At 39.1% G+C, this 72,089-nt stretch overlaps 1 protein-coding gene across 1 annotated transcript; it reads left to right on the plus strand.

The window, feature by feature from the left end:
* Positions 1-27,329: 27,329 nt before the first annotated feature.
* On the plus strand, positions 27,330-28,808 carry LOC145074012 (protein LIGHT-DEPENDENT SHORT HYPOCOTYLS 3-like). Its single transcript, XM_079020456.1, has one exon. It carries the CDS (start codon positions 27,804-27,806, stop codon positions 28,377-28,379), a length of 576 nt encoding a protein of 191 aa, XP_078876582.1. The 5' UTR covers positions 27,330-27,803; the 3' UTR covers positions 28,380-28,808.
* The last annotated feature ends 43,281 nt before the right edge of the window (positions 28,809-72,089 follow it).

Raw genomic sequence — 72,089 nt, forward strand, 5'->3', positions numbered from 1 at the left:
GACTCATTCCCAGGCGGGTTTACCTTTACAATCTTCTTCTTGCACAATATCTCGGCGTCATTGGCGCTAAGCCAATCCATTACCAATATGATGTCGAAACCATTAAGTTCTATAGGCAATAATTCCTCGTGGAACTTATTCCCCTTTAATTCAATTAAGATGTTTTTCATACGATGGCTAACAGGTACAAACTTGCCACTAGCAACTTCGACTAATAAACCATTATCTAGTCTATCGACAGGCAAAGCTAGTTTTCTACCAAATTCATGCGAAATAAAGGAGTAGTTGTCTCCAGAATCAAATAAAACTTAGGCAAGAAATTTGTTTACGATAAAGGTACCTGAAGCGACATCAGCTTCATCTTTTGCAGCTTCTAGTGTCATCTGGAATGCTCTCGCCTTCGGCTTTGGCAGAATGTTGGGTCTTGCTGGCTCCTTCTTTTTCGGGAAGTCCCTCGACATGTGTCCCTCCTCACCACAACCATAGCAAACTTTCTTAGCGAGGGTGCATTCATTGGTATAGTGCCCTGGCTTTCCACATTTGAAGCATGTGGCCACTACGTCACATTTTCCATGATGCTTCTTCTTACATTTTTCGCACCATTTCACTTCCCCTCCTCCTCCTCTCGAACTAGACTTCGAGAACTTGTTTTTCTTGTTGGACCCTGAAGTTCCATCTAACTTCCTCTTTTCACCAACCTCTATCCTCTCCAGACCCTTTTCCTTCTATTGGGTCTCCACATTCTTAGCTACTCGAACAGTTGTTTTTAGAGTAGTTGCCATCTTGACTGTCGGGCCAAAGTCGGCAGGTAGTCCATTAGCGAACCTATCAATCTTGGAGAGTTCCGTTGGCACTACGTACGGAAATAACTTCATTTTCTCAATGAATGCAGTAGCATAGTCATCTATGCTCATCCTCCCCTTCTTCAAGTTTTGGAACTCATTGTTCAGATCAATCAGATCTATCTCTGAACAATACTGCACCCTTAACTGTTCCAAGAACTCCTCCCATGACATTTTCAGGGCTTCTCCTCGTGGCATAATATCTTCCAGCAACTTCCACCAAGTCAAGACTCCAGTCTTCAGTTGTCTAACTGCAAATACAGTCTTCTGTTTGTTGCTACAGTCGCAAATTTCAAATACCATCTCCATTTCGGAGATCCAATCCATAATCTCAATAGGATTTGGGCTTCCAGAAAGACTTGGCGGCTTGGCACCCAAGAAATTCTTGTACATTCGCCCATCTTTGTTGTTTCTCCTTTCCGGGTCGTTCCTTTTTTCTCCTTGAGTCCCAACTTGACTCATAATGCGACTATTGTTCCCCTCCTCCGATTGCTCGGGAATCAATTCAGGTTCCTCGATGGGCATGATAGGTTCGTCCTTATTATCATGCAACATCTGTCGCATTTCATCCCTTTGTTCGGCTAACATAGCCCGAATCATGGCTTGCACCCCAGCCATTGTTATTGGTTCTGGTGCTGCTGCTACAACATGTATTTGCTCAATCACTGGTGGTTGATTCCTGTTTTCATCCGCGTTTCCAACGCCAGTCCTTGTTCTCACCATTTTTGATCTATGCACCAAATAAGGTGAAATTAGATCCTCATTCACGATAGATATTCAAATCATCCTTATTACTCCGAAACGTTTACATGCTAGTTCTAATACCGTAGACATACGCTTAGAATCCTACACACATAAGGTTTCAGATCCGGTCGACAACAGACCATAGATCCGAACAATTAATATCATATATGGCAACATATAACATTTAGCATATAAAAGCATTTTAGGCAACTTTCCTAAAATAAACTAGTGCTCGTGTCTGAATTATAACAGACACATATCTAACAACCTTCACTTAGCGTTCTAAGTTTAAGTCTAGAAATCCTACAAATTCCTAGTTTGCTTATACTAATGCTCTGATACCAACTGTGACATCCCCAAAATCACGGCCAGAAAAGACGGATTTCATTTATGCTTTTTAAAATAATTTCAAAGTAAATCCTTTTGATTTAAAAGAGTTGCGGAATTTGTTCCCAAAACAAAATATTATAAAATAATATTTATCAGAGCATTTCATCAAGAGATGCATTTTCATTATATAATCAAAACTCGGGATGTCATGTTCCGATACAGACCATAAAGCATAAACGATAACATTACAAGTCATTCAACAAATATATACATATACAGACTTGTAAACAAAACAACTTGATGATTCAACCATCTTATGCCCTCGCGCCACTACCTGTAATACGAATAAACTGAGTGGGTCAGGCTTGGGAGCCTGGTGAGCATATAGGGTTTTCAACCCACAATAAATAATTATATTTAATTTCACCAACCAACAATAACCCGATTACCCATTCCCGTTATCCTCACTTTATGTCCCTAAAACAACATCTATCTCAAGGGACCTAATCTAGGATTTTCATCGAGACGGACATTATTGCTAAGGGGTTTCCTCAACAATAGATATCTTAAAGGCAACCATGAGGGGGATAGAGTACACCGGTGAACACATCGTTCACAACACCTACAGGTTATGAACCTGCAAGCGTTTCACAAGAGTGTCTAGAAAGAGTCTGTGGTCGTTATCCATACTCCGCTGAATAACTAGATCAACAACAACAACATCGAGGCCTCTCATCTGTTTATCACACATCAACTATCCACCCATGTTCTACACAACATATTAGTAGATAAAAAGATATATTTTTATGCATAGTTTAAAACATGTATAACATTCTCATTCAATACATATTCCACATAATAGATGAGGCTGTGACATCCCCAAAATCTCGGCCAGAAAAGACCGATTTTCATTTATGCTTTTAAAATATTTTCAGAGTAAATCCTTTTGATTTGAAAGAGTTGCGGAATTTGTTACCAAAAACAAAACATGATAAAACAATGTTTACCAAAGCATTTCATAAAAGAAATGTATTTTCATTATAATCAAAACTCGGGGTGTCATGTTCCGATACAGACCAATAAGCATAAACGAATACATTACAAGTCATTCAACAAATATAAACATATACAGACTTGCAATCAAAACAACTGATGGTTCATCCATCTCATGCCCTCGCGCCACTTCCTGTAATACAATTAAAACTGAGTGGGTCAGGCTTGGGAGCCTGGTGAGCATATAGGGTTTTCAACCCACAATCAATAATCATATTTAATTTTCACCAACCAACAATAACCCAATTACCCATTCCCGTTATTCTCACTTTATGTCCCTAAAACAACTAACACAAGGGACCTAGTCTAAGAATATTTCATCGGGGCGACAACACATGCTTCGGGGGTACCTCAGCAATATAAGTCAAATAAGGCAACCATGAGGGGGATGGAGTACAGCGAATGAACACCCAAGTTCATTAACACCTACAGGTGGCGAACCTGCTAATGTTTCCACAAGACTGTCTAGAATAGCCCGTGGTCGTCATCTAAACTCCGCTAGATGACTAAATCAAACAACAACGAGGCCTCTCATCTGTTTATTACACACCAACTATCTACCCATGTTCTACCCAACATATTAGTAGATAAAGATATACATTTTTATACATAGTTTCAAAACCTGTATAGCATGCTCGATCAATACATTTTCCACATAACAGATGAGGCACACACACACATAACACGTACTTCATAGAGAAATAATCAGATCTATAAGATAGAAGAGAGTGAATACACATTCACACATAACACAACCAAACATATACACATAGCACGTATTTTATATAAAATACTTCATATTATTGTATTTGGAATAAGGTAACTACACACTCACACTTATAAACAACAATATACTTAATACACTCGAACCAAACTTGTATTATTATCGTGTTTATGAAAGGTAGTATACACTCACTTGATCAGAAGATGATCAGACAACACTACGACTTGCAGAAGTAGTAATCCTCAGCAGATCTGGAAGATCTTCACAAAAATCGAACTTCTCGCGGACAGAGCTTCGGCTCGGGAACCGCACTTCTTGGGATCTTCGGGATCTCGGGACTTGCCTCGGGGCTCGAGTATGATACCGAGGCTTCGGGGTATTTCTGGCACGCAAAACGATGCAAAACGGGAGAGAGAAGAGAGAAAATGAACAAAAGAATCGGCTGCCCTCGCATCCTATTTATAGGAGGCTGGAGCCTCGGAGTACGCGGGGCGTACTGCCCGAAACGTCATTGCTTACGTATCCGAAGCCACTTGCTGCGAGTGTCGACACCTTCGGAGTACGCGGGGCGTACCTCGGATCAGATCGGTGACTCCTTCGGATAATGCTTCCGAATTTCCAATTAAATTTAAATACAAAATATTAAATAAACTTCGGAAATTCATATCTTCTTCATACGAACTCCGTTTTCGACGTTCTTTATATCCACACGAAGGTGAGACTACGCTCTACAACTTTCGTTTAGACTCCGTCAGCTAATTTCGAATTTATTTTTATTATTTATTTTTAATAGGCCGCGACAGAAAAACTTCGTTATAAATTCATAACTTCTTCGTTTGACGTACGTTCTCGCCTAACTTTTTATCGCTTCGATACCAACAACGAGACCTTCGATCCTCGTTTAGATTGCTTCGGCTAAAAACCGTTTGATCTCAAATCGAGTATTTCGGGCTGCACACCGCTAAGCCGAAACTTCGATAAATCATAACTTCCTCATACGAAGTCAGATTTGGGCATTCTATATATATTCGGAAACCTCGTTTCAACTACTACAACATTATTCAAAGATATTAAGTTTATTTTACACTTAAATTTTGACGCTTATTTTTATTCTTAATTATTCAAACCACATAATTTAAGCAATTAAGCACAAAACACACAATACTCATATAATACAATCTTATTATTTCAAAACGGGTTACAAAGGTTAACCTAGACTATTACATTGCTAAAAATGGCATGCCCGGAAACACAGGCGTTACAATTCTCTCCACCTTAGAATGATTCCGTCCCCGGAATCACACATCAACAAACAAATGCGGATAGCGACTCAACATGTCACTCTCCGTCTCCCAGGTGAGATTCGGCCCATTCGTGTGTTTCCATCGGACAAGCACTAACCCAACCATTTTGCGTCGCAACTTCTTAGTCTTTCGGTCAACAATTGCCTCTGGTTCTTCAATCAACCTTTTGTTCTCATCAATTCTCAATTCAGAAATTGGAATTATGTCGGGAACTTCTCCCGTGAACTTCCTCAAATAACACACATGAAAAGTGTTGTGAATTCCATCCAGTTCTTCGGGTAATTCGAGCTTGTAAGCTTGGTTCCCAATCCTCTGAAGAACTTTAAACGGTCCAATAAACCTTGGACTCAACTTTCCCCTTTTTCCAAACCTTATAAGTCCCTTCCACGGCGAGACTTTAAGCAAAACCGAATCTCCAATTTCAAAAGTCATCGGTCTTCGCTTCTTGTCAGCATAGCTCTTTTGACGATCTTGAGCTGCTAACATTCTTTCCCTAATTATTTTCAACTTTTCAGCAGTTTGATGAACCATCTCTGGCCCCATAAACTGCTTTTCCCCAGCCTCAAGCCAACAAGACGGCGTACGACACTTCTGTCCATACAAAGCTTGATAAGGTGCGATCTTAATGCTCGCGTGAAAACTATTATTGTAGGAAAATTCTACCAATGGTAAATGTTCATCCCAATTACCTAGGAATTCCAAGGTACATGCTCTAAGCATATCTTCAAGTGTTTGTATCGTTCTTTCACTCTGACCATCAGTCTGCGGATGGTAAGCTGTGCTTAAACATAACTTGGTACCCATTTCCTCTTGTAGACTTTTCCAAAACCTTGAGGTGAAACGGCTATCACGATCCGATACAATCGTTAACGGAACACCGTGAAGCCTCACAATTTCCTTCACGTAAGAATTCGCAAGCTTCTCTATAGACCATTTCTCCTTGGCTGCTATGAAATGCGCACTCTTAGTGAATCGATCAACGACCACCCAAATCATGTCGTGACCATTCTTTGTTCTGGGCAGTTTAGTGACAAAGTCCATAGCAATGTCTTCTCACTTACCCATAGGCACAGGCAATGGTTCTAAACTCCCGTAAGGTTTCTGATGTTGTGTCTTGACTCTCGCACAAGTCACACACCCAGCCACATACTTTGCAATATCAAGCTTCATCGTCGGCCACCAATAGTAGGGTTTCAGGTCCCTATACATTTTAGTGCTACCAGGATGAATTGAGTACATGGTTTTGTGAGCTTCTTCCATCAGAAGATCCCTAATTCCTCCTGACTTAGGTACCCAACGATCTTGGAATACCTTCAGTCCATGACCGTTTGTACCAAACACCAACGTTTTACCCAAATGTTCCTCCTTTCGGTCATTTTTCTCAGAAGCTTCCTCTTGAGCTTTCTTTATACTTTCCACAATGGTCGAGACAACTTCAATTCTCAACGCTCTTGGCCTTTTCCTTTCAAGATTGACTTTCCGACTGAGGGCATCAGCAACAACATTAGCTTTACCGGGGTGGTAAAGTATCTCGCAGTCGTAGTCTTTAAGTAATTCTAGCCAGCGTCGTTGCCTCATATTCAAGTCTTTCTGATTAAAGAGATATTGGAGACTCTTATGATCAGTGAAAAGTTTCCACTTCGTGCCATAGAGGTAATGCCTCCATATTTTCAGAGCGAAAACTACCGCTGCCAACTCCAAATCATGAGTCGGGTAATTCTTTTCATGCTCCTTCAACTGTTGAGACGCATATGCTATCACCTTTTCTCTTTGGGTCAAAAAACAACCCAATCCAACCCCAGACGCATCGCTATAAATAGCGAAGTCTTCAACTCCATCGGGTAAAGAAAGTATCGGTGCCTCGCATAGCTTCTTCTTTAACTTCTTGAATGCTTCTTTATGCTTATCACTCCAAGCATAAGTAGCTCCTTTGTGGGTCAAAGCTGTCAATGGAGTAGCAATCGAAGAAAAGCCTTGGATAAACCTTCGGTAATATCCGGCTAATCCTAAAAAGCTTCGAATCTCCGTGGGACTTTTCGGTTGTTCCCACTTCATCACAGCTTCGATCTTCGCTGGATCAACCATTATCCCTTCTTGGTTGACCACGTGACCCAAGAATTGGACTTCACGAATCCAAAAATCACACTTAGAAAACTTCGCATTCAACTTCTCCTACTTCAAAACTTCTAACACTTCTCGCAAGTGTCTGCCATGCTCCTCCTGGCTTTTCGAGTAAATCAGAATGTCGTCTATGAACACTATCACAGATTTATCAAGGAAAGGATTACAAACCCTATTCATCAAATCCATGAATGCTGCCGGAGCATTGGTTAGTCCAAACGACATAACCAAGAACTCGTAGTGTCCATATCTAGTTCTGAATGCAATCTTCTCGATATCTTGCTCTCTTACTTTCAGCTGATGATATCCTGACCTTAGATCGATCTTCGAGAAATAGCTCGAACCTTGCAGTTGATCAAATAGGTCATCAATCCTTGGCAACGGATATCTATTCTTTATTGTTGCCTTGTTCAGCTCTCTGTAATTGATGCACATTCTCATACTTCCATCTTTCTTCTTCACGAACAACACCGGAGCTCCCCAGGGCGATGAACTAGGTCTAATGAAACCTTTGTCCAATAACTCCTGAAGTTGCATCATTAGCTCCTTCATCTCTGTCGGTGCTAATCGATAAGGTGCTTTTGCTATTGGCGTGGTTCCTGGTAACAAGTCTATTCTGAACTCCACTTGTCTATCAGGTGGTAATCCAGGAAGATCTTCGGGAAATACTTCCGGATAATCACACACCATTGGAATACTCTGCATCACCTTCTTTTCTTTCTTAGCATCAATCACGAATGCTAAATATGATGTACATCCCTTGGTCAAACACTTTCTGGCTTTCATTAGAGAAATGATTGCAGAATTTACTCTGCGTTTGTCCCCATACACCATAAACGAATCTTTTACCAGGCGGGTTTACTTTAACTATCTTCTTCTTGCAAAAAATTTCGGCATCATTGGCGCTAAGCCAATCCATTCCCAACACGATGTCGAAACCATTAAGATCGATGGGCAATAATTCCTCGTGAAACTTATTCCCATTAAGGTCGATTAAGATGTCTTTCATACGATGGCTAACAGGTACAAACTTGCCACTAGCTACTTCGACTAATAAAGCATCATCTAGTCTATCAATAGGCAAAGCTAGCTTTCTACCAAACTCATGCGAAATAAAGGAGTAGTTGGCTCCAGAATCAAACAAAATTTGAGCAGGTAATTCATTTACGAGAAAGGTACCTGGAGCGACATCAGCTTCATCTTTCGCAGCCTCAAGTGTCATCTGGAAGGCTCTCGCCTTCGGCTTTAGTGGAATGTTGGGCCTAGCTGCCTCCTTCTTCTTCGGACAGTCTTTCAAAATATGCCCCTCTTCATTACAACCAAAACACATCCTTTTGTTGTTCGGACATTCATTGGCAAAATGTCCAACCTTTCCACACTTGTAGCAGGTCACATCCTCGCTACATTTCCCAAAGTGATTTTTCTTACACTTATCACACCACTTCGCTTCGCCTCCTTTTCCTCCAAACCTTTTCGAATCAGATTTCAAAAATTTGCTTTTCTTACCGGAACCAGATGTTCCCTCAAACTTTCTTTTCTCACCAACCTCAACCTTGTCGGTGGTTCTTCCCTTAATCATGTTCTCAACAGACTTGGCAGCCCAAATAGCTGCCTCTAGAGTAAGTGCCTGACGTACTGGCACCTCATACTCCCATGGGAGTCCCTTCGCATACCGTTCCACCTTTGTCAACTCGTCTGGGACGATACGCAAGGCAAACTCCATCTTATCGGTGAAGTTATTGGTGTATTCATCAACTGACATGCTGCCTTTCGTCAATGTCAGGAACTTGTTCTCCAACTCCAACAAATTTTGAGCCGAGCAGAACTTGCGCTTGAACTGCACCAAGAACTCTGCCCATGACAATTGCAGTGGCTCATTAGGGCTCAACGTCTTCCCTAGAGTGTTCCACCAACGAACAGCTCCACCTCGGAATTGACACACTGCATAGATAGTCTGCAACTTACCTTTGCAGCCACAAGTCATAAAGGCTAACTCCATTTCGGAGATCCAATCCATAACTCCAATCGGATCCTCCTTTCCATTGAAGGTCGATGGTTTGCAAGTTAGAAATTCCTTGTACTTGCATCCCATTCCATCATTGCTTCCATCATGGTTATCTTGCCTAACTATCGGTGGGTTGGCTTGACCAATAGACCCACTGAAGTTTCCACCTTCCGAGTGCCCTTCATTTAATTCAGGCTCCTCTACACGAATTGACAGTTCTTCATGATTCTGTTGAAGCAACCGTCTAGTTTCATCCATCTGACAATCCAACATCGTCTGAATCATCATTTGCACACCAGCCATGGTTATTGGCTCAGGTGCTGCTGCTACGACAGGTACTTGTTCAATCACTGGTGGTTGATTCCTGTTTTCGTCAGCATTCCCAACTCCACTTCTTGTTCTCACCATTTTGATCTACACACCGAATAAGGTGAAATTAGATCCTCAATCATGGTAGATATTCAAATCTTCCTTATCACACCGAAACGTTTACATGCTAGTTCTAATACTGTAGACGAACGCTTAGAATCCTACACACATAAGGTTTCTAGATCCGGTCGGCAACAGACCATAGATCCGAACAAATAATATGGCAACATATAACATTTAGCACATAAAGCATTTTAGGCAACTTTCCTAAAATAAATAAGTGCTGGTGTCTAAAACACAACAGACACACATCTCAAAACTTCACTTAGCATTCTAAGTTTAAGTCTAGAAATCCTACAAATTCCTAGTTCGCTTAAACTAATGCTCTGATACCAACTGTGACATCCCCAAAATCTCGGCCAGAAAAGACCGATTTTCATTTATGCTTTTAAAATAATTTCAGAGTAAATCCTTTTGATTTGAAAGAGTTGCGGAATTTGTTCCCAAAAACAAAACGTGATAAAACAATGTTTACCAAAGCATTTCATAAAAGAAATGTATTTTCATTATAATCAAAACTCGGGGTGTCATGTTCCGATACAGACCAATAAGCATAAACGAATACATTACAAGTCATTCAACAAATATAAACATATACAGACTTGCAATCAAAACAACTGATGGTTCATCCATCTCATGCCCTCGCGCCACTTCCTGTAATACAATTAAAACTGAGTGGGTCAGGCTTGGGAGCCTGGTGAGCATATAGGGTTTTCAACCCACAATCAATAATCATATTTAATTTTCACCAACCAACAATAACCCAATTACCCATTCCCGTTATTCTCACTTTATGTCCCTAAAACAACTAACACAAGGGACCTAGTCTAAGAATATTTCATCGGGGCGACAACACATGCTTCGGGGGTACCTCAGCAATATAAGTCAAATAAGGCAACCATGAGGGGGATGGAGTACAGCGAATGAACACCCAAGTTCATTAACACCTACAGGTGGCGAACCTGCTAATGTTTCCACAAGATTGTCTAGAATAGCCCGTGGTCGTCATCTAAACTCCGCTAGATGACTAAATCAAACAACAACGAGGCCTCTCATCTGTTTATTACACACCAACTATCTACCCATGTTCTACCCAACATATTAGTAGATAAAAATATACATTTTTATACATAGTTTCAAAACCTGTATAGCATGCTCGATCAATACATTTTCCACATAACAGATGAGGCACACACACACATAACACGTATTTCATAGAGAAATAATCAGATCTATAAGATAGAAGAGAGTGAATACACATTCACACATAACACAACCAAACATATACACATAGCACGTATTTTATATAAAATACTTCATATTATTGTATTTGGAAGAAGGTAACTACACACTCACACTTATAAACAACAATATACTTAATACACTCGAACCAAACTTGTATTATTATCGTGTTTATGAAAGGTAGTATACACTCACTTGATCAGAAGATGATCAGACAACACTACGACTTGCAGAAGTAGTAATCCTCAGCAGATCTGGAAGATCTTCACAAAAATCGAACTTCTCGCGGACAGAGCTTCGGCTCGGGAACCGCACTTCTTGGGATCTTCGGGATCTCGGGACTTGCCTCGGGGCTCGAGTATGATACCGAGGCTTCGGGGTATTTCTGGCACGCAAAACGATGCAAAACGGGAGAGAGAAGAGAGAAAATGAACAAAAGAATCGGCTGCCCTCGCATCCTATTTATAGGAGGCTGGAGCCTCGGAGTACGCGGGGCGTACTGCCCGAAACGTCATTGCTTACGTATCCGAAGCCACTTGCTGCGAGTGTCGACACCTTCGGAGTACGCGGGGCGTACCTCGGATCAGATCGGTGACTCCTTCGGATAATGCTTCCGAATTTCCAATTAAATTTAAATACAAAATATTAAATAAACTTCGGAAATTCATATCTTCTTCATACGAACTCCGTTTTCGACGTTCTTTATATCCACACGAAGGTGAGACTACGCTCTACAACTTTCGTTTAGACTCCGTCAGCTAATTTCGAATTTATTTTTATTATTTATTTTTAATAGGCCGCGACAGAAAAACTTCGTTATAAATTCATAACTTCTTCGTTTGACGTCCGTTCTCGCCTAACTTTTTATCGCTTCGATACCAACAACGAGACCTTCGATCCTCGTTTAGATTGCTTCGGCTAAAAACCGTTTGATCTCAAATCGAGTATTTCGGGCTGCACACCGCTAAGCCGAAACTTCGATAAATCATAACTTCCTCATACGAAGTCAGATTTGGGCGTTCTATATATATTCGGAAACCTCGTTTCAACTACTACAACATTATTCAAAGATATTAAGTTTATTTTACACTTAAATTTTGACGCTTATTTTTATTCTTAATTATTCAAACCACATAATTTAAGCAATTAAGCACAAAACACACAATACTCATATAATACAATCTTATTATTTCAAAACGGGTTACAAAGGTTAACCTAGACTATTACATTGCTAAAAATGGCAAGCCCGGAAACACAGGCGTTACAGAGGCACACCCACATAACACGTATTTCATAGAGAATAAATCAGATCTATGAGATAGAAGAAAGTGAATATACATTCACGCACATAACAACAAAATTATACACATAACACGTATTTCGTATAAAATACTTCATAATTATGCGTTAGAAGAAAGTAACTACACACTCACTTGATCAGAAGATGATCGGACAACACTACGACTTGTAGAAGTAGTATTCTTCGGTAGATCTGGAAGATCTTCACAAAAACCGGGCTTCTCGCGAGCAGAGCTTCGGCTCGGGAATTGCACTTCTCGAGATCTTCGGGGCTTCGGGACTTGCTTCAGGGCTCGGGATTGATACCGGGGCCTCGGGGGTACTTCTTTGCACGTAAATCGAGGTAATATGGGTGAGAGATGAGAGAATGAGCAACCAAACTCGGCTGACCCTTCAAATCTATTTATAGGGAAAAACTGGCCCTTGCCACATCGTAGCACCTTTTTCCACGTCGTTGGATTGGTCGTCACTGCATGCGTCATCGCAAGTTGCATCTGGGGGACTCCCGGAGGCGTCAGAAGACTGGCCACATCGTGGCACTGCTTGCCACGTCGTGGTATCTGACAGTTTTGGGGTTTCGCGCCCCGAACTTTAGAAATTCATAACTTTCGCATACGAACTCCGTTTTCAACGTTCTTTATATCAACGCGAAGGTGAGATTATGCTCTACAACTCTCGTTTAGACTCCATTGGCTAATTTTGATTTGATTTTTAATATATTATAAGTATATTACTTCTATATTATTTTTGGTAGGCAGGGACAGGAAAACTCTGTTCGAAATTCATAACTCCTTCATCTGAACTCCGTTTTCGTCTGTCTTTTTATCGTTGGAATACTATCAATGAGATCTTCAATTCTCATTTAGAAATTTTTGGCTAAATATCACTCGATCTCTATTTCGAGTATTTGGGCTGCATACCGCTAAGTCGAAAATTCGAAAAATCATAACTTCCTCATACGAAGTCAGATTTGGGCGTTCTTTTCATGCACGCTCTCGGTTTAAGGAAATCTACAACATTCGTTTATATCACTAAGGCTAAATATCGCACTAACTTAAATTTCACTTTTTACGTCATTCAGTGTTGCCGGTTCTGTCGCGAAACTTCGACAGGTCATAACTTCTTCGTTATAACTCGGATTTCGGCATTCTTTATATATTCGGAAACCTCGTTTCAACTACTAAAATGTTATCAATAGATATCAACTTTGTCTAACATTTCATTTTGACGTTTATTTTTATTCTTAATTAAATTAAGACACACAATTAAGCACATAACACATAATACTCAAATTATACACTTCTATTATTTCAAAACGGGTTACAAAGGTTAACCTGGACTACTATATCAATATTAATGACGAGCCCGGAAACACAAGCGTTACAGAAGAGGAATGTCGTAATCATAATTGAATTTGAGAACGGAAATATCACAATTGCTATCTCCTTAAAATCTCTCTTAGTGAAAGCATTTCCTCACATTTGTAACATACACATTCGGTTATCGTATATGTAATTTTAAAAGTGAATAATATAATGAAATATTATATGAATTTGAGTGTTGAGTTCTAACATATAGTTTTTACTAGAATTGAAATAAAACTATGTTTAGAATCATTCAGAATGTATTGGAAGTCTTATGAGATTCCAATCAAAAGTTAACTATTGAAATTAACGAAAATATAAAATTGAAAACAAGTAAAATTATATTATTGAAAGTTGTAAATAATCTCATTAGAAACATTTAGGCGAAAACCTCATCGAACCGAGTTATAACGAAGAAGTTATGACTTATTGAAGTTTCGCGACAGAACCGACACGACGTCGTATGACATAAAAAGTGAGTTTTTGATAAACTACTTTTTAGCTTTAGTGATCTAAATGAAAGTCGTAGTATTCGTTAAACTGAGAATTTTCATAAAAAGAACGTCCAAATCTGACTTTGTATGAGGAAGTTATGATTTTTCTAAGTTTCGGAATAATAATAGACAGCTAAAAACTCGAAATAAAGATCGAGTGATTTTTAGCCAACGCAACCTAAACGAGAATCGAAGGTCTCGTCAATAGTAGTACAACGGTAAAAAGACAGACAAAAACGGACATTGGATGAAGAAGTTATGAACTTTTAACGGACTTATCCTGTCCCGACCTGTTAAAAATATAATAATAAAGACAAAGTCAAAATTAGCCAACAGAGTCTAAGAAAAAGTAGTAGAGCATAATTCCACCTACGTGTGGATATAAAGAACATCAGAAACGGAGTTCGTATGCAAAAGATCTGAATTTTTGAAGTTTATGGCAGGATTTACGAAGTTGGCCCGAAGGTGTACGCCCAACATACTTCGCTTCGTACGCCCAACGTATGCATTGCAGGGTCTCAGATAAACCACGTCGCCGGTCTTCGCATGCGAGCCACGTATCAGCCATGTCCGAGCCCGGGTTCCGATCAGATAACACCTCGTAGGTACGCCCCGCGTATGAGGGGTACACTCAGTGTACAGAGTCGCCTCGCAGTACGCCCAACGTACCGAGGACTACACCCAACGTACTTAGCAGCTTCGGACCCTATAAATGGGATGCGAAGGCAGCCATATTTTGTTTACAAATTTCACTCTTTCACACCTTATACTCTCTCTAAATTTACCCTAACACCCCCTGAAGTATTGCTATCGTCCCCGACACCCGAAGCAAGTCCCGACACTCCGAAGTTCCCAAGAAAAATATATTTTCAAGTCGAAACTCTGCCCGTATAAGGCCGATTTTCAACTAAAATTCCCAGTTTCGTCACAGAAATTCATATTTTGAGCCGAAGTGCTGCCCAAATTAATATTTTAACCCCCGATTATTTCAAGGTGAGTTCAATATATAGGAACAATTGTATGTTATGTGTTATATGTGTTATGCGCTTTTCCGTGTTATTTTTCTGATTTTATACCTTTGGCTATGTAGAGCATGACTCGTATAACTTCTAGTATTGGCTTTGAGCCTTTGGCTATGTAGAGCATGACTCGTATAACTTCTGGTATTGGCATATGGCTATGTAGGACTGAAAGCCTGTATTTTCTGTGCCACTTGGGCAGAAGTCTTATTGATGTATATCAAGTATTGAAATTGTTATGTATCATTGATTGTATATCTTTGAATCAAATCATTGATTGATATGGAAATCTTGTCGCATGATCCACATATGCCTTTGTTGTTCCTTGATCCCTTTGCTTCTGCCATATTGAAGTGTATATATATATATATATATATATATATATATATATATGGCATAAAGTTATATTGTATCTATTAGTGAACTCACTAAGCGTCACCGCTTACCCCTCTCAGTGTTTAACAATTGCAGAAAATGAGAATCCAGTATAGTCATATACTGTTGGAAGATTTAGAATAGTTTATAATATTACTTTTGTACTTAGGTTTACACATGTATAAAACTACAATATCCTGGGTAGTTATGTAATAGATATAACACTTTGTAATATACTAAAACTTAGTCGGTTTGTATCCAGTCTTTTGTAATCACACTATCAATGTAAAATATTATTTATAAATATGAATGCAACATGTTTTGGAGTAACTATATTGTGAAGTATGAAAATTTGGGTCTTTCAGTCAGGGTCTTTCAACAATCATTTTCATGAAACGGAGAGAGACCTTACGACACTTAGATTTTACGGTGTATGTGTTCCTATCCATGTGAATTTGTCATAACCATCATCGTAAGACAAATGTTGTGACAAATCCAAATTCATATGGACTGGACTTATTCATTCTTAATTCCTTGCCTCATGGCAGCACGAGCGCCTACCATTGCTTCCAAGTTGTTAAGCAACTCACCTATACTAGTCAATGTACTTTCATTGAACAAGGTGCTTTGCCTTTATGCATTCAAATGAGAACTCTTAGAACTCACATGCATAGTTAACTTTACTGGAATGGCAAAAAAACAAGAATATGTCAACACGATAGGTTATAAACCTCAAGTCGTGTGCTAGTGATGAATAACTATGTTTATTCTTGATTTGTTCTTGAAACTTTTCAAGATCATTAAGACTCCCAATGACCTCTTGACATATAATATTCCCTTGTCAATAAACATTCATTGACAAACAAATATTCAAGAGTATAGTGCGGGTTTCTATAGAGACAAACACTCCACACAATTGGTCTTAATTGGTCTTTGTCCTATCCAAGACATCACAACTTACCAATTCCAAATGTGCAAGAATAAGAAAACTTTTCCTACTCTACACTTGATGAGTGTTTTTCAACATTTTCCTTAAGATTTTATCACTCAAGTCACAATCTTGGAGTATTACTCTAGCACTTGATTTTGGAACGAAGTATGACTCATCCTTTTAATTTAACCACTTCAACGATTCTTGATTCCTCTTCTTAGCCATACTAGTGCACTAAGATTTTATTAGAGGATCAACTGTGATATAGTTTCATAATCATTGAGACGATCATAAAACATGATACAAAAGTACTCTCCCTTCTTTCCAGACTGGAGAAACTTTTATCTTTCTGTCCAATTGATTCTTCTTATTCGTTTGGCCATTCATTGAAACCTTTCAATGATTCAGAATTACACTTAATCTTGTAAGCATAACCACATTTATTGTACTTTTAGTAAATTATGATGAATAATCTTATTGTTATTTTTGGTGGACTTGACCAATGCACACCATTGTGTTCTAGTCCTTTAGTCCTTCACTTGACTCACATACTTGTTTGATCAACAAATTTGTCTTAATTTCCTAAATACCTAGATTTCCATACATCACATGATTCAAATCATATGATTCCAAGTTTCTGTCCAATTGAAACTTGGGCGATGAGAATCTTTCCTTACTTAGAAAATTATGAAACTACCATAAATAACACAACTAAGAATCACATCCACTTAATATTGCTTCCAATAGAAATACACAAGCATCAATTTTCATAAATAACATTGCAAGGAGATATAAATAAGACAAAACTCAAAATTTATTTTATTTATAAAAAGGTGCAGAAAAACTTGTCCTTACAATGCAAATTCAAATGAAAACTATGCTATAACATATTCCTAAGCAATCTATCATAACTCTCTAAGTAGCAGCTCAAAAATCTGATCATCGAATCATGCAATCGAAATCCATTTCTTCGCGATCAGACTCAGTTCACTTCTTCCTTTAAGCTTCTTCTATTTTCTTCGATCCTACAACACATCAAAATGCAATCTTATCACATCATGTATTAAGAATCTCCAAATAGGAACTTAATAGAGTTAAATAGTGGATTTTACTTGAAGCAGAGTCATACATCTTGACTTTCCCATCTCTTAGATCTCTCAGGTAGTCAGGGCAGCTTCGTAACCAATGCCCCATATTTTGGAAATAGAAACAAATGGACTCTTCTGGAATGGTACACGGGAATATCTCATATTCAGCCTTTCTCTTGCGTTGAGAAAACTTTTCTGGACTTCCAATGTTGCCATTTCCCATAGAAGGTTGGGATATTGATTTACCAGAAAAGTTTGCTTGACCAGTCCACCAAATCATTTTGACTCAGTAGCAATAAGCAAATAAGTCAAATCAATGAGGGTCACGTCGTGGTCCATCATATAGTACTCTCTAATGAACTCACTATATGACTCTCTAATGAACTCACTATATGATTCGAGAAGTGATTGAAGAACCAAGTCAACAACCAACTTCCTTGAGACATCGAAACCCAACATTCCAAATCTATCAATATGCAACTTTATATCCAAGACATGAGCATATACAGACTTTCCATCTTCGTGTTTGTTTGCCAATAGGGCTTGAGTGACCTTGAACTTTTCAAGTCTTCAAACACGTGGGTCAGGGAGAATTATTGGAGGTGGTGGCGGAAGTGAAGCATGATTTCCATTTCCACAATCCAATCGTGGAACATCATTCTTTAAGCGGAAAACATTTTCCAAAGGATTCAGGAAGACCATAGTTGATAGATTTTGACATCTACAAAATGGGAGAAAATTCAAGTTAGTTGATTGGATTCCTTGATATAACACCCAAATGAAATATCAAGGCTAAGACCCAACACAATATCCTACAATATGGAACAGGGATGTCGTAATCCAAATTGCAGAATATTTGAAGTTTGGTAGATGACGATTTACCAATTTCCACCATGAAAAACGAAAAGGAAATTTAAGTTTTAAACAAATTGAAACTCCTAGATCTTATGAGATTCATTGAACTTTTCAATAGCATGTTTAAATCTCGATTGTGCCCTTCAGGTTTGTGACTGGGATGCTGAGGATCACAAACAAGGTGTGGATAACCATGCAAATTAGCTTGGTACTCTCGATGTTACAAATCACCTAATCAATGTGCCGGTTAACCACACACGCTCCATTGATCTATGATGAACACCAAGCTACCCATTGGCATCCTTCATTGGTCCCATATTAGCGTGCCGCTTAACCACACACGCTCAACTAACGACCAACAAGGTGTAATGTGCAATTTCATGGATTAGCACCAACTCCACATTTTTCCTAAAGTAACTAAGATTTGGGAATTTTTAAAAGTGTTTAGTTACTTCGTATTTCATTATACTTATAATGGAAGGTTGTGTCCTATCCTACTCGTTCGGCTAATGACCCGCCACTAGTCAAGAGTGTGGTGGGTAAGAGTGGATACCCATTCAATCGCCATTTTATAGGCAATTTCCTTAAACACCCCTTATAGACCAGCTTCGTGAATGAGGCCTACTAACAGTAAGATTGACATTTGCTTATACTTATATAATATTTAAACTTTTAATTTTATATAGTATAAGGGTGTATTTTACACTTTTAAAATACTATGAGGTTTATTCTATTAATAAATTAGACTTTTAATTTGATTAACTTAACCATATAATTATGAATTTATTAATTATCTCTTTTAATTAAACTCTTAATTAAAATTAATAAAACCATAAGGGTGCAATTTGAACTTTTCAAAATACTAGAGTCTTAGAATTTAATATTTCAAAATTAATACATTTTAATTAAATTTTAAATACCAAAACTTAAGGACAAGTTTTGAAACCTTTCAAAACATTATGGTTTAACTATTTAAATTTCAAAACTACAACTTTTAAGTTCAAATTTAAACTATAAAACCTAAATGGTGTCAATTGAAACTTTTCAATCTTACTAGGTTAAATATTTGACTAATAATAATCCTATATTATCCATATTTAACCAAATCCATTAATTTTGATGAGGATAACCATTCCAAGCATAAAAAATCGATTTTAGGCAATAAAAACGAGATTTGGCAATTATCCTTAGCAATCCGGCCAAAAAATCGAAAATCCCGACAACAGACCCTTGGACTCGTCGAGTCCACTATGGAACTTGTCGAGTAGGACCTACTCGTCGAGTCCATACATAGACTCGGCGAGTCTGCCAGTCAGAAACCAAAAAAATTCGATTTTCAAGATCTTCGGTGGTTCACTTTTGCATCTATTCACTAGAAAAACGACCCAGGCTCTGATACCACTGATAGGTTATGAGCATAACATCATTCCTATGGTTTTCATGCAACCGTAATTGCTTTGATCAAGGTTTTTCTACTACAAACACAACAACATTGAATACCAAAGCAATGATTCTAAGAACTAGCATATAACAATCAAATTGACATATAAACTAGGGTTTAGATCTTACCTTTCTTGTTATGTGGTAATAACAAGATCTCCTTGAATATCCTTGACCTTTGAAAGCTTAGTGCCTCAAATGTTACAACTCTAATGGAATCACAAACACCCAATGTAAGAGGATAACTTATGAGAGAAGATTAAATCGGCTAGGGTTTCTCTTAGACGCATGGGGACGATTTCTACATGTTTAGGGGTCTATTTATAATTGAGGCTATTAAGGTTTTATGGCGGAAGCCCTAATTTCCTTGCTTAGGGCTTAAACAATCCATGGAGCCCATCTAGAAAGCCCTTGGACGAAATCTTCTTGGACTCTCCAAAGATTTCTTCCAATCCCTCTTTATTAGGAATCCATAGCCCAACTAGCAACTATCAGATAATTGTAGTATCAGTCTCCTTTATCTAATCAGTCTCTTTTGATCACCAAATTAATACCAAATTAATTTCCGATCAATACTAATTAAATAGTATGATTTCCAAATAATATATTAAACTTGTAATATATTAATAAAACTATTTTCGAGTACCAATTTATTATTCATATAATAAATTCTACTATCTCCTCTTGTCATCCTATCAAGTTGCATGAGTGAAGACAACCCAAAAGGACCATGCTCATAATCGGGTCAAGTACATACCAAAATAGTTATGGGCTTAGACACTTAATCCAACAGTCTCCCACTTGGATAAGTTTAATAGCTATTTTGCAAGTACGACTTCAGAACCTGATCAACAATCGTAGCTTTCAAAAGCCGTTGTCAACTCTGATCTTATCAGTAACGCGTCCTTTAGATAAGGGATCATATATTCCTCCATTCTAGATATCTTATGAACCGAGACATGGATTTAAATCATACTCTCTGTTCATGTGTTGTTTCCCCGATTTTTGATTTATGACGACTGACGATAGACTACAATTGAACACATCAACTTAGTTGGATCGCGATTTGGGTCGAAATGACCCGAACCTGTAGACGGTAAGACTTGATGAGTTCCAGGGCGAACTCGACGAGTGGAGTTGGAAAGTTCCGATTCTATTGATAGGATAAACTCGACGAGTTTGTGAAGAACTCGACGAGTTGGATCACGATTGCATGGTTTTCTGATTTATGGAACTCGACGAGTTGATTAGTCAACTTGGCGAGTTGAGTTAACCCAGAATGTTGAATTTGACCAGAATGTTGACTTTGACCAGGGGTAAAATGGTCATTTTACCTTAAGAAGGATTATTAGATTTTGACTAAGTGTTATTGTGATAATGATAGCCTGGGAGTCGTTAGAGCATCCGTTAGAGATTCCTTACCTTTAGATTCTGCATTCAGCTTTACGAGGTGAGTATATGCCGTTAGAGATAATGATAGCCGGCCCGTTTATGTATGTTAGTATATGCCAGGGTAAGGTTCGATGTCGGGCAAGGCCCTATGTAGGTTTATATGTTTCTGTACTTCGGTCCAATGTCGGGAAAAGCCTGAGGAACGTCTGTATGCTTGATGTCGTCGTGATTCTTGCATGTACTTGTTTTATATGTTTCTGGACATCGGCCCGATGCCAGGGAAAGCCCGATGAATGTTTGTATTCTTCTGGATTTCGGTCCGATGTCGGGTGAGGCCCGGTATATGTTTATATTCTTTTGTTATGTGATTATGTTTATATATATTTGTTGATATGTTTATATGTATACCGAGATTTGCCTGATGCCGGGCAGGGCCCGATGTAGCGGGCAAGGCCCAATGTTATGTTATTATGTGATTATGTGATTCTATGTATGGTATGTGGTAGTTTGGGGAGACTCACTAAGCTTCGTGCTTACAGTTTTTAGTTTTTGTTTCAGGTACTTCCGGTAGCAAGAGGAAGAGCTCGGGATGACTGAAGGGCACACACCATTTGTTAGCCTGGGATGTTTTTACTATGATATGTTTAACATATGTTTATGATATTTTGAGATACATGACTTATGATTTTGATGTGATGAATTGTTAACTATGGTTTAATTAATGATTTAAAACGAAATTTTTGGACCGTATTTTTGGGATGTTTCACATGCTGCTAGATCTTGAGTTTTGTCCCTTTAGCTTCTTATTCTTGCATGATAGAAATGTTAGATCTCATAAAGCTTGCAACTTTATGAATCTCTAGGTTAGGGTGACTTTGTACAATGTTAACCTAATTTGGGTTCAAGACAGGCATGTCTATAAAGCACCGACCTTTGGGATAGTTTTAGTTCTAGAACCTCTTCTGGAAAGTATTGTACATCAACTTTAAGGATTAAGTGCTTAGTGGTTAATCACTTGCATCTTCAAGCCTTATAGATGGGTTTTGGACCCTTCGGAGTAACCCCAGAGGATAAAGTTGGAAACTTTATCCCTTTCGGTATCATTTTGGTCCAGATCTGAGATTTTGAGCTCTAGGAATCGAAGGCAGCAACTTAATTGTAACGACATAAATTTTCAAACAAAATTTTCATTTTAAAAATCACATAATTCTCATAACACATTTCACAAAAATCTCATTTATTTAATTTACAACATAAACTCCATAATTGTTTGATTAATAATCCAGGATCCTCGAAATATAACTCTTTCTCTGGTGTGTACAATCAAGTCGACGCCTACCCACGGTCCTGAGAAAAACCTAAAACACATATCACATAACACGGTAAGCACGAAGCTTAGTGAGTTCCCCAAAATACCACACATATATCTCAGTAGCTTCTCATGGCTATACTCAGATAAGACCCTCCATTCGATGTGTCTCAGTATGACCCTTCGGTCCCAAAATTCAGGTGGACCCTCCCGTCCCAACTCAATAAATTCATAATAATAATCAACATAAATCACAAAGACATAATGCAGAATATCATAATACACAAATAAGCACATAAGACAACTCAGTCACACAAGGATACCACTCATGGTAAGTATAGTGAGAAGACTCACCTCGGATGATGAACAACCCCCTTTGAACGTTGCTGCTACGCTCCGGCCTCTAACTCTAAGCTAAATCCATAATTTACCCAATTAAAAACTAAGTCCAAACTCTCACTCATTAGGCCATAAGGTAGTCCACTAACCAGCCCATCAATAACCTAAAACCCATTGGGCCCACCAAGGCCCAATAATAAAATGGGCTCTCCCGAAGCCCAACTCTCAAATCTAAATGGAAAGCCCAACTCAAGGGCCCAAAGCACATATACATATTCCTCTGGTCCGAAACTCTATTGCAACAAGCCCAAACTCCATGCCCAACACTCAAGGCCCAAAAATGAGACTTGGCCCAAAAGTCTACAGTGAGGTTACCTAGGGCGTACCTCTCTTGGTATGCTCAGCGTACTCACGAATCCAAATTGGCCATCGGGAACACTGGGGCAATACGCGGGGCGTACAGGAATTACGCTTAGCGTACTCCCTAGTTTCACTATTTCTACTCATTTGGTCCTAATCAGTTAAGACATCAACTCAAATCCTAGATCTGGACTCCCTAATGGCTCTTATTCCATAAAGTCAGTGACTTTCAGTTTTTTCATCGTTGAGAAGGTCAAAAACACCCACTCTCTTATCTCAAAAAGCTCAAAATTCATGCATGGCTTGATTCCAACGTCTAAGACCTCATTTTTATGGATCCTCTCCACTAGAAACACTTTAAAGGACAAACATTAGGCTCTAGAGTGCAACAACTCATAAAGCTTCAAGCTTTGGGACCAAAAACCCTAAAATGGATCATATTATGCACAAATAAAAAGGATGGGAAATATTCGAGCTTTATACCTTCAAATGATGCTCCATCCACAAAAAAGCTCAGATCCAAAGCCTAGACTCCAACTCTATTCTCTTCCATGCTCCTTCTTGATGGGTTTTAGCCAAAAGACATCCTATGTGCTCATGCAAACCCTAAAGCTAGGATCTAGGTTTCTCTATTGTACATGCTTTTAATCCAAGACTTAAAACCCTGTATCTAATCAATATAACATATGAATAAGAGGTTAGATCATACCTTGATTGTTATATAGCAATAACAATCTCAAATCCTTCTTGTATTGACTTTAGAAAGCTTAGAGTCACAAATGTCACTCCTCTAATGGCTCACAAACACCAAGAGCAAGAGGATGAAGAGGAGAAGAGAAGGAGCTGCCCAAAACCATGTGGAAACCCTAGAGGATTAGTTCACCACGTTTTTGAGGCTTAAGGGCACTATTTATACATGTAGGCTATTAGGGTTTTGAACTAGGAAACCCTAATTTGGATGCTTAGGCCCTAAGCAATCCATGGACCCTTTCTTAAAGGCCCTTGGACGATTTCTAATGGGTTTCCCCATAGAATTCGTCCAACCTTAAATAATAAGATAATCCATAGCCCAATTGTAATTATCATATAATTACAATTCCAGTCCCTTAAGTTTAATTAATCTCTTTTAGCCACAAACTTAATAATTATTAATTCTTGACTAATATTAATTAAACAATATGATTTCTCCTTTAATATATTATTCTCATAATATATTAATAAATCATATTTAATCCTTTCTCTCCATAATTCATCCTATCAAGTTGCTTTGGTGAAGGCAACCCAAAAGGACCATGCACCATCGGGTCAAGTACATACCAAAAATAGTTATGGACTTAGACACCAATCCAACACTTCTTCACTCCAATAATCCCGCAAGAACACTTATAAGCTCACAATAGACACTCAAGCTCAAAGAACGGGAATTAGGGTTTTGAGAGAGTTGAAATCTGGAAATGGTGGATGGATATGAAGACATAATGTTCCTTAAATAGGGACATTCCAAAATATTAGGGTTTCCTTCTGGACCTAGTACGCCCAACGTACCCTCTGGTACGCCCAGCGTACTGGGTGACTCCGCTTTAATTTCCCGCACATGAGTACACTAAGCGTACACACATGTACGCCCAACGTACTCAGCTGCCACCTTTCTCAAATAAGGGACTCATCCTTCCATAACTTCAAACTTCCATCGCTTCCTAGATATAAGTCCGATTCCAATGAACCTCATACCCACAGAAAGGTGACGAGATGCCCTACACTCCTAGCAACTCGTCGCAACCCTGAGACTTCCTTATGCCTGGGTTTCAGCTCATAAACCCTAATCACGGACGATGTGAAATAGGATGTTACATTAATGGATTAAGTTGCTGGAACTTTGGAAAACATGACGTGTTTGCAAGCCAACATGGTGTGTTGGATGGGGATTTTCTCGCCTGTTTGGATACGGGAGGAACACGACGTGTTCGCTAGTCATCACGGCGTGTTGAAGTCAACATGGAACGTTGACTTTGACTTTTGTATTTGACTAAGTTGACCTAAAGGGTATTTTGGGTATTTTGGTATTTTGGGATATTGATGGTTATTGGTCACTTGGATGGATAAGTATTGTTTACAGCTGAGATTCGGAGTCGGATCCTCATCAACTATTGATCAGATCCAGAGGTGAGTTTTCCTCACTATACTTACGGGTCGAAGGCACCGATGCCCGCCCATTGGATTGTTATCCTAGTTTATCGCATGTCAGTATGGTGTAGTGATCTGTTAGATCGATATCCTGGTAGATAGGATGATGCTATGCTTAGTAAACTATAATATATGTCTGCTTGTTATTGGCTGGTTAACTGTACGATTATCTGTTATATATATATATATATATATATATATATATATATGTGTGTGTGTGTGTGTGTGTGTGTGTGTGTCAAAACGGTGTATGTGTGGTTGGGTTGAGGCGATCCTCATCAACTATTGATGGCCCTATATGCATGTTGTTTGTTGTTTATATTATCTGTTGTGTGTTGGTATTTTGGGGGGACTCACTAAGCTTCATGCTTACAATTTTATTTATGGTTTCATGTTCTTCAGATGATTTGTGGCAAGGAAAAGGCGTGACCGTACACATCCTCAGTTTTAGAACATATTAGATCTTAGGAGACTCTGATTTTGAATCATGTTTTTGAGACAAAGTTTTTGTAAACACTTTTTTTTAATAAATGAGTTGTTTTGAAAAGTTTAAGTTTGTTGAAATTTTGGGGATGTTACATTGGCTTTAAGATTGTCATAGGCATTTTTCAATTGTCTTTTAGTCAAATCAACGCCATACTTTTCCTTAATGGCTATGCCTAACTTGTTACATGAATATTTGTGCAAACTCAAACCTTTTCTACCCACAATGTGTACTTCTTCAATACAAGTGTACAATAAGAATTTTATCCGCTCATTGGTCCATGTATGTTTATATCCCATTGCTAATAACAAAAATAATATATGAAATGCATACTTTAGCAAACACAACCTTATAACAACAACTTTCAACATAATAACAACTTCTATTGATTAAACTAACGAATTTCAACAAAGATTATTCACATTTCAATATGACATTTCAACAACATTTTATGACATTTCAGCAACATTTCATGACATTTCAGCAACAATTCGTGATATTTTCAACAACAATTCATGATATTTTAGGAACATTTTATGACATTCAGCGTCTATTAATGGCATTTCAGCAACAATTCATGACATTTCAACAACATTTCAGCAACATTTCAATAATGATTCAACAACATTTCAATAGAATATGACATTTAAGCATAAATTTATGACATTTCAGCAGAATAAAAAACATCATCAAAGATTTGATAACATTAGCATCAAGATTCATCAAGAACAAATATATCAACAATGATTCAACAAGAAAAATCGAAAAATTAATATGAAGAAGGAAAGTCGAAGTTGCTCCAGCAACAAAAAAACCGAAAAATTCAAGATTAACCATGACAAAATTATTGCTTCAGCAACAGTAAACGAAAAAAAACTTATCGAGATGAAAGATCGGCGTCGACGACCGGAAGGAGAAGGCGACCAAGAGGAGTCTACTCCGGAGAGGAGGGAACGCCAATGGGAAGGAAGTTTTGCTGATGAAGGGATGATTGCAGATGCGAGATTGGGGATGACTAGGGAGAAAAAAATGTGGCGCTTTTTTTTATGAGGGAGGAGTATCCCATTTTTTTTAGGTTTAGGTTTGAAGAGGGAACTCAAGTGTTGTCCCAAACAGAACACGCACAAAAGTTTTTTACTTCGAAGCCTACGAAAAAACAAATTGCTGCGGGATAAAAAATGATACGTGTGTGCAACATTGCCCAACACAAAGTGGTTTGAATATGTTTTTTATAAAAAAAACAGCACTTAAGTTAATAAATCTTTCTAAACCGTTATACCAAAAAAACTTTTTATCATTATCATAATCATATTTTTTAAAACAAGAATTTATCTAAAATTAAAAATTTTATAATAATATTTATAATATATCAAATATTTTTAAATTTATAAAAAAACATAATAAAAAAGGCTTGGAGATCAGCAAGGCATCAACTTTTGCACCTCTACTATACTAGTTCGCAACAGTTTTAGACGTTAATAAAAGCTAAACATAAACAAAAAAGAAAAAACACAAACGTTATTATCAAACAACTACATTGTACAAATGTGTAATAAATAGAAAGTTTTAGGAGTATCATATTTACCAAATTACAGTTATAGAAGTTTGTGTGCCCTATTTTAGGAAACTCAGTGTGAATCTTTATACATCAGCAACACAACACAACGCGAAGCCAGCTTTTCTATCCTCCCAAGATCTTGTGAAATCTACTGTTTTTTTCACTAAAAGCCTCCAAAGTCCCATCAATGGCAGCTCACCTCACCTCCACATCAATGTGGTGTAGACTGGTCTGGTAGCCAGCAGTGTCTCTTCTTCTCCATTTCTTATCCAACGAAAATAGCCATAAACATCATTAGATCGATCATCCATTTCCGCGCCATCGATCTCCGTGTGTTTGTGAATCATCTCTTTTGCTTCTGTTTGTGGAGATACATCGACTGTTTATCACTACTGCTATCGTGATAAATAAGGAAACCCTAGCAAAAAGTAAAAGAGAAACATCTTGTCCTAGAATTAGATCTTCAAATAATTGTAACCCAAATCGGGAAAACCATCAGTTTCAATAAAAACCCTTCAATGGATCCTTACGCAGAAGTTGAAAGCTCCGATTACAGCATAAACCCTAATATTGTAGCGTCTGCGTCGTCTAGTTCTCCGCCGGCAGCCACAACTCCCAGCCGGTATGAGAACCAGAAACGCCGAGACTGGAATACCTTCTGTCAGTACCTGAAGAATCACCGGCCACCACTCGCGCTTTCCCGATGTAGTGGTGCCAACGTGCTCGAGTTTCTCCGGTATCTTGACCAGTTTGGGAAGACTAAAGTCCACACACCGGTGTGCCCGTTTTACGGGCACCCGAACCCACCTTGCCCTTGCCCTTGTCCTCTTCGTCAGGCGTGGGGAAGCTTGGATGCGTTGATAGGCCGTCTCCGGGCAGCCTACGAAGAGAGCGGTGGGCAACCGGAGATGAACCCTTTTGGTGCTCGAGCTGTTAGACTTTACCTTCGAGAAGTTCGAGATCTACAATCGAAAGCAAGAGGAATCAGCTACGAGAAGAAAAAACGAAAAAGACCTCCACAACAAGAACATCAACAGTTTCCAAACAACTCATCATTTCAAGCTTTTACTCTTCCACCAGGTGATCACACTTGAATTTCGTTCAAGAAAACTCAGATCTTGGAACTTAAAAATTAAGTAACTATTCGTTTCTTTTAGAAGCTTGAATTTGATGTTTTGTGGAGGATGTAATGATCACCCAAGTAGTACTCTTGCTAGTTGTTACGCTTAGTTTCAGGTTTTATTTCTTTATTTAGCTGCAATCAACTATGAAGAACCCTGTTGTTAATTGGTGATTTTGTTTGATTTTCGCTTTTTTGTTCATCTCAATGAAAACATCTCAGCTGCAGCACAATATCGACTTCTAGTTTGATCAGGAGCTTGCAGTTGTGATCTTGGTAGATGTACTTTTGCAACAGTAGTATTTATAGATCTCAAACTGGAAGTACTTGTGATCTATTCTTGGTTTCAACCAAGATCATATGTGGACTATCTATAGCTTTTATGTTTTGTCAAGCTTCTTAATTCCTAGCCTTCTTATTTTATATAATCGCTGCCGTTCTACAAAAAGTATATGGACTATCCAACGGCAAGAAATATCACTCTCTCCTCCCATGAATGATTCGGAATCGTGTAAGTGTTGGATGGAATCGTGTTCATTCAGTCTTCTGCAGTCTTGATTGCTAATGTCAACATGTGCAGCATTTGCACGGGCTCTTGTTTATTATGTACACGCTTACATAAATCGTGAAGAAAAAGTGCATAAATATTTTACATGTGTTGGTAGTTATATATGTATATTTTTGGTACATATTAAAAATTAAACATTGTCCATCACATGTTTTTAGGGAAAAGAGCTTTTTTTTATATATAACTAGATTAATGATGCACGTGATAACGTTTACTTTGATCACATCTAGTTATTATTTAAATTAAATTAGCTTTGATAACTTAAAAACTGATTGATTCATGGTTTACGTTTATGGGTATATTAATATGCACTTCAAGTCATGTAGAATTTACAAAGCACACATATTTCTTAGTTTGAGAATTTTTTTTGCTGTACATGGTGGATGATAATTATTAATACGATAAAACTGCCTAATTTCCGAAGGCTCTTTTCGTCGGTTTTCCGTCAGAAACACAATTGACGGAATTCAGATAGAAAAAAAAAATCATTGGAGAATTATCTTGATGGAAATTGTGACATTGTACCAATAAAAAGTTCTTTAATAAATTATAAATACCGACATATATCCGAGAGTCTTGTTTATCTGACTTTTCCGACGAAGCTTATTTTTGTCAAGTCCGATGGAATATCGACGAAATATATTACTAATGGGTATCATTTTTTATAGTTTTTAGTGACAGAGTTACGTATACAAATACAATAAAAGAATTCACAAAATCAAGTTTTTTTTTTTTTCCTACCTAGAAAGCAGAAAAATCCAATTACAATAAACAACTCCTGTTTTGCAAGTTCAACTACTATACTATTAAGCATAAATTTAAAAATTGTCTAATAAAATATAATTATTAACACAGTGTCTAAACCATAAATTTAATAAACATTAATGCTAATCAGTTATGAAAAACAACAAAGATAGTAAGCTAGAACAAGTTTGGTGCTTCAAGTTGGATTTGAGTTAGTTGCATCTTTTATTGTGTTCTTGTTCTATTTTCTTTCCTTTTACAACTCTTTAATTAATTTGAATTTACATCTTTGATATCTAAAAAAAATGTTAAAACAAACATATATACTCATTAAACAAACAATAATCAGTAAGCATTATATATATATATATATATATATATATATATATATATATATATATATATATATATATATATATATATATATCAACATTTTTTATTAATTATATCATCATAGATTATTTTTAATCTGTAATAGCAATATGTTATAATTTGTTTTTTACTAATATCAGAAATATACTGCTATTTTTGTTTCCAATTCATAAAAGCAATTATAACAATGTAATTTTTTCCCATAAGAGAATACACTTTATTTTGTTTACATAATAGCAACATACTTTTTTTATTGATAATTGCAACATACCGAAATTCTTTTACCCATATAAACAATAGACTCATAATTTCTCATCCATATTAACAAAAAATATATATATTTTTATCAATAATAACAATTTAATTTAATTATTTTATCCACAATAGAAAAACACTCTATTTTTCTACACATAATAGCAATAAACTTTAGTTTTTATCCATAATATGAATGTATTTTAATCTTTACCAATATAGGCAACATAGTTCATTCTTTACCTATAAAAACAACATACATTATTTTTTTCCTTTATAAAACACTATGTATTTGTCAAATAAGTATACATGTTGTCGTCATTGGGTGTGTACTTAATGAAGGACAAGGCAAACTTGTAAGATATTGTTCCTATCATCATGAGCTAGGGATACACATGTATCTCGAAAATACATCCTTTCATTATGATGAATTTTGATATATAAAATAGAGAGTTTTTCTTAAAAACGGCAACAAAATCATTAATAAAATAACTAGTTTATTTTAGACTTTTAAAATAAAACTATCAATGATCCAAATATATAGGTTAGACTGATATTGAAAGAACCATAAGTTGGTTTAGATCGAATGACAACAATTGGAGTCTTTGAACCCACATGGAATTGGGGTGTTGATGTAGATAGAAAGATCAAAGAGCTTGAAATTCTCTATAAGTAATCCACCACCAAGAGTAAGACACAAGGAATGCTAGTTTCCTTCTTGTCTTAATGATTTCTTAAGCCTTTTAAGTGTTTAGCTCAAAAATCACTAAAGGAGAAACACTTATGAACACCAAATGTTTGCAACTAGCATCAAAAGGGAAAGAGAGGGAGAGTAGAAGGTGCTCTCGATTTTGTCTTCTTTTAGAAAGGAAAGAGTGACAAAAATAAAATCTTAACACTTCTATTTATACTTACATGCAAGACCAAGAGCCAATACTTTCATTTAATGCAAATTAGTGGTCTCTTACAAGTAAGGTATGTGTAAGAGGGAGATTGGCAGGCAACCTCCCATCCCCTCTCAATTCCATAACTCAATTAGCAAAAAGTGTTGGATTAGGTGTCTAAGAAATAACTGAACTAGTATAATCTTGAATTATTAACAAAGTCTTTTTGGGTTGCCCTCAAACCTAGTAATTGAATAGGATTACTTTTAGAGAGAGATACTAATTTATTGATTTATTATATGATTAATAAATAGCAATAAATGAATTTATTAATATGTTATATAAATAATATATGACAAAACTGCATGAATGGTCCTTGTGGTTAGCTGAAAATTGTCACTTTGGTCCAAAAAAGTTTGGACAAACACCAGAGGTCCAAACTTTTCATTTTGTTGCGAGTTTGGTCCGATTTTATTTGAACTTTTTCATAAAGACGATTTTGCCCCTGATTATTTAATATTATAATTTTCTTTTATTACAACAATTAAAAAGAATTAAAAATAAAAGAAAAAAAATACTCTCTCTCTTTCTCCCTCCCTCCCTCTCTCTCTCTCTCTTTATCTCTCTGGACATCACGAACAAGAGGAGTATAGTTTCTAGCCTAAAATCCATTATCAGACATCGATTTTACCCCTCAATATTTCAATTTCTACATATGAAGAGGTTAAGGCATTAACTTAGTATCATGAGGCGTAAGATTTTCAATAAACGTTTCAATCGTTTTCTCTATGTTTCTCTTGCGTTGCCGGAGAACAATGGTCGCAGAGCCATCACCACAGTCCATTACCATCGCTACTTTGCTGCCTACCACATAACCCACCATTAATAAGACCTCAATCCGCCCTCCTTCACCGTCTCAAACACCCACCCTATCCGATCTGAAGCCACCATCCTGTTGGTAAGATGAAGAATGATGAATTGCAAGTAAGATGAAGAAGGTTCTTCAGGTAAATTGCACCTCACTTCACATGTTCCCACCGTCACCTGCTATGATGCCAACCCTCACACAAACCACTAGTAAATCGCAGCAGTCGCCTTCTTCTTTATTTGTGTCGACTCTTAAGTCTTTAACAACCTCCACCACTTGACACCAGTTGACTAAATTAGAGGTACCTTGAACGAAATCGGGGTTGAGAGAGCCAAATCGGAGACCAAATTTGTATAGATTGGTACTCTACCTGTGTATGTCTAGGGTTTTTTTTTTATTGGGGGTGACAGAAGGTTAGCGAAGGAAGATTTTGATCCCAAAACGACTTCATCATTGCTCGAAGAAAGCCCGACGATCTCGATTCTCAAATCGCCTCTCTCTACAAACTTCTAAATCTCAAAATCGGCAATGAATCGAAAGCATTTCCCTCCTATATTCAAACCAATCGATTTTCAGGAACCAATCAATTCTCACATGAAATCGATTCATGAAAAACATTGGTTAATCGATGTTGTTCTACTTATCCCTAACGTCGTCATCTCCCACAGCAGGTGGTTACCTTTGAGTGTCTTCCTCTTCTCCCATTGGCACTTGTTGATGCTTCTCTCGCTGGTAGTGGTGGCAGCAGATAGATGTTTAAAGATGGGGCTTTTAGGGTAGATGTCTATGGATGAATATGGAGATGCAGACAGATTAATGTCGGATTTGAAAAGCATGGAGAGAGAGAGAGAGCGAGAGAGAGAGAGATGAGAGAGAGAGAGTATTTTCTTTTTCCTTTTATTTTTAATTCTTTTTAATTGTTGTAATAAAAGAAAATTAAAATATTAAATAATCAGGGGCAAAATCGTCTTTATAAAAAAGTTCAAACAAAATCAGACTAAACTCGCAACAAAATGAAAAGTTTGGACCTCTGGTGCTAGTCCAAACTTTTTTGGACCAAAGTGACAATTTTCAGCTAACCACAGGGACCATTCATGCAGTTTTGTCATAATATATTAATTATAAATAGTAATATTTAATTAATAATTAATAAGAAATTATCTATATTAGTTTTGTGATTAATTGTATTAATTAAAAAATGCAAGGGTTAAAGTGTAATTGCTTAATAGTTGAACAAGAAAGAGTCCAGAACCTTCCTTGGAAGGAGATGGATGAAATTAGGGTATATATCAGGGCATCTGAAATATTCCTTGCAAATAAATAGGAAGTTGGATAATTACCAAATTGAATAAATATTATTTTATTCATTTAGGGTTATCTAGGTTTTCCAAGTTGCACTATAAAAGGACCCTTGACCTATAATTTTCGGTAACTGCTCCTAATTTAAAGATAGTCGAAAATTTCATATCCTCTCTCCTCTCTCAAAAGCTTCTTGTTGCTAGTGTTGGGTGTGAACCATCAGAGACACGACATTTGTGGTGCTAGCTTCCAGATCAAAGAAGAAAGAAGGATTCTTGATTGTTTACTACAACGATCAAAAGTTATGTTGTTCCTTCTACAATTTACGAAATTACCTAGGGTTGGAATGTTCATTTTGTTCAATAGAATGTTACATCAATATTGTTATGACTTAGATCTTTAGGTTGCATGTACCCTTAATTGTTAAGGATTTATCTGCGTTAATACATGTGAAACCCATCAGTGGTATCAGAGCGTATGGTTGTATAATAATTGAATGTACATTGCTTGAACTTGAACAAAACCCGAAGGAGGAAAGGCATAATCGTCATTCTGTTGCTCCACCACTGCGTGGTGATTTGTGGATTCACGTTCTTTTTCGTTCCACCACGACTTGGTAATTGTCTACCACGACGTGATGGACCCTTAGATCAGCTAAAATCGGTTTTGATTAATTCATAAATTGATTAGGATAATTACTTTAGATAATGTTTTTTAATTATATATAAAACTGAGTAATTATCTTAGTAATAAGATATTATTATCTTGAATTTGCGAATTATCCTTATGTTTTACTTATATTTAATTATTTGATTAATAATTAAAAGATAAATATCAAAAACATAATTGGTTTATTCTAAATTAAATTAGTTCCTTAATTTCGAAAATTTAATTTAAGCCTTGAATTTTTGAAATTTTTTAAAATACACCTTATATATAATATATTAAAAGTTAATTACTATATGTATAAGATTAAGTCATTCGGATCGCTAGTATGCCTCATTCATGAAGTTATAAGGGGGGGATAAGGAAACTGCCTATAAAATGGTGGTTGAATGGGTCTCCACTCTCACCAACCGCTTCCTTGTTTGGTGGAGGGTCGTTAGCAGAACGGATATGATAGGGCAATAACTTCATTAAAAAGTATAATAACATAAAAAGTAACTAAACTTTTTTTTTTAAATCCCACTCTTAGTTACTTTAGGAAAATGTAAAAAGTATGCTAATCCAAAAAATTAAACATTATACTTTATAGTAGTTAGTGGAGTGCGCGTGGTTAACCGGAACACTAATAATGACTATAAAGAGAACTAATGGGCATCTAAAAAATTATCGTTGATTAATGGAGCATGTATGTTTAACCGTCACATTAAAATGAGATGATAAATGACATCGAGAGTGTCAAGCTAATTTGTATGGTTATTCACATCTAGTTTGTGATCATCGGTATACCAGTCACAAATAGTAGAGTATAATCTGAAATTAAACATGCGATTGATAGATTCAATGAATCTCAAAAGATCTAGGAATTTCATAGTTCAAAATTGGTGAATTGCTTTTACCTACCTTCATAAATTTGCAATAAGATTACAGCATCCCCCTTCTTAGTCGTGAATTGTTATTTTGGATCCTATCCTTAATCATTTATTATGGGTTAAAATATTAAGGATAATTTTCATCTAACTAAAAATATTCTTCTTTTTCTCTATAGATGTCTACTCCTGTTGATGCTTCTACTCCCTCATCTTCTACCCACCATTCGGGTTTCTCCCTACTCTCCATCGTCTCCAAAGTATGGCTCTAACTAAAATTATTGGGTGCACAACATCAAAATGTCTCTTTGGTTCGAGGGAAAATAATATATACTTGAAGAGAAACTCGGTGAGGTCGATGAAGCCATTGCTACTCCTGGACAACTAGCCTCCTACAGAAAGCACTACGATAATGCAAAAAAAGTTGCTTGCATCATGGTCACCATAATAACTCCTAAATAGCAGAGGTTCTATGAGGACTACTGGCCTTTTGAGATGAACAATGACCTTGAGGAAAAGTACCACAAGAGAGTGTAACACCCAAAGTTTTGAAGGTCAAGAAAGGAAGGAAAACCTCAATGTTAAGGGGCGACTGGGCGAGTCCAAAGAGGAACTCGGCGAGTCAGAGCGGGATCCGGGTCAAGGAGTAAGTGACCGACTCGGCGAGTCGGCCAAGGTGACTCGGCGAGTCTGGTCTGTGCGTGTAAAACCCTAAATTTGGGACTTGGAGCCTATATAAACGTCTTAATCTTCTTCCTAGGGTTCCTCACTGCCTCTTAAGCCCTGGATATCAAACCCTAGCCGCCATATCCTCTATTTGAGCCATTGATTGCCTTCAAGAGTGCATTAAACTTGGAGAAAGAAGAAGAATCTTGAGAGTGCAAGAAGGGGGCTGTAGATCCGGGATTGGGAAGACATTTCTAAGCTTTTGGAGGTATAAACTAGTTCCTGGACCCTTTTTGCATCTAGATTTATGTGTGGTTGTTGGGGCTCTTTAGCCATAATGATATTATCTTGAGTTAGGAGCCGGATCTGGAGTTGCTACTTCAGATCCAAGTGTGTTATGGACTGGAGAAGCATAAAGTATCAGCCCTTGAGTCGATTTTGAAGCCCCTTGGCCTTAAACCCTAGTTTATGGTGCTTTTTGCCTAGATCTCCCTCTCTACACGTAAAGTTTGCAACTTTACGTGGGGGATAGGCTTGGGAAGGGTAGATCTGCAGTTTTGGAGTCCATGCATGACTCGAAAGTCCTCTGCATGTATGTAGATCTGAATGGACTTGGCGAGTCCTTCGAGTGGACTCGGCGACTAGCTTGAAGATGAGGAGGAAATTGACGAGTGGGATGAACAGCTCGTCGAGTCGGATGAAGATGGGCATGAAATCAACGAGTTGGATAAACAACTCGGCGAGTTGGATGAAGATTGCCTTGTGCTCGGCGAGTCTGCTCTTGCACTCGACGGGTCAGGTCGCGTAGCCCCAAACCCTTCGAGTTGAGATTCGAATCAGTGAGTCGGGTGGAGACTCAGCGAGTTGGTCAGGTCAGGACACGGAAATCATGGGACTCGGCGAGTCATGGACTGACTCGGTGAGTCATGTCGCGAATGGAAGGACCCTGAGTATGTGAACTCGGCGAGTCATTAAGTGGACTCGGCGAGTAGGGTTGACCAGGAAAGGTTGACTTTGACTTGACCAGAGGTTACTTGGTTGTCTGTCAGGGGTCAGTTTGACTCAGTGTTGTATTGATATTGGTAGCTCGGGGAGCTAGTGGAGCAGCAGTTCGGAGTCAGTGGTCAGGTAGCGGTCAAAGGGATTAGCAGCAGCAGTTCAGCAGTATCAGGTGAGTTTTAACTTTGTATGAATGGGTCTACGGCCACAATGCCGGCCCATGTAGTTATGAGTAGAGGACCCGGGGGTTAGCCCTAGGCACAGTATGCTAGTATGATATTCGGGACAAGGTCCAATGATAGAGGGCGGGTGCCCAAGGATTGGTTTATGTGATAGTTTATACTTGTTGTCTGTGTGATACTTGTATGTGCCTGGTAGGGGGTGAGTGTGGGCGAGATCCCATATCTCACCAATAGCAGAGTGTGGATGGTGTTCCACATCTCAGTAGCAGCAGAGCAGGGGCGAGGCCCAAGTCAGGAAAGGAGTGAGTGTGGGCTGGGCCTGTGTCTCACTACCAGTAGGATCATGGACGGGGTTCCGTGACTCATCAGTAGCAGGTCAGGGGCGGGGCCTAGAGATAGGCGAGGCCTTAGGACAAGATCCGTTATTATGTGTTTAGCTTATGTGAGATGTTTATGTGCTATTATATGTTAGTGGGCGAGGCCCTGTGACAGGCGAGGCCTACGTGAAACAGATCTGTATCCGAGCGAGGCTCGAAGCCAGGCGGGGCCTGGAGCGGCGGGGCCGTTGTAACGGGCGAGGCCCGAGGTAGGGGGCGAGACCCAGGATAGCTGGCGCGGCCCAGTATGTGCAGTATGTGGTTGCCTGGTATGTGGTAGGGTGGGGAACTCACTAAGTTTCGTGCTTACGGTTTTCAGTTTTGGTTTCAGGTACTTCCGGTAGCGGATGATGGAGCTCGGGATGATCGCATGGCACACACCATAGCTTAGACAGCCTGGGAATGTTTACTCTAATAACGAATATGTATTTTGGAAACTAATACTTTGTTTATGTTTGAAAACGATGAATTTGCTTAACGTAATGCTTTATTAAAAGAAATTTTTAGTCTTGAATTTTGGGATGTTACAAGTTGGTATCAGAGCCTTGGTTTGAGGGATTCGGGCATGCTCTCGGGTGTGCCTGAACTCAAACTGACGGGTCGGATGAAAAGTTTTCAAAAAAGAAAAGACAGTTTCGTAAAAAGATTTTTGAGAACTAAAAACAGTTTTAGAAAAGCAAAAAGAATTCAGAAAGAGGAAAATTTTGAAAAGAGAAAAAGGGGTATGGTGCATGCAATCAACCGAGCTCAAGTAAGTACCCCAAAATACCCATACAAGTTTATGTTATGATTATTAGTTGGTAGAACAACATGCTAGAATAGGACTAAGGATCTAGGGATGATGCCTTATGTGCCTGTTATTTGTGCTTTTGAGTTGCATGATAGTGCTGATTAGACAGTAGTAGGATAGCCTTTTTAGGTTATGCCTGAGTTTATGAGTTTGTGTTGCATGCTAGTTCAGATTCTTGCTGTTTGGATATGATTGCTTGAGTATGTTGTGGTTAGATTTTCCCCTTGTCCGAATGTTGCTTGCTTTGTGCATTGTGGGATTTTGAGTGATTGGAGTTAGCCATTAGGTGGATACGTCACGTCACATGTGATCAGGGTTGAATAATCTCAGAGTGCGGGATTTGGCCCTATTGCGCAGCTCTTGTTTGAGTCCAACCGTTGTAGGGACGAGTCTTTTACTTGAAGGATTATCTGAGCCTCGTCACATGTGATGGTATCCAGGTGATGGCTAATTGGCATCACAAGGAGACCTTCAGCAGCTGAGGACTGGTTGAGTTGAGTCAGAGGTTTCCCTAGGGTAAGCCTAGGATGAGATAGTGCTGGGAGCAGTAGTAGTGGATAAGGGACCTGGTGGAGTCAAAGCAATTCTTGAGGAAAGTACGGATAGATATGGAAGGTAGTATGGGCCCGTACTACTGAAAGTAGAGGATCCGTACTTGATTCGGGAAGGGCCAAGACAAGACCGGGAACCTAGTAGGGAGTGTGTTTGGTCTCGCAGCAGTGATAAGTTTTCTGATAGTGGATGTATTATATTTTCAGTATGGTGACGTTGCGAGAGAGACCAGCGGGCGGATCAGGCACCGGAGAGGGATCAGGCTCGGGTTCAGGGGCCGAGCAACTCGAGGAGCGGATGAGAGAGTTGATATCAGCTGAGGTTACGCACAGTAGTCTAGCTCAGACTCCTGTGATCTTTGGCACGGTCAAGGAGGGTATACTGGAGATCTTGGATGAGTGGCTGGGAGCCTTCCGTACCGAGATGATGGCTTTGTTGGGAGCGCGTACCTTGACATTTCGAGAGTTCAGGGCTTGCGGGGCACCAGATTATCATGGGGCTAGGGACCCCATTGCTAGCAGCAGATGGTTGGCTGATGTTGCCAACGCTTTTCGTACGAGCAAGTGTCCCGAGGGGGACAAGGTTAGACTCGCCTCCTGTCTTCTGAGGGACAGAGCGAGGGATTGGTGGGAGGAGATTGGTCATGCTTTGGGGGATGATGCTGCGTTGGACGCGATGACTTGGAGCGATTTCTCGGCCAGGTTCAGGGCGGAGTTTTCGCCAATTATTGAGGTGCAGCAGCTGGCACGAGAATTTCAGGATTTGACGCAGACTACTGAGACTGTGGCAGAGATCACTGCCAAGTTCAGGGAGAGGGCTCTTCTTGTACCGCAGTATGTCGTGGATGAGGAGATGAAGAAGGCTCGGTACCATGAGATGTTGAGGAATGACATTAGGGAGTTCGTGAGCAGATCCAGCTGTAAGACGCTGGAAGATATGATTTCTCGGGCTAGAGAAAGGGAAATTGATTTAGAGCAAATCCGGAAGAGGAAGTCGGATGAGGTTCAGGTAGCTGCGGGTTCGGGCAAGAGGCCCAAGGGATCGGATTCGAGATCGAGGGATCATCAGGACCGCAGTCGGTGCAGAAAGTGTGGCAGGGCGCACGGGGGCGCGTGCAGGAGTGGTAGCGGTGGTGAGTCTGGCTGTTTCAAGTGCGGTCGGACTGGTCATTTCAGTAGGGATTGTACTGTTACCGCTGCGCAGGGATCAGACTTGATATGTTTTCATTGCAACCAGCGGGGCCACAGGAAGGCCCAGTGTCCCAGTTTGTTTTCAGCAGGACGGGTGATGGCACCCGCCCCTGCAACTTTGAGGATCACGGATGGCCGTCAGGGCCGGGTAGAGGCACCTGCGGCAGGGAGCAGGGCTTTTCAGATGACTACCTTGGAGGCACGAGCAGCGCCGGACATTGCAGGTATGTGACTTCCGTTTTCAGTTCTTTTATGTTTGCATGATTATATTGTTATGGTTATGCATCAATTTTTGGTATGAGTATTGTATTATGGTGTGGCTTGCTTGTGATTATGTTATATTCCATCTGCATACCTTGGTTATTTGTATGGTAGTTAGGGGAAGTGCTCAATGAAAGAAGGATTAAAAGGATGCAGTAATTGTAGCATGCTTGGAAGGGAATTGGTACGTCTCGCTAGTTCAGAGTGGCAGGGCGTTAGAAAGGGAATGGTTAGATCCCTAGCCATGGCAGACATAGGTTCCTTAGCAGATGGACTAAGATCGGAATCTCTTTTGGAGTATTGAGCATCAAGGGGTAAGCGGGATCGAAGTGGGGGAGAACCCTCCGAGTGTGCCCAGGTAGGAGCACGCAGACCCAGAATGAGTATGTGACCTCCGAGAAAGAAAAGAAGTAGTTCAACGTTTGAGGGATTGAGAATTCAGGGTTGGGAGTTTGAGAAACTCCCCGTCAGTTAGTGCGTGTGATGGAAATGGTTAGTGTGTAGTTGGGAATTCGGGTTGTGGTCGCCCGAAGGACTCGAGGGAGTCAGAATAAGGAACTAGAGAGCTTATGGCACGTGGGTGCCTTTGTTCTTGCAGTCAGTGGTGGAAGTGTTGTAAGACTACGGGGCAGACGTAGCATTCGCTAGCAGTTAGCAATGGATGGTGATGTAAGACTACAGGTAAGCCGTAGCATTCCTTAGTAGCTTCGTTAGCGGAGTTGGGGCGAGGCCCTTATCTCCTAGTGATCTGATAGGGATCAGGGATGGGTAGTGGATGAGAATGATAGGGAGTTTGCCTGTATAGCCCTAGAGAGTGAGACCTTGGGAGAGGCCGCTCCAGGATATAGTTGGGTGAGACCCGTGGGCGAGGCCCGTATGAGACTAGCAGTGTAGGTGAGACCTAAGAGCAGGGTTGCTTAGTAGTATGGTTGGGTGGGACCCGTGGGCGAGGCCCGTGAGTTTTAGCAGCACAGGTGTGACCTGGTAAGAACCTTAGTGTCAAGTTAGGGGATCGAGGACCCCAGGATTGTAGCGCCTGAATGGCATGATAGATTGAGCAGTTATAGGTGGTCGAAGTTCCTTAGAAAGTCTCTGGGAGCGGCTAGGGTTGTGTTGGGTCAGCGACCAGTGGGAGCCGGTAATCCAGGTATTGATAAGCTTGGTGGGGACCCGGGGTGGTCTCAGTTCATCAGGAAGTCAGATGAGGAATAGCAGGATTGCCAGTCAGTGGTAGTGCGAGTATGCAGCGTTTGGTGGAATAAAGTTAGTTGATCGTGTGGTGCTCGACACCAAATTGGAGTAGAAAGAAATGCCCAGTGGATACTGGCAATAATGACCCGTACTGGTAAGCGGGGGTGATGGAGTTGGTGAAGGATAGGGCCTTCACAGTGACAGAAGGAATAGTTGGTTATGGGGTTTTTCCTTGGGAAGGCAAGGAATTATGCAAGGAAGGAAGTGGAGAACCCCTATGGATTCAGCGCAGTAATCAGAGGGTACCAGAAGGATTGTCGGTTAAGTAAGTTGTGTTTCCAGGATGTTCAGGGTCAGGGTTGACCCGAGATGATTGTCTGCAAGGTTTGATGCTAGTCAGAATGATCGGACGGTAGGCCAACGGAGGAAGGCAGCTAGTGTTGGAATAATTGGTTGGGTATTGCAGGCAGGTCGCAGGCGGTGGGCCATAGCAAACTTCGAGGACGAAGTTTAGTTTAAGTGGGGGAGAGTTGTAACACCCAAAGTTTTGAAGGTCAAGAAAGGAAGGAAAACCTCAATGTTAAGGGGCGACTCGGCGAGTCCAAGGAGGAACTCGGCGAGTCAGAGCGGGATCCGGGTCGAGGAGTAAGTGACCGACTCGGCGAGTCGGCCAAGGTGACTCGGCGAGTCTGTTCTGTGCGTGTAAAACCCTAAATTTGGGACTTAGAGCCTATATAAACGTCTTAATCTTCTTCCTAGGGTTCCTCACTGCCTCTTAAGCCCTGGATATCAAACCCTAGCCGCCATATCCTCTATTTGAGCCATTGATTGCCTTCAAGAGTGCATTAAGCTTGGAGAAAGAAGAAGAATCTTGAGAGTGCAAGAAGAGGGCTGTAGATCCGGGATTGGGAAGACATTTCTGAGCTTTTGGAGGTATAAACTAGTTCCTGGACCCTTTTTGCATCTAGATTTATGTGTGGTTGTTGGGGCTCTTTAGCCATAATGATATTATCTTGATTTAGGAGCCGGATCTGGAGTTGCTACTTCAGATCCAAGTGTGTTATGGACTGGAGAAGCATAAAGTAACAACCCTTGAGTCGATTTTGAAGCCCCTTGGCCTTAAACCATAGTTTATGGTGCTTTTTGCCTAGATCTCCCTCTCTACACATAAAGTTTGCAACTTTACGTGGGGGATCGGCTTGGGAAGGGTAGATCTGCAGTTTGGAGTCCATGCATGACTCGAAAGTCCTCTGCATGTATGTAGATCTGAATGGACTCAGCGAGTCCTTCGAGTGGACTCGGCGAGTAGCTTGAAGATGAGGAGGAACTCGACGAGTGGGATGAACAACTCGTCGAGTCGGATGAAGATGGGCATGAACTCGACGAGTTGGATGAACAACTCAGCGAGTCTACTCTTGGACTCGACGAGTCAGGTTGCGTAGCCCCAAACCCTTCGAGTTGAGATTCGAATCAGTGAGTCGGGTGGAGACTCAGCGAGTTGGTCAGGTCAGGACTCAGAAATCGTGGGACTCAGCGAGTCATGTCGCGAATGGAAGGACCCTGAGTATGTGAACTCGGCGAGTCATTAAGTGGACTCGGCGAGTAGGGTTGACCAGGAAAGGTTGACTTTGACCAGGACTTTGACTTGACCAGAGTTGACTTGGTTGTCTGTCAGGGGTCAGTTTGACTTAGTGTTGTATTGATATTGGTAGCTCGGGGAGCGAGTGGAGCAGCAGTTCAGAGTCAGTGGTCAGGTAGCGGTCAAAGGGATTAGCAGCAGCACTTCAGCAGTATTAGGTGAGTTTTCCCTTTGTATGAATGGTCTACGGCCATAATGCTGGCCCATGTAGTTATGAGTAGAAGACCCGGGGGTTAGCCCTAGGCACAGTATGCTAGTATGATATTCGGGACAAGGTCCAATGATAGAGGGCGGGTGCCCAAGGATTGGTTTATGTGATAGTTTATACATGTTGTCTGTGTGATACTTGTATGTGCCTGGTAGGGAGGTGAGTGTGGGCGAGGTACCGTATCTCACCAATAGCAGAGTGTGGATGGTGTTCCACATCTCAGTAGCAGCAGAGCATGGGCGAGGCCCAAGTCAGGAAAGGAGTGAGTGTGGGCTGGGCCTGTATCTCATTACCAGTAGGAGCATGGACGGGGTTCCGTGACTCATCAGTAGCAGGTCAGGGGCGGGGCCCAGAGATAGGCGAGGCCTTAGGACAAGATCCGTTAGCATGTGTTTAGCTTATGTGAGATGTTTAGGTGCTATTATATGTTAGTGGGCGAGGCCCTGTGACAGGCGAGGCCTACGTGAAACAGATCTGTATCCGAGCGAGGCTCGAAGCCAGGCGGGGCCGTTGTAACGGGCGAGGCCCGAGGTAGGGGGCGAGGCCCAGGATAGCGGGCGCGGCCTAGTATATGCAGTATGTGGTTGCCTGGTATGTGGTAGGGCGGGGAACTCACTAAGCTTCGTGCTGACGGTTTTCAGTTTTGGTTTCAGGTACTTCCGGTAGCGGATGATGGAGCTCGGGATGATCTCATGGCACACACCATAGCTTAGACAGCCTGGGAATGTTTACTCTGATAACGAATATATATTTTGGAAACTAATACTTTGTTTATGTTTGAAAACGATGAATTAGCTTAATGTAATGCTTTATTAAAAGAAATTTTTAGTCTTGAATTTTGGGATGTTACAGAGAGCTCGTCAAGAGAAGTTTAAAGTGGTCAAGTCCCTCATGGTTTGAAAAATGAAAGAAGGAGAGTCTGTCTGAAACCATGTGAAGAGAATGCAAAGATACTTGGAGCGCATGGTCAAGCTCAATGTGCACTTTGATGAGGAGTTGGCCATTGACATGGTCTAAAACTCCTTGCCAAGTTGTTAAGATCATTTTATATTAGCTTAACCCCAGAACTTGCTACAAACTACTAATTTGGGGTTAAAGGGGAAGAATTCAACCCCTCCTGCTAATGCTCCTGATATCTCCATTGAAAAAGGTAAAGGAAAGAAAAGGAAGGCTGCTCCAAAAGCTAACGGGAAGAACTAGGCCCATGTAGAGTCAAGCAATATGCCTAAGGCAAAGCCTAATTCAGACATTCTAGCTGTTAGTGACCCCAAATAGGCCACTTGTTACTATTGTAATGACAAGGGCCACTTGAAGAAGAGATGCCCCCAAATACTTGCAAGACATCAAGGATGGCAAGGTGAAGCCACCGTTGGCATGTATATACACTATTCAAACTAATAACTCACCATCTACTCATTCTTGGGTCCTTGATATAGGATGGGGATTTCACATTTGTTCTAAATTACAGGGGCTAAGAGAAAGTGAAGAGATGGAGCATAGGAAAATGAATATGATAATGGAAAATAGGCGATCATCTCATGTTACCAAGATTGGAACTTATGAGCTCATGGTTAGTAGTAATGTTAGGATTACTTTAATTGATTGTTGCTACACGAAGCATTATTTCTTTTCATGCATTGTTTAGAAATGGTTTTCACTACTCTTTTAATGATTTGAATGGTTTAAATTCTAGTTTATAAAAATGGTGTTTCTATATTTGATGTTTTACCTTGTAATGGTGTGTATGAAACTATGATATTTGTTGATAGCTTAGGAAATAGTGTATTTCACATTGATTCTTCTAATTGTCTAGACAAGTCATGATAATGGCATTGTCCCCTTGGGCACATTAACAAGAAATGCATCGCCCAAATTGAAAAGGATGGAGTCTTGGAATCTTTTGACTTAAGGCCAAATGATGAATGCGAATCTTGTCTTTTGGTCAAGATGACAAAATCACCTTTCATTGGGTCTTGTGAAAGAGGATAAGGTTTGTTGTAGCTCATTCATACATATGTGTGTGGAACATTCAGATCCACCACAAGTGATGCTAATCGATTTTATGTAACATTATATATGATTATAGTAGATATGGTTATATCTATTTGATCAAACATAAATCAGAAACCTTTGAAAAGTTCATAGAGTTTAAGCATGAAGTCGAGAATCAATTAGGCAGGAAGATAAAGATGCTCCGATCTGATAGAGGAGGAGAGTATCTTAGTATCAAGTTCCACGACTATCTCAAGGAATGTGGAATAGTTTCATAATTGACTCCTCTTAGGACACCAAAAATTAATGATGGCTAAGAGGCGCAATCGAACCTTGTTGGATATGGTTCGTTCCATGATGAGTCAAGCCACTCTTCCCATTTCCCCATATCCTTAATTTTGTCCCTACTAAAAAGGTTGCCAAAACACCTTACGAAATGTGGACAGGGAAAGTTTCCTCGTTAGCACATATCAAAGTCTGGGGGTTGTGAAGCTTTCATTAGAAGAAAGACTCATGACAAGTTAGAAGCCAGAAGTTAGAGATGCATTTTAATTTGCTACCTACAAAAGTCTTTTGGATATTTGTTCTATAGGCCTAGTGAAAACGTGGTCTTTGTAGCACGAAGATGATTCTTTTGCGAGAGAGAGCTCATATGCAAAGAGGACAGTGGGAGCACAATTGACCTTGAAGAGATTCAAGAGTCAACCAATAAAGGAACCTTAGAAAACACTAACACTCAACCGGAAGAAGAAATTCCAGTTGTGCCAGTTAACAATTCATTACCACTTCGTTGTTCTAGTAGAGTTAGCATGCCACCTTAGTTCTATGTTTTCCATATAACTTCAGATGGTGATACATTTATCAGTGATCAACCATTGATAAATTTGGATGATCCAGCTAACTACAAGGATGCAATTGCAGGCCCTGAGCCTGCTAAATGGAAAGAGGCAATGGACAATGAGATCAAGTCCATGTATAAGAACCAAGTTTGGAATATGGTTGATCAACAACCTAGTCGAAAGACAGTTGGTTGCAAATGGATCTTCAAAATGAAGACCGACATGGATGGAAATATGCAAACTTTCAAGGCATGACTAGTTGCGAAAGACTTTACTTAAACCCAAAGGGTTGACTATGATGACACCTTCTCACCAGTAGCTAAGATAAAATCTATTAAGATAATGCTCACCATAGCTGCCTTTCATGATTATGAAATTTGGAAGATGGATGTCAAAACCACTTTCCTTAATGGAAAGTTGGATGAAAATGTTTACATGAGTCAGCCAAAGGATTTTGTTGATGTAAAATTCCCCAATAGAGTTTGTAAGCTTGATAAATCCATCTATGGATTAAAACAAGCATCTCGCAGCTGGAATATTTGCTTCCATGAAAAAGTTAAAGAATTTGCTTTTTCTAGGAGTGAGGATGAGTCTTGTGTATATCTTAAAGCTAGTGGGAGTATAGTAACTTTTCTAGTGTTGTATGTTGATGACTTACTACTCATGGGAACTAACATTCAAACCTTGCAATAAGTGAAATATTGGCTTGGAAACTGTTTCACTATGAAGGATCTGGGAGAGGTTGCATATATTCTCGGGATAAGAATTTTGAGAGATAGAAAGAACTTGCTAATTGGACTTTGTCAAAGTACATACTTGGACAAGGTACTAAAACGTTTTAGTATGGAAAATTATAAGAAAGGAGAGATACTTATTCATAGCAATGCCAAATTAAGTAAGACTCAAAGGCCGAGTACGGATGTAGAAATAGCTGATATGAGTCGAGTCCCTTATGCTTCGGTTGTAGGATCGATCATGTACGCTATGACATGTACTCGACCTAATATGTCATTTACTTTAAGCATGAACAATCGCTATCAGGGAGATCCTAGCAGAGCTCATTGGAAAATAGTTAAGAACATTCTCAAGTATTTGCGAAGGACAAAGGACATGGTTCTAGTCCTTGGTGGCAATGATACGTTGAGAGTGACTGGGTTTAGTGACGCCATCTTTTAAACATATAGAGACAAATTTCGTTCTCAATCTGGCTGGGTATTTACATTAAATGGAGGAGCATTTACTTGGAAAAGTTCCAAGAAAGACACAGTGGCTGATTCTACTTGTGAATTAGAGTACATATTCGCAAGTGAAGCATCAAAGGAAGAAACATGGTTGAAGAACTTCATTGGAGATCTTGGAGTAGTCCCAACCATTCAGAAACCAATGGAACTTTTCTGTGATAATGAAGGAGTGGTTGCTTTAACCAAAGAACCGAGAGATCATGGCAAATCAAGACCTGTAGATAGAAAATACCATTATATTAGACATAGAGTTGAAGGAGGTCATCTCATAGTGAAAAGAGTCTCGTTAGAAGATAATCCTGCAAATCCTCTCAGAAAGGCTTTGAGTAGGATTAAGCACAGACAACATGCTAGGAGCATTGGATTGAGAGATGACATCTGTTTTAATAGTTAGATGATTAGTTTGAAACTTTTAACAAAATAAAAGTAATTGGTTTTGGTGATTAAATAATAGAGATTATTTATAAATTTGTTTATTGCCTTTATCAATTATTTATTCTTGTGATTCGTTTTGCATGTTTTCCTTCCCGAATAATTTAATTATTCGAATTCCACAGTCGCTCATACTTTGGGAAGTAACTAGTGAATTTAGATTGTCATGAATTGGATTGTAGATTATCTAAGAGAGTTAGACATAGAAATTGTATTGCTACAACATTCACGAGTACTTAGAAAGGGACATTTACGTATTGGACAAACCCACGCTCGTAGAATTACTTCATGGATTATATAATGAGTAATTATGAGACAATAATATGTTATATTCTTAAAATAGGAGATATGTGAGTTGTAATTTATAAGTCGGTTGTACATTGGTGTTGCGTAAACGCATCAGTTACATGATATTATAAAACGCAGTGTCATGTATGATTTAGTGAGTATGGGATACAAGCATATAAGTGAAAGTTTATTTGTTCCTTTTTCCCTAACGGGAAAAGCAATATCTTTGGGCCCCTTGGTGATTTGGTGTTGACTTATAGTGATGGGCCCAACCATGACTCAATTGATGTTCATTTCGAAGTCTTATGTCGTCATCACAAATCGGGAAATCGGGAAATAAAACTTGGACAATGAGATTGATACTAATCTATGCATCATGTCTGTACAATATCTAAAAGAATGGAGAAATATTTGATCACTTATCTAAGGACCAATGTTTGTTTAGTTCAAAGTTCGGCAGTTACTATGGAAGAGCTCTTTGCTGTTTAATTTGGAAGTTGTACTGGTAATTGCAGTTATAGACTTATTCAAGTGGGAGACTCTTGGATTAGGTGTTTAAGACAATAACTGAATTAGTATAATCTTGAATTATTATCAAAGTCCTTTTGGGTTGCCCTCAAACCTAGTAATTGAATAGGATGACTTTCAGAGAGAGATACTGATTTATTGATTTATTATATGATTAATAAATAGCAGTAAATGAATTTATTAATGTGTTATGTAAATAATATATTACTTAGAAATTGTAATATTTAATTAATATTAAATCAGAAATTAATTAGATTAATTGTATTAATTCAAAAATACAAGGGTTAAAGTGTAATTGTTTAATAGTTGAACAAGAAAGAGTCCAGAACCTTCCTTGGAAGGAGGTGGGTAGAATTAGGGTATTCCAGGGCATCTGTAATATTCATTGCAGATAAATAGGAAGCTGGATAATTACCAAATTGAATAAATATTATTTTATTCATTTAGGGTTGTCTTGGGTTTCCAAGTTGCACTATAAAAGGACCCCTTGACCTATAATTTTCGGAAGCTCCTCCTACTCTAAAGATAGCCAGAAATTTCATATCCTCTCTCCCCTCTCAAAAGCTTCTTGTTGCTAGTGTTGGGTGTGAACCATCAGAGGCACGACATTTGTGATGTTAGCTTCAAGATAAAAGAATAAAGAAGGATTCTTGATTGTTTACTACAACGATCAAAAGGTCTGTTGTTCCTCCTATAATTTTTGAAATTGCCTAGGGTTAGAGTGCTCTGGTTGTTCAATAGAATGTTACATCAATAGTGTTATGACTTAGATCTATAGGTTGCATGTAGCCGTAAGTGTTAAGGATTTATCCGTGTTAATACATGTAAAACTCATCAAATAGAGAGGGAAATATTGTGTTGAACTTTCTCATTAATCAACTATTATACGTGTATAAGTCTAATGGTATCCAATGTGCCTAAAAATTTATGCATGACTAATTATATCATACTTTATGATACAATAACTAGTTATGACATTTTGACATATTAATTCCTAGGAAGTAAAACGGAAAACAAGCAAAACTACAAGCACACACGACATAGTATTTATGTTGTTCGGTCAAGGTGACCTATGTCCATGGGCAGGAGGGGAGTATTCTTTATTTTAGAGCTCTCAAGCAGAGGTTTCAAGTACAATTTTCACAGAGATTCGCTAACACTCTAGAATGCCATGTACAAAATGACCTAGCTTGCATCCCTATCCATACTTGAGGGATTAGACCTAAAACCTTAATGGGTCAAGCCCATGAAAGGTGACACCCAATCATATCCCACCATGTAGCATCTTCTAGAACATTTTTCCATTTTCATACAAACCATGAGCATCAGCAACACACATGATGGACCACCTTAACCATAGTGGAGCATCATGATGTACAAGTGGCGCATCATGAACACTAATGGTTAAACATCCATCATGGTGGCTAAAAAAGGTGTATTTCTTGAGCATCATCATCTTCTAAGCATATGTGGATCAACATGGCACATCAAAGGAATCAAGATGCCGCATCATGTACCAAGATGCTCCATGATGGTGTAACATTTCCTCCATAGAGCAACATCTCATCAGGATGGCGTAACTTCTCCTCCTTGGTGCGACTTCCCTTCTTGACAACGTAACATATCATCAATGTGGCATAACTCCTACCCATTAGGCACAACATGCACCCAAATAGCGTAGCTCCTTCCTTCATGGCACAATATCCCTAAGGATAATGTAACTTCCCTCTACATGACGCAACATGATGCTCCATGTTGCTCTAAGACACTCTAAGTTGATCCAAACCACTCCAAGTTACTCCAAACCCCCTTTTGGAAGATTTGTTCCTTTTTCAGTTAGTCAGATCTTTTGTCTGATGATCCATTCACTTTTCAAAAGATATGTTCCTTTGTCGCATGCTCCATGAACCTCAAGTGATCCATTGAGTTCTAAGTGCTCCAAATGCTCCATGAGAATGATCAAAATAGTTGATTCACATTTAACAATCTCCACCTTGGTTTGAGCATCCTCTGAACTCCACCTCAAACAAGAACGTCCTCTCCCTTCCTGTCATCATGCCCCGAAGGGGCTTACCACCTACGAACATCAACCAATTCCAAGCTAAGCTTGAACTTCTCCCTGGGCAACGATTTTTTTAACATGTCTGTTGGATTCACCTTGGTATCAATCTTAAGAATTGAGAACTTGTGTCTTTCTAGAATGTCACGAATGAAATTAAATCTGACATCAATATGTTTTCTCTTCTCATGATACATAATATTCTTTGCAAGATTCAACGCACACTGACTGTCACAGTACAATACCGGCTTCTTCACCTTCATACCAAGACTCTAAATAAGCCCATGTAACCATATATCCTCCTTTATTCCTTCTGTCATAGACATGTAGTCGGATTCAGTTGTAGACAAAGCTACGGTATCTTGTAACGTTGACTTCCAACTGATGACACATCCGAACAAAGTTAAAATATAACACGTTCATAACCCGCGCTTTTACAGATTGCCTCCATGATCAAAATCAACATATCCAACCAAGTTAGTTTTCATATTGGATTCATAGACCAATCAAACATTTGTCGTTCCCTTCAAGTATCACATGATCCACTTGACATATTCCTAATGAGCCTTCATTGAATTTCTTATAAACCTGCTTACCACACTAACTGAGTTAGCCAAATCAAGTCTGGTACAGACCATTGCATACATGAGACTTCCAACAACACTAGAGTAAGGAACCTTGCTCATGTACTTACTTTCTTCATTAGTTATGAGTATAGTGTCTGGACCAAGTTTAAAGTGAGCCGCCAAAGGAGTTCCAACTGGTTTGGACTGATCACAATTGAATGACTACATAACTTTCTCAATGTACTTTTGTTGAGAAATACATAATTGCTCTACACTTCTATCCCTTTGAATCTCCATCCTCAATATCTTCTTTGCTGCTCCGAAATCCTGTTGGATTAAGGTGTCTAAGTCATAAATAAATTGGTATAAACTTGCAAACAGAGATAAAGTCCTTTTTGGGTTGTCTTCAACCAAAAATAGCTATAAATTATATTAAGAGAGAGAGAGAGAGAGAGATAGAAATAAAATTTTAATATATTATGTGATTAATCTATTAATTGGAAATAGTTAATTGATATGTTAATCTGTTATGCGATTAATAAATTAACAAGAGATCAATAGTTAAATAATTGATTTATTAATTTATATGGTTAATAAATTAGTAATAAATCAATTAAAATTAATTAATTATTAATCGAAATTAATGTAACATCCAGTTTTCAGGTATGATTTATTTATTTATTTTAATTTAAAACTTGGCTTTAGGAGTTGCCACGATGTGGGGACGGATAGCCACGATGTGGCAAGGCATTTTCTGGTCGCAGGTCTCTTTTGACTCGCCACAACGTACCCAGAAAGGCCATAGTGTGGTCTACGCTGACGTATTAAACCCAAATTATCCGGGTTTGCATCCTATTTAAAGGAATTATGAGGCTAGGATTTTCTCACCCTCAGCCTCCACCACCCTCTTTAACTCTAAAGAAACCCTAATTCATTTCCGTTCACTATTGAAGTTTTCTTGAGTGCTTTTGATAGTTTTGAAGGAAGAAACAAGAAGAAGTAAGCCAAGGATCCGCATGAAAGTCCCCATCTCCCTTCCTATCTTGATTTTGGACCCTTATAAGTGTTCAAGGCTCCACCCTTTTTATTATAGGGTCCTAAATCTTGTATTTTTTCCATTTTCTTCTTGATCTTGTTAGATGGGATGGTGAGAATTCATAAAGGTTGAACTTTATGAATCTATAGATCATTTGGAGTAGTTCATGGTTTGGATCTGAAGTTTGGTTGGTTGTTTGAGCCATGCATAAGATTTTGGTCATAAACCCTATTTTGACCTAATTTGAGTCCAAGAGATGCATTGGACATGCATGTCTAAAAAGCACCAATCTTTAAGTTTTTTTTAGTGTCATAAGCTCTTCTGGAGAAAATGGAGGTATAAGTAGGTGTGGAATGTATTATTGGGCCCGTACTACTGAAAGCACATGATCTATACCCGATACAAGGCCTTGATGATTTTGGGAAACTTCGGGAGTATGAACCTCTTCGTGCGAGTGCTGATTTTTATGTATTGTGTTTCAACATGGTGATGACATGTGGTCGAGCAGGAGGTTCGAGATCTGGATCTGGTTTGGGCACGAGCACCGAGCCAATTGACGAGGGACTATCCAAGTTCATCGAATCCGAGATTATGAGAGGCATCCTTAATGCGACCTCGATGACGTTCGGGTCGATCAAGGAGGATATCATTGAGTTAATGGAGGAGCACTTCCGGACCTTCAGAGATGAGTTGGATGCGGGTAGAACAGAGCCTGCATGCTCTCCTTCAAGGATTTCAACGGATGTGGAACGCTATAGTTATTTAGCGTGAAGGACCCCATTGCCGCCAGGAGGTGGATAGTAGACATGGAGAGCGCCCAGATGACTAGTTTCTACCCTGAGGGTTCGAAGGTGAGGTTTGCTGTAGTTTGTCTGAGGGAGCGACCCCGAGACTGGTGGGAGGAGGTTGGTTATGCTCTCGGATCACCAGCCATTGAGGCCATGTCCTGGTCAGATTTTGTGACCCAGTTCCGAGCGGAGTTTGCACCGACTGTTGAGGTTCAACAACTAGCGAGGGAGTCCTAGTGACTGAGACCGTGGCAGAGATCACCGCCAAGTTATGAAAGAGAGCTTTATTGGTACCCCAATATGCTGCAAGCGAGAATGAAGAAGACTCGGTACCACGACATGCTGAGATTAGATATCAGGGAGTTCGTTAGTTATTCAGCCTGTCCGACATTGTAGGACATGATATTCAGGGATTGGGAGCGCGAAATCGATTTGGAGCACATTGGAAAGAGGAAGGTAGAGTAGATGCAGACGTCTAGGGGTTCAACAAAGAAACCCAAGGTTTTTGGTTCTAGATCAAGTGGCCATCAGGGCCGGGGCCGCTGTGCTAAGTACAACATGATACATGACTGGGTTTGCAGGGTGAGTGGTTTAGGCTGCAATAAGTGTGACAAGACAGGGCACTTTGATAGGGATTTCACTGCCACCACCACCACTACCCTTGCTTCAGGCCTGATCTATTTTTATTGCAATCAGAAGGGTGACAAGAAGGTCAATTCCCCATGTTTGACAGCAGGAGAGGTTGCAGCACCCGCTGCAACGACATTGAGGATCACAAATGACCGAGAGGGCAAGGCGGTGACCCTTGTGGTGAAGAGCAGGGATTTTCAGTTAATGGCAGAGAATGCGCGTGTGACTCCTGATGTGGTTACGGGAATGGATTTTCTGTTTTAATATTTAGGAATGTTCCTAGTGAACGGATTGCCTGCTTTGTTTCTTTTTTATTTGGGCGTTACTCGATCATTTGTATTTCTTGCACTCAGTAAGAGATTTGATGATGTTCCTGGGGACTTTGATTACCCGTTGGAGGTGGAGATCATCAATATTCATTCAGTGAGGGTATCGAGAGTTCATAGAGGTTGTACTTTGATCTGTTCCAAGTGAGATTTCCGATTGACTTGGTTCCTATTCCTTTACATGAGGGCAAGGTTATTGTAGGGATGAACATGTTATCCCCTAATGGGGCGATGGTTAATTGTAGGCACCAATTAGAGGCAGGTGGAGTTCCCTATTGATCTGGTACCAGGATTGCAGTTGCGTTGACCAGGTTGACAAAGAAGACAATTACTTTTTGTTGGGGGCCTGAGCAGCAGTCGGCATTTCAGACTGTGAGAAAGAGGTTGCATGTGCCTCCAATTTTGACTCTACCGGATGGTGTGGTCAATTTCGTGGTATATTATGATGCATCAATCACAGGTTTGGGTGCGGTGTTGATGTAGAGGGGTCATGTGATAGCTTATGCTTCAAGGCAGCTCAAGCCTCATGAGGAGAATTATCCAACTCATGATCTGGAATTGGGGGCGGTGGTTTTTGCCCTCAAGATTTGGTGACATTACCTATATGGCATCTGTTGTACCATCTATATGGATCATAAGAGATTGAGGTACTTCATGGATCAACCAAATCTAAATATGAGGAAACGCAGGTGGTTGGATGTAATGAAAGATGATGACTACGGGATTTTATACCACCCTGGAAAGGCCAATGTGGTTGCCGATGTGCTAGGTCGCAAAGTGACTAGCATGCCCATCCGAGATTTGTGTTTGAGGATGACAGTGATTATTCTACTTTTGGAGCAGATACACGGAGCCCGGGTTGAGGCTATAAAAGTGGAGCACCAAAAGATTGAACATATAGTGGATCGGGTGCCCTATTTTGATTATAATAGCCTAGGATTGTTGACCTTGTATCAGAGAGTTTCTGTTCCATATCTCGGAGGTGCCAGTCAGTTCATGATGTAAGAGGCATACAAGTCGAGATTTTCTATTCATCCGGGTGCGACGAAAATGTACAAAGACCTCTGACCCGTTTATTGGTGGCCCTGGATGAAGCGGGATGTGGCTTGGTACATGGAGAGGTTCTTGAATTGCAGGAAGGTCAAGGCCGAACATCAGCGATCCCACTAGAAAATGGATCCATTGGGTCATCCCGTTTAGAAATGGGAAGAGATCACGATGGACTTCATCACAAAGTTGCCACAGACAACGTCCGGGGGGGGGGGGGGGTGAGGGGTTGATTCGATTTGGGTAATCGAGGATTGATTGACCAAGAGTGCACATTTTATTCCTATTTGGGAGAGCATCTTTGTGGAAAAGTTGGCAAATGTTTATATCCGAGAGGTTGTGGCTCAGAATGGTGTTCTGATATCAATGGTCTTGGATCGGGATGTATGCTTCACTTTCATATCTTGGAAGAGATTTCATGAGGAGTTGGGTACTTGTCTGCACTTCAGCACAACTTTACATCCGCATACCGATGGTTAGAGTGAGCGGACTATCTAGACTACGAAGGATATGCTTGAAGGCAAGAATATTTTTGAAAGCAAAGAACGTTTTGGAAGATCGAATGTTTGGAAAATGTTTTTGAAATTTTTTGGAATATAGATTCTTTACTTTTGAAATGAGCTTTTGACACTAAGGTATGAAATGTGTAAATCGTGGAAAGAAATGACAATAAATGGAAAGTAATGAAAAGAAATGGAAAGTAATGAAGAGAATTGGAAAGAATCGGAAAGGAATGCAATGAATATATTACTCGAGCCATGATTTCCTCATAATAGGATATAGAGGAATCTATCGAGGTGACGCCTCCCCAACGCGAGATAGATGTCCTAATGGAAATGATGTCTCGGTGGATTGATTCGTTCTTTCCACCTTGGTATAGACTTGGGATATTGCTTGGCCCTAAGTATATCAATGGCAAAGGTTCATATCGGAATTAACCCTAAATGAAAGAAGGAATAGAATGTAAAAAGAAACGAATTGTAATTATGTTATGAGTAATGAAATGTTTCGATATGGAATGGAATGTGGAAAAATGCCTATTTGAAATATGTTTTACAAATATGAAATGTTTTTTTATGAGGAACGGAATGTGGAAATTCCTACTTGAAATATGTTTTGAAAATATGAAACGTTTTTTTTTTAACTTTTTGATGAAATTGTGATAAACGTTTTGGGTCACAAACTCATGTAGCTCACAAGAATTTATTGTCTTACGTATGTCTTTTTAATGCCATGTATTCTAGGTTGTAATTAAGGAGAAAAGATGATAGACGGAAGTTGGAATTAAAGAGATAGAGAATGGAGTGGAGCTTGTCAAGCTCCTTATTCGTATTATTGATGTAATTCGTATTTGTTTGCTATGGTTGTATGGTGCTTAATGGTTACACCCAAAGTTTTAATTGTAAATGTTTTTTGTGGGACAAGTTTTATTAAATGTGGGTTAATACTCTAAATGCTTTTATAACTATAGCTCTGAAAAATTTGAAGAAAAATTTGGGGTTTTACAGCTTGGTATCAGAGCCATAGTTTAAACGAATTAGGATTGGATCATCCCACTCCTAGGCTTAGACTTTGGTTATGGAAAGTTTGATTGAGACATAGGATTCAAATGCCTTAACATAGGTAGTATCATATGTAATGAATGATGATAAGAATTTCCTTAGTTAGATTCTTATGACATTTTGGATAAGTCTAGATGAAATCATAAAGTGCTACATTGAGTGCTTCCATAGTGAGTAATGGAAGTAAGACTAGTGTACGGATAATCTAAACTAGTGGATCAAAGCCTTTTAGTGGTGAAGTCAAGGTCATTTAGGTATGATATGGGTATCATAGTATAGGGCTCTTTCCCGAACTTAGTGGAACCATGAAAGGGTATTGTGAAATATGGTAAAGATTCGAGTGAGTTAAAGACTCAATGAACATATATCGTGTGTCAAATAATAGTTATAAAGGATATTAAAAGTATGTTGACGGGTAAGGGAAAAATTTTGACATCTTTGACTTTTCTAGAAAAGTCAAACAACTAGTATAAAATGAAAACTACTTGGTGTATATTTGATACATGATGGAAATTGAGCTTGTATCCATTAATTACTATTGGTAGTGAGTTAGAAAAACCAAGGAATGAAACAAATTGAGTTATTAAAGCTGTTAAGAAACAATTATCTAATAAGGGACATAGATGACTTTAAGTAAAAGTCTAAAATGGGACAAGAATTGGAATTCCAAATCTATGATTAAAAAATTAATTGGTGTTGGTAATTGGAGACGATCTTATGCTAATAACTTCAAATTACAAGAAAGTTGAGTGGGAAAAGAATGGAATGGAATGAACTCCATATTAAGATGAAAGTAAATATTCTGATGCGATTAACAACAAATGTGAGCATAATAGCCTAATTAGAGAAATGGTGGTATGATGATTAAATAGAGACAGTACTAGAAAGTCTAACTGAGAAAACTTAGGAATAAGTATGATTTTGTTTACACAATGAGATCTATATGGATCCTAAAGAGTTGACAACCAGATGACAACATTATTAAGTGTTAAGAGTGATGGTACTTGTGGAAGAAGGGTGTCATAGTGACGCCAGGACCCTAGTAAAAGATGAGAGATGGTGCATTAACCTAATATACTAGACTGGTGAGTGAAATCACTACAAGGAAAGAAGAATATTGTAAGATACGTGGGCTTATTTCTCGAGCCTGAAAGGATGACAACCCAAATGAAGATTGCTTCGAAGCATGAAAATAATGGAAACTAAAAGTGATGATAAGTCCACGAGAGTTCCTTACCTCAGGATACCAGACTATCGTGATGAATAATTTAAAAGGAGGAACTTTGTAAGACCTACGTGCAATTTTTGTGATTTGTAATGAAAATTTAAGACTATGCGGAAAAGGTGATGATGGCGTCAGAACGAATCAAACTTCAAGATCTGATAAATTGATGATGAACAATCAATGTTCAGGAGATGTTCTATGATGGACCAGGGGGGAAAATGATTTCACATGATGAAACATCGAAGAATGTAAAGTGAACATAAAGGATTTTATAGTACTAACAAAGTGTGGACAAGGATGAATGCTTGATGTTAGTTTTTTAAAAAGGGTTGTCAAGAAGATGATAACAAGCAAAGGAAATTTTTGAAATTTCCATGGACGAGTCAGAGAGACGAATTACTACCATGTGAGAATCATAGGGTGACTTGGACCTTAAAAGAAATTCCCTCGTTTCTTTGAAGGGGTAGATGGTAAGAATGATATTAAATGTGGCAACATGTTAGAAGAACCCACACTGCTTAAGAGTTAAGAAGGTACAACAAGAGGTATGTTAAATTATGAGCGTCACACACAAACCAAAGATATAAGATTTAGATATTCCAAGTTATGCAAACTGACAATGCAGACCGGTTACACTAAAGTACAATTTAAGTACTAAGTTTTTGTAAAACCGCTAATCTGGATTTGACAAACAAACATAGAATGGACAGACTTATGACGATGAGATCTTATGTTATAAATTCATATAGGAGATAGAACATTGACTCAGATCATTGTGGGTTATGTGGTAGTGACTAAAGGATGCATAAATCTATTGATATAAAAGTTGGTTGTGTAATCATAGGAAAGGGACAAGAAATATAAAGAAGTAAAGTACGATACATGGGAAGTTAAATTGACAAAGTTTTGAATGGAAGAGCCGATGGACTCGAACAACAATGTTGAAGGACACATGAATGATGAAATTTAGATAGAATCTATAGGTGATTAATGGTGTAATGGAATGGTGGATTTTGAATACCACAAGAAGTAAATGTGAGGCAATGATCTTTCCACGAGTAAATAATCAAAACATCTTGCTACATGATTAGGATCATCTTGTGATTTAACCTTAAAAGAAATGCCTTCATTTCTTTTAAGGGGTAGGTAACTGAGAAGAAGCAAGTTACAAGTAACAAAATAATTTAGTACCATCGAGACTTTGAAAGTTGAGTTGAAACAACACTACGTGCTTTAGAGCTTCTAATCATGGCGTGCTTAGGTTTGTAGACCTAAGAAACACATTAACTCATGAGATGAGATTTTGACATGTCATTTAAAGTGAATGAAAGGGGATAAGGACAAAGTTATAGAAGTAAATATGGATTTATGTAGTATGGTACCCGTTAGTACAAACGTATTAGACAAGGAAAGTTATACATGATTGAGTTATCTTGTTAATAACACTAAGGAAACATCATTAGTAGAAAATGACTTTCAGACCTTATTGAGGATAAAGTGTCATTTTTTTTTACCTAAAAGTAAGACTTTCGAAAAGAAATGTAGATGAAAAGATATATTGGAAGCCAAGTCTTGTTAATGAATTAGTAAGGAATGGAATGTTGGTGGAGTGCTTGAGTACGAAGGGACATGCTTAGGCAAATTAGAACCTAAGTAAGGAATAGATAAATGATAGCTTAAAGGTTTAAAAGGACTCGATAAGGCTTCTTAGATGCGTTAACATTGTCAGAACATGATGATACTATATGTCTTAAAATAAGTGATATCATTGCTAGAGTAATTTCTTAAATGTTCAAAAAATGAACAAAAAGGTAAAATGTGTTAAAGAGGGTTAATAACCCCTAATCATGTATTATTTATTATTAGATGGATTATAATTGTGACAAAATGACCAAAATGATATGGGCATCGAATAAATTGAATAGTGATAGGATTAAATTCTAATGAGATGGATCACGACGTGATTCTGAGGTCAGAATCCTTTTAAGGGGTAGATAAATGTAATATCCTTAAATTTGAGACTAGGTTCTTTAATTAATAAAATAAACCACTGAAAGATTATTTATATAATTAAATAATTATGGGTTAATCATATCATTAATTGATATGAAGTTTAGAAAGTTAAAAGTAGGAAATAGTAACATTTTAAATGTTAAAGGACCAAAAGTGTAAAGTTGGAAAAGTGAGTTGAGCAAAGGTTTGTCTCATTTATTGGAAGGGACTAGAAAATTTATACAATGGATGGATGAGGACTTATTATGTCAAAACATAAGTTAAAATCATAAATAATGATGTTTGGGAAGTTTTGGCAAAAATGGGCAAACTTTAGAGACCAAATGTCAAAAAGTGGAAAATAAGATGCACCCATTCTTCCCTAATGGAGGAGGAACGATTTTGAGTTCCATAAACCCTATCTAATTGCAATTTTCATCTATCTTTGCTCCTAGGATTCAATCTCAAGTTTTCTTAGGAACAATAACTCTCACTGACTTGTCAAATTTGACCAAAGTTTTCACTATTCAACTCCAAGAAATATCTCAAGGTCTCTCTCTACAAGAAAAAGCAATGTTGAAAAAGTTTCAGTATGTTTGAATAGTTTTCATGAGGTTCTTTATGGTATCATACAAGTGTGCTTCTTTCTTTTTGCTTGTATGAAGAACCAAAGAAAGACATATGTAAATTGGTCAAACTATGTGGAGAGTTCATACAAAGTGCACATGGTGTTTCAGGGTTGTTTGATTCTTAATTGTCTGCTGCTACAACCAAGAATAGACAAATATTCATTGGTATTCATGGAATGTTATCTTACATTAAAACCGCACTTGGTTGTTTTGACTTTCACTTATACTCTATTTGAAATTCTCATAAAAAATAAACAAATTTAGACGAATGGCTAGTAATGAGGTATATCACCTCCGAACAAAAGTGGTTCGGTCGATTCGAACCCAGAACACTAATACACAGTCCGAACGAGTGTATCTGGGAATGCTGAACCATGCTAAATGAATCCGAACCACTTGACTTGCGAGAAAAACTAACATTCAAAAGTGTTAAGTCAAGGAGTTTTTGGGAATTACACACAAACAGCCTGTCATGGACCAACGGTTCGATACAGCTTAGATAACAAGAATGACAAGACTATCGACAGTTCATTGATACTGCTTTTGTACCTTCAGCACTGGGCGTATTAATGACGTTGAGACAAGGCCCTATTTGGCCCTCCCTCATCTCCATTTTCCCATGCAAAGATAGTACCAAAGCAGACTAACTCGACCACGAACGTGTATGCTCTTAGTAACTACATCTCACTCATAGTTCAATAAAGATCACCCATATATTTCATTTGAATTAAGCTTCAGAGCATTCTACTGGGTTCGACACCCGGTGAACGTCTAATGTTGTTCTATTTTTGCAAGTTCAGCATGGCTCTAAATGAACAAGTGTTATCCAATAAATCAATATGCCCCCTCCCTGAGATACCAGATTCATTAAGTCGTGCCATCCACCTGACTCGAAACAAATGGTCACCACCACCAACACCATCTACAATTTAGTTGAAAGGGAAAGTCTGTCGCAAAGAATGCAAGACTTGGGAGAGTAGGTGGAAACACATCATGTGACAACTGTTGCCAAGAAACGTGATATGGCAGGTACTTCGAAAGAGCACGAACATGAAGACAAGGAGTTAATGGAATTTGAAGACTTTCAGCGATACAAGGAAAATTCCAGTGGGTGATCAATATAATCCCCATGGATCCTAAGTTATGGAGCCTATATTTCATGGGTAATGTTGATGGGTCAATAGCATATTTCTTGGCAAGTATCCCGCCTAAAAGCATCGGGAGTTTTGAAGAACTTTGCATGAAGTTTTGCAACAGTTTCATACACTATAGAAGGTTTCAAAAACAGGCCCATGCAATATTCTCTTGCAAACAGAGGGAAGGGGAGTCCAATAAGGCATACTTTAGATGATTCAACGTGATTAATCAAAAGATGCCAACCAAGGATGACTTGATGATCATTGCGGCATTGACATATCGATTACTAGAGGGAAAATTGTTTAGGGAGCTGGTGGGGAGAGAATGGGCGAACACGAAGTAAATGATAAGGAAAGTTAATAGATTCCTAAGATAGGAAGATGAAAGCTCGTAAAAGTGATTTGTGGAGAAAGGAGGTTTGTGCCCAAATGACTGTAAAGAAAGGTACACGAAATACGCCTCGTACAAGCAAGAGAGGAGACATAGACCAAGGAAGGAAAACAAAATATGCCCCGTAGACGCAAGAGACATATAAAGTGCGGCCTTCCAAATATCATAAGATAGATACAATATCAAGGAGTGTGAAGAGATACCCACGAGACCCATGTCAATATTGTGATTTTCACAAGAAAAAAGGACACTATACGACAGATTGTGAGAGTCTTAAAAGGGAGAAGGAAAAAGGAAAGATCGGAAGACATAAGGAAGAGCAGGCGGAATGGAAGGAGAATACTGTGTATGAAGTGGAGGTACTTATGCTACGTTTCACAGAAAAAATGATGTTGGTGAAGAAAATAAAATGGATGAACTTTGATTTCTCTCATAACAGCCAGGTCCCTGTAAGGCATGAAGGCATTGAACCACTTATAATCAAAGCCTTGGTAGGTAAGAAACTCATCCATAAGGTATATGTCGACAATGGGAGTTCAGTAAACATCATATACAAACATTTCCTGGATCAGTTGCCCCAGGATGTAAGAGGTTTCGTAAAACCGAGCATCTCATCGATGGTCGGATTCGCTGGGCAAGTGGTATGGCCGGAGGGACAAATATCCCTCCCATTTACATTGGCCGACTATGAAAATAACCTAACCAAAACCATTTTGGAAAATTTCAATATAATAATGGCTCCCTCCCCCTACTACATGCTCCTTGGAAAAACTGGATTATGGCAGTTACAAACAGTACCCTCGACAGTGCACGACTTAGTTAGGTTTCCATCAGATCATGGTGTGATCAACCTAAGAAGCATCCCCCCTGCATCAATAACATCAGATTTGTGTTGAAGAACGGAGGCAGGGATGTGAGGGCCCGACGGCCGAAGGTAATTCCTTAGTTGAATAGGAAATTATAACCATAATCCTATGTATAAAGATCAGAATGTGAGAATAGGTTCATCCTTACCGCAAGACTTGAAGGACGGGATAAAAAAGCTCTTATGGATGTATGAAGATGTTTTTCCTGGAATGTGAAGGATATAATGGGCATCCCAGTCATAATAATTGAGCATAGGCTGAACATCGACCCCGAGTTCATCCCTATGAAGCAGAAAAAGGAATTAATGGCATAGTACCGGAATAAGATTATCAACAAGGAAGTAACAGGTTTGGTGCGGGCAGGGGTGGTGTGTGAAACTCAGTTCCTATAATGGGTTTCTAATCTGGTCTTAGTAAGGGAAGGGGATAGAACGATGAGATGTATGTAGATTTCACCAACCTAAACACGGATTGTTCAAAAGACAGGTACCCGTTACGAGAGATGGAACAGAAGGTGGGATCACCTGAACGGTATCGATGGAAATCATTCTTACATGCCTATAAAGGGTACCATCAGATACAATTAGCGAAGGAAGTGAGGGCATGACAACTTTTCATATGGAGAAGGGGACCTTTTTCTATACAAGGATGCCATTCGGTTTAGGGAATATAGGGTCAACGTATCAAATAATGGTCGATAAGGTTTTTGAAAAATAGATAGGACAAAATGCAGAAATGTATGTGGATGACATGGTTATTAAAATCAAGGGAGACGAATGATTCTTGAAGGATGTAGAAGAAACGATGATATGGATGAGAAACAAATATGAAACTCAATCCGAAAAAGTGTGTCTTCGGAGTGTTGAAAGGAAAATTCTTAGGTCACATTGTTTCCCCTGAAGGGTTGAGGCGAACCCTGAAAAATTAAGAACACTCCTAGATCTGAAGAAATCATGTACCGTAAGAGATGTGCAGAGTTTGAAAGGGAAGCTAGCAACATTGGGAAGATTTTTGGAAAAATCTGCAGAACAATCACTCTCGTTCTATCAAGTAGTGAAGAGTGATGTGGCATGGTCGAAAGAAGCAGGGGAGGCTCTTCTTAATTTGAAAGACTGCTTAAGGAAAATACTAATATTGGAAATCCTAAGGCCAAATGATCCCTTGATAATCTACTTGTCCACCAATTGAGATGAGATCAATGCAATTCTTATAGCAGAAAGGGAGGAGAAGCAAGTTTATTTCGTTAGTCGAGTATTGCAGGGTGTCGAACTCAATTACTCCTTGATTGAGAAATTGATCCTTTCCTTGGTATATGTAGCTAAGAGATTGTGAAGTTATTTTCAGGCGCATCCAATATCGGTCCTGATTGGTTAACCTATTCGACAAATTTTAACACAGCCAGAGAGATCCAGATGAATGACGACATGGCCCATAGATTTGGGGGAATATGATATTGTCTCTAAGCCTTGGGTAGGCATCAAGGCCCAAGTATTGGCAGACTTCCTGAGGGAGATGCCAAAGTAGAAGGAGAAGATAAATGTCTATGCTATTAAGGTGCATGGTTTAAAGACGAAAGCAGAAATAGGGGGTTGTAAACGATGAACACTAGATATTACACACTAATGGGGCTTCAAGTTATGATGGTTCTGGAGTAGGAGTGGTATTAGAATTCCCTATTGGGGAGCAAGTTACTTATGCTCTTCACTTCAATTCGAAGTGTTCCAGTCATGAAGCTAAATAAGAGGCATTCCTGGCCATTTTACAACTGGCTACAAGCATGCTCATCTTGAAGGTAAAAGAATACAATGATTCCATGTTGGTTGTGAACCAGATCAATGGTTTGTATGAAGCCAAAGAGAAACACATTAAGAAATATTTGAAGAAGGCAAAGTAAGCGGTCAATAAGTTCGATGAATTTTAGATAATTCGAGTACTAAGATCAAAGAACAAAGAGGCCGAATCATTGAGCAAACTAGCGTCAATAGTTTATCACCATTGGTTGAAAAAGTTTGTGTGGAAGCGTTACCAAAAATAATTATCGTGGACAAAGTAGAACAAGTATGAGAATTAGAAGCAGAAGATTCTTCGATGGGGTCGTATATCAGGTACTTGAAGGAAGCACACTTGCCCTCATGCGAGAAAGAGGCACATATCATCAGAGTCAACACATCAAATTATACCATATACTCGAGGCGGTTGTATCGGAAGGGATACTCAACGTATTGGCTAAAATGTTTGGGCAATAGGGAGGTCGATTTGGTCGTACGAGACCTTCACGCAAGGGATTGCGGATCACACATAGGAGCAGGATGTTGGTGCAGAAAATCCTTCGTACGGGGTACTTTTGACCGACGATGACGACCAACACAAACGAAGTGGTCTGAAAGTTCCATAGCTACCAAATCCACTCCGATGTGCCTAATTTACCATCCGCAATGATAATGAGTGTGACGAGTCCCTGGCCTTTCCTGTAATGGGGCATTGACATAGTAGGTCCATTCCTAGAGGCTCCTAGAAGGCTAAAGTTCTCTATAGTAGTCGTTGATTATTTCACCAAGTGGATTGAGGCTGAAGCAGAGACAGTCACCAGAGGAAAGAAGGTTGTTTCCTTCATTTGGAGACAAATAGTCTGTCGGTTCGGCTTGCCGCATGTCATTATCAGCAACAATGGGAGACAGTTTTCCGAAAATCCATTTAAAAATGGTGCAAGGATAAGGGTATCATGAAAACCTTCACCTCAATGGCGCATCCTCAAGCAAACGTATAGGTGGAAGTGACGAACAAGACCATTATGAAAGGAATGAAAAAAGGATTAGGAAAGATGTAAGGGAATTGGATGGACTAACTATAGCATGTCTTGTGGTCGTATCGAAAAACAATTTAGACTCCCACTAAAGAAACACTAATCAGCTTGGTGTATGGGACCAAAGCATTGATCCCGATAGAGGTGAGCATCCGAAACACCTGAAAATTATATCCTTGCGTAGACTCAAACAGTGCGGATCTACGGGTCAACCTGTATTAATTGGAGGAAAAGACAATCAAATATGCTATATGACAAGTTGCGTGCAAGGCGATGATAGAACGATACTATAAAAAGAGTGTCCGGGGTTGAGCCTATGCGTAGTGGATCTGGTGTTAAGGATGAATGAGGCAAGCATGCAGAAGAACGAGGGAAAGTTAAGCCTCAATTAGGAGGGCCCATACAGAGTGATAGAAGATATGAGGAATGGTTCTTATCTAGTGGAATGTATGTAGGGAAGATGTTTACCAAGGACTTGGAATATGTACAACTCAAAATGTTTCTAGTTTTAGGTGACGACGAAAGTGAAAAAAGGCCTAGGCATAGAGGATCTCGGCCAGACTACATCAATGCAAAATGTACTCTCTTTTGGGAAATTTTTGGAATCGAGAGGAACAACTGAAAGTGACTATTATGATGTAATTGTATGCTTCGATGATCAATAAGAATTTTATTTAGAAATATTCTATATTATTTAATCACACACTGTCGTATATAAGTCGAGTAAACAAAAAAGTCGTCTCACAACTTAAACCGCCTTGGTCCGAGCACCATTGTTCGGTTATGTAGGAGATCACCATGGTCCAACCAGCATGGTTTGATCACATAAGCCACCTTGGCTAGGCATCATGGTTATGCTATGTAATAGATCACCACGGTCCGACCACCATGGTTTGATCACATAAGCAGCCTTGGTCTGAGCACCACGGTTTGGCTATATAATAGATCACCATGGTCCGAGCACCATGGTAGCACCATGGTTTGGCCTTGTAAGAGATTACCATGGTCCGGACACCTTGGGCCAATCACATAAGCCACCCTAGTCTAAGAACCATGGTTTGGCTATGTAAGAGATCGCCATGGTCTGAAAACTATGGTTCGATCACATAAGTCACTTTGATCTAAGCATCATGGTTCGGCTATGTAAGAGATCACCAAGGTCTGACGACCATGGTTCGATCACATAAGTCGCCTTGGTCTAAGCACCATGGTTTGGCTATGTAAGAGATCACCATGGTTCGATCGCATAAGCCACCTTGGTCTAATCACCATGGTTCAGCTATGTAAGAGATCACCATGGTCCGACCACCATGGTTTGATCACACAAGCCGCCTTGGTCTAAGCATCATGGTTCGACTATGTAAGTGATCACCATGGTTCGATCACAAAAGTCACCTTGGTTTGACTATGTAAGAGATCACCATGGTCTGGCCACCATGGTTCGATCACATAAGCCATCTTGGTCTAAGCACCATGGTTTGGCTATGTAATAGATCACCATGGTTCGATCACATAATGTGACATCCCCATTTTCACGGCCAGAAAAGACCGATTTTGTTTATGCTTTATAAAAATCAGAGTACCTCTTTTAATAAAAATGTCGCGGAATTTGTTCCCAGTAAAACATGATAAATACGTTATCAAAGCATTTCCGAAGAAAAGTATTTTTATTCATTTTAAAACATTGGGATGTCATCGTCAATACAGATCATAAGCATAAACGGAACTTACATTTATATACACTAGTGATCTGCATCTCTTTAATCTCTCAGTGTAATGTGACTTCATATCAACACCTATGATATAAATAAACTGAGTGGGTCAGGTTGGGAAACCTGGTGAGTACATATGGTTTTCAACCCATAATAATATAATTATTATGTTTAAACAATCAAACAATCAACCCAATTAGCCATCCCAATTATCTTCATTACTCTTAAGGATCTATCTTAAGAGTCATCTATTCGTTTATTCCGAAGTCTTTTGCTACCAGGGTTATAGGACTGGAACTAAATCCATAGCTGCCAATACTCGTTCGTAAAGCACTAATTCCATAGCTTCTATAGTTTATTCATCGGGTACTAAATCCATAGCTACCAGTGTTTATCTAATAGGTACTAATTCCATAGCTACCAATTCCTATCAGGCACTAAGTCCATAGCTATAAGTATTTGTCCAATAGGCACTAAGTCCATAGCTATCGATGTTTATTAGGCATTAAGTCTATAGCTACCAATGTTTACTCACATCATCTTTTATCTCTCATCATTCATCTACCCATGTCATACCCAACATATTTGTATATATAAAATACGTATACAATTTAAATCATTTAAAACATGTATAAAAATCTTTCACCAACATAGACAACACGTATTCAGACAATATGCACATATAGCACGTAATTTATATTAAAATAATTCATATCTATGTGTAAGATGAAAGTAACAATGCACTCACTTTTTAAAGTGATGATTCCAAACTCGGGCATCGCTTCGCTTTTAAGGATTCTATTTTCCTTCGACGAAACCTAGTATTATTACCACTAGAGTTCAGTCTATTATTTGCCGAGGCTAATTAATAGTCTAGCTCTTATTACTATTATATAAGCGCTAAACAATACTTATATAACCCTTAATATTAGCCCAATTACTTATTATTAGTTCTTAATAACATTACTATAATTAAATAAAAGCTATAAAAAAATAGCGTAGGTGTAGCTCACTTACAGCGGGTTTTATAGAAAACCGGGCTTTGCTTGGAGCAGCATTCCCGTGCGGAAAAGCTCTTCTTTTCGGAGCCGTCGAGCGCTCCGGGGCTTCCAGCTCGTGCTAGGGAGGTTCCCTAGGCTTTTCGGGGGGGGGGGGGGGGGGGGGTTTCGGGGCTAGAGAGAGGTTCTAGAGAGAGAGTAAAAAGAAGAAAGAATAGGAAAGGTGTGAAGAAAATGAGGGTGAGAGAGGTTCTATTTATAGGGTGAAAATGGTTGAACTTGGTGCCACATGGCACCATCTAGTGGCAAGACTTTGGGAGAAAGCAATGGCCAAGATTGTGCCACATCATCCATTTTCGCACAGCACACTTCCGACTTCTAAAATCCGTAACTTTCACATACGACCTCCGTTTTTGATGTTCTTTATATCCACGCGTAGGTAAAAATAAGATCTACAACTTTAATTTTGACTCCGTTGGCTAATTCTCGACCTGTCTTAAATTTAACAGTACGAGGAGATTATACTGTTAAATGTCCGCGTAAAATTCATAACCTCTACATACGGACTCTGTTTTCGTATGTCTTTTTACCGTTGAGTTCCTATTAATGAGATCTTCAATTCTCATTTAGGTCACGTAGGCCACAAACCGCTCCATCTAAAATTCGAGTTTCGGGCTGTGCACTGCTAAGCAAAATCTTAGAAAATTCATAACTTCCTCATACGAAGTCAGATTTGGGCGTTCTTTTTTTTTTTGTACGTTCTCGGTTTAACGAATACTACAACTTTTGTTTAGATCACTAAGTCTAAAAAGTCCTTTATCAAAAATTCACTATTTACGTCTCCCGGTGTCGCGCCGGTTCCATCGTAAAACTTCGACGAGTCATAACTTCTTCGTTATAACTCAGATTTCGGCGTTCTTTATATGTACGGAAACCTTGTAACGTATCCTACAACTTGTGTAAGATTGTTTATTCTAAATAATCTTGTGCCGAAAAGTCTTTTTCGACCCTTATTATCTCCAAATTGACTAGCCCGGATCTACGGGCGTTACAATTATCTCCCCCTTAGGATGATTACGTCCCGGAATCATCAAGGCAACAACGCTCTCATGGTGACTCCATACGTTATCTCTTCATCCTAAGTCATAACTTTGATGTTTCTTCGAACGAGTATCTAACTCTTGGACTCCTTGACTACAGGCGGTGCTCGATCTTGCATCCGCTCTTTATCTTATGTTAGACTTCCAATCATGATCTTCATGTTCTTATGTGATTTAGTCACATCGTAGTACTTCTAACTACAAGTTTCTTACTTTAACAATGATCACAATCGCTTTGACTATCTTCAATCTTCTGGCTTAAGTCGGATGTTACATCGAACTTGGTTCTCTGAACCACGTAACATACTTATCTTAGTCGGACTCAACTTGATATGACCTTTAGGATCGGAATAAAAACAATCTTCTTAGTCATTACCGAAACGATGGTAACGACATGCTTGAATAAAACGGTATCAATTACTAGCTTCTTGGTAACCTTGTAACTTTCCCTGATCCAAGCGTGAGTCATGTGCTTCCGATAGTATATGCATCTACTACCTTTCACACCTACTCATACTCGTCACAAGTATTGTCTCGCAGTTTTCCAAGTCACCATCCAAGAAAATCACATAATAGTTTAACACATCAGATAACAAAACGAAGGCTGTATTATTTCTTGAAACTATTACATAGGTGTTCAAGTTCACCCTAGACTATGCCTCTAATAGGCTACACCATGTGATTCTATCTCTTTGGCTAACTCATAACTCGATCTTCGGGTATGGGTTCCTTATCCTTGGTTCCTCGCGTTGTTTTCCGCTTCGTCGAGGATCATATGGAATGCCCTTGGCCTTGGTGCCTCGTTTTTCTTTGGGAAATTTCTAGACAGGGGCCCCTTGCCTCCACATCCGTAGCATACCTTATCATTATGTGTACAATCCTTGGAGTAGTGACCAGTCCTTCCACACTTGTAACAAGTCAGTTCTTCGTTGCACTTCCCAAAGTGTTTCTTTTTACACTTCTCGCACCACTTAGTTTCACCTCCTCCTCCTCCTTCAGTCTTTGAGAATTTCCTTTCTTTTTTGGATTTTGAAGATCCTTCAAACTTCCGCTTCTCTCCTGCCTAATCTTTTTCTAGACCCTTTTCTCTTAGTAGGGTCTCTACGTTCATAGCTGCCCTAACAGCTGTTTTCAAGGTAGTTGCCATTTTGACCATTGGGCCAAAGTCAGTGGGCAATCCGTTAGCAAACCTATCAATCTTGGAGAGTTCAGTAGGAACCAAGTAAGGAAATAGCTTCATCCTCTCAATGAATGCGGTGGCATACTCATCAACACTCATGTTCCCTTTCTTCAGGTTCTGAAAATCGTTGTTTAGGTCTATCAGATCTATCTCTGAGCAGTACTGCATTTTCAACTGTTCCAAGAACTCTTCCCATGACATCCTTAGGGCTTCTCCTCGTGGCATCGTATCTGCTAATAGCTTCCACCAGCTCAAGACTCCAGTTTTCAGCTGCCTTACTGCGAAGACAGTCTTCTGTTTCTCGCTATAGCTGTAGCTCTCAAACACCATCTCCATCTCAGAGATCTAATCCATAATCTCAACCGGCTTCGGGCTTCCTGAGAGACTCGGTGGTTTCGCACCTAAGAAATTCTTGTACATTCGCCCATCCTTGTCGTTTCTCCTCTCTAGGCCATCCCTTCGTTCACCTTGAGTCCCCACTTGACTCACTTGGCGGCTGTAGTTCCCTTCCTCCGATTGCTTGGGAATTAGCTCGGGTTGCTCAGTGGGCATAGTAGGTTCGTCCCTATTCGACATCCGCCTCATTTCTACCCTTTGTTCAGCTAACAGAGTCCAAATCATGGCTTGTACTCCAGCCATGGTGATTGGCTCAGGTATATCTTCTACTACGACAGGTATTTTCTGAATCATCGGGGGTTGATTCCTATTCTCATTTGCATTCATGTTTCCGTTACGGGTCCTTTCCATCTTAATCTATACACCGAATAAGGGGAATCTAGATCTTTATTATGGATTGACGTTTAAATCATCCTTATCACTCTGAAACGTTTATATGCTAGTTCTAATATCATATTCATACGTTTAGAATCCTAAACACATAAGGTTTCCAGATCCGATCGGCAACAGACCATAGATCCGATCAAACTATAGCATAACAAATCATGTAGCACGTAAAAGCAATTTAGGCATCATTCCTAAAATAAGCTAGTGCTTGTGTCTATTCAGGTGTATTACCTAAATCTATTAGACACACTCCTCACAATCATTGCTTAGCATTCTAAGTTTAAGTCTAGAAATAAATCCATATTCCTAGTTCGCTTAAACTAATGCTCTGATACCAACTGTGACATCCCCATTTTCACGGCCTGAAAAGACCGATTTTGTTTATGCTTTATAAAAATCAGAGTACCTCTTTTAATAAAAATATCGCGGAATTTGTTCCCAGTAAAACATGATAAATACGTTATCAAAGCATTTCCGAAGAAAAGTATTTTTATTCATTTTAAAACATTGGGATGTCATCGTCAATACAGAAACATAAGCATAAACGGAACTTACATTTATTTACACTAGTGATCTGCATCTCTTTAATCTGTCAGTGTAATGTGACATCATATCAACACCTGTGATATAAATAAATTGAGTGGGTCAGGTTGGGAAACCTGGTGAGTACATATGGTTTTCAACCCACAACAATATAATTATTATGTTTAAACAATCAACCCAATTACCCATCCGCATTATCTTCTTTAGTCTTAAGGATCTATCTTAAGAGTCATCTATTCGTTTATTACGAAGTCCTTTGCTTCCAGGTTATAGGACTGACACTAAATCCATAGCTGCCAATACTCGTTCGTAAAGCACTAATTCCATAGCTGCTATAGTTTATTCATCGGGGTACTAAATCCATAGCTACCAGTGTTTATCTAATAGGTACTAAGTCCGTAGCTACCAATTCCTATCA

The sequence above is a fragment of the Lactuca serriola genome, chromosome 9 (assembly GCF_051521515.1).
Source record: "Lactuca serriola cultivar US96UC23 chromosome 9, Lser_US96UC23_V15, whole genome shotgun sequence".
In the NCBI taxonomy this organism is placed as follows: domain Eukaryota; kingdom Viridiplantae; phylum Streptophyta; class Magnoliopsida; order Asterales; family Asteraceae; genus Lactuca; species Lactuca serriola.

What these genes read in the sequence shown, in the direction of transcription:
- LOC145074012 (XM_079020456.1), top strand. Translation starts at nt 27,804, where the DNA reads ATGGATCCTTACGCAGAAGTTGAAAGCTCCGATTACAGCATAAACCCT.